The 60,948-nt window shown below is 40.1% G+C and overlaps 1 protein-coding gene across 3 annotated transcripts; it reads left to right on the forward strand.

Moving 5' to 3' along the window:
* Window positions 1–5,434: 5,434 nt before the first annotated feature.
* KMT5B (lysine methyltransferase 5B) lies at window positions 5,435–59,530 on the forward strand. 3 transcript variants are annotated; one of them, XM_067540481.1, is made up of 10 exons: window positions 5,435–6,086; window positions 22,861–23,100; window positions 25,135–25,282; window positions 40,633–40,798; window positions 43,012–43,121; window positions 45,413–45,579; window positions 46,226–46,245; window positions 46,387–46,523; window positions 49,509–49,705; window positions 56,851–59,530. In XM_067540481.1, the coding sequence occupies exons 2-10, from the start codon at window positions 22,941–22,943 to the stop codon at window positions 58,323–58,325; spliced, it is 2,580 nt and encodes an 859-aa protein (XP_067396582.1). In that variant the 5' UTR covers window positions 5,435–6,086; window positions 22,861–22,940; the 3' UTR covers window positions 58,326–59,530. The 3 variants fall into 3 exon arrangements, with proteins under 3 accessions (XP_067396582.1, XP_067396583.1, XP_067396584.1); XM_067540482.1 differs by having other exon boundaries at window positions 5,436–6,086; window positions 22,861–22,999; window positions 25,139–25,282; XM_067540483.1 differs by lacking the exons at window positions 5,435–6,086; window positions 22,861–23,100; window positions 25,135–25,282 and adding an exon at window positions 39,980–40,179.
* The last annotated feature ends 1,418 nt before the right edge of the window (window positions 59,531–60,948 follow it).

Raw genomic sequence — 60,948 nt, forward strand, 5'->3', positions numbered from 1 at the left:
GCTTAAATAAATAAATAAAGGTGAAGCATTCACCTAATTTAATTATTATGTTTCACCTCTAAATGTGTTTCAGTTACTTTGGGTTTGTTTGTTTTTTTAATTCCCTATGTGTGCACTTATAAATTGCTGACATCACCACCCCGTTCAAACTATTTGAGATGAATGTCTGGATTTTGATTATGATATGATCCAATATAAAATCCCAAACAAGAGCTATAGTGACTATAAAGTGAGTGGGTGGTTATTATTATTACAAGAAATGGTGTAGTCATTGTTGTTGCTGTCTTAAAAAATACTGAGATGTTGTATGTAATAGATATTATAGGAGTGCTTCAGGGTAGCAGAACTGGGAACTTTAGGAAAACAAGCAACTAATGCTGGGCTTAGCATTGGGTGTTTCTGGCTAATAGAGTGCTGTTTTGAGGCAGTACCATGGGGAATTATTTAATATTCAGAACGTACTATTCCTAGAAATTTACTATATGTTAAAACAATGTATCACTCCCCTTTTTTAAGGCACCCTAAAATGTTATAGGGTATATAAAAAGCAGGGTTTTTTTGCTGGCATAAACAGACACAAGGCCTCCATTTCAAAAACTTCTTTGACTAGGACTAAATTAAAGTAATGCAAAGCAAAAGCAAGCAAAAAAATAAATAGCTAGGGTCATGGTTCAAGGCAACTGCACATGTATTCCCCCTTCTGTGGTCCAGTAAGGGCACCCACTCCTCAGCCATCACCTCTCTTGGGCAGAGACCCACATCCCTATCTCTCCTAATTGGGTATTTCCAGACTGCACAGCTTCCTGCCTATATTGTGAACTCCCAAGCAAAGTTAGGCTCCTGAAGTTAACCTGTTTTATTTCTCTCCTCAGAGATGGTAAACAATGTAATTGCCATAATTAAGAAACCACACAGCTCTTTCTAAGCAAGCACACTTATTCTTAAGGTGAAAGAACTACAGAGAAAACATATTTAAAACAATAAAAGAACCTACACTCATGGTAATAAGTTTACCAGAGATCACTCCCTCACTTGGACAAGGGCTCTGATTGGGGATTAATCCTTCAAACCCCACACAGGGTTTTTTCCTGTGATTACAAGTTCATCACAGCTTCAGAACAAGCACCTCCAGTCTTATGGGCCTCCGTAGACAGAAGTCCTTCCAAACCTCCCTGAAGGATTGGGGTCCCCCCCCCCTTGGACCAAAGATGCTGTCTGCTAAATCAGAAAGCAGGCCCTGAGTCAGCTTAAACTCAGGCTATTTATTCAAAAGTCCTTTCTTTGGCTGCTACTCTCTAGAGAATCCAGTCTGAACCAGTATATGCAAGCCTCTGCAGATGGTGGTGCTTCTCTGGAGATGTTACAACCTGAGTTAATTTGCCTAAACAATTAAACACTGTTCTCAATTCCTCATGGAACTGTAGCTACCCCTCCTCATGGAATCTCTGACCAACAAAGATACATAAACCAGTCATTTAATACAATGGATTCCAAAGCTATTAAACTTAATTCAATAAGATTTGACTTAATTGAATAAAGTTTGTCCAGGATATTGCAGGAAATTGCCATACCTATCTGCCACACCTACATGGCCTCGTTAAATTGTCAGTGGGAAATGCGATTGTCAATTATTGTTGCATGGTTATAGCTCATGAAATTACCACTGCCACAATACTTAAGGTTAGATTTGTAAATTAAACCAAGATGGGTCAAAATCAGTCCTGGCATATGAAAACACACTATTAACTTAGCTTGGAATGTATTCATTTCCACTAATGCTAAATTTGGCTTGATATTAGTGGAAAGCTTTTCTTCAGAGGTAGACTGTGAACTTAGGCCCTCATCTTGAAACTGGAGCTGCATGGACAGAACCTTTCAGCTGCACAGTGCCCCACTGATTTCAGGGGAGCTCCTTATAGATGCAAGGTTCTGGCTGTATAGGTCTGTAAAGACTGGAACTTTACTTTAGGCCCTCTAAACAGGTTTTGTTAAAAATAAATAGTTGTACAAAACATAACATGAATAGAAATATTTAATTGCGATTTTTCAATGAAAATCGTTTAGCTAAAACAATAACAAAAACAAAACAAAAATAAAACTAAAAATCTGCTGTATTGGAAAAACAAACAACATTTTATTGTTTTTCATTTATATTTTCTCCATCTCGTACAAGTTCCACTGCCCAAGGTGAAAGAAATATTAAAAAAGACAATAAATAGCACAAGTGGCTACAATTAAATTCAATTAAACTGAAAAAAACGTAATCTATTAACAACACTGCGGAACTAAAGACAAAAATTATTTTTATCTTGTCACTGTCCATTGAAATTCCTTTCACCTCTCAATTGAATGGTAAGTGTCCTAAACCTCTCAATTCTATAGCTTCAGAGCAAACTCTCTAGTTAAGGTTGCAAAAACCAGTCATAGCTATTTTGAATCAGTATGTGAATAAAGTAATATTTTCTGTCTGTTTAAAAGAATAAATGATTCCATCTTCACATTTCTGTTCCCTGACATTTAAGTCCAAAACCAGCAAAATTTTCATATTTGAAACTTTCCATATTTTACTGAATATTGTGCCTACTATCAAGTTAGAAAATATTTGGCTGGAAAGTAACCTAATTTAATACTGAAAATTATTTGAGGCATGTACAATAGCAAATTTTCACTAAATCTCTGAGCTTGCATTTCCAGGGAGCTGGGCTTTGTGTGCATGCTGGTTTTCATAAGTGTATGTAAATTAGTCAGTCAGCCTTAAAGAGACAGTCATATTGAAATCTAGTCAGTTTTAAAGAGAGTTAAAGGTCACTTAATGTACTAAACTTGCTCCTGAGCCACCCTGCCAATTTTTCTTTACCAACAAACTTTCCTATTTTAAAACATATTTCTCATCCATGTTGCTGTGTAAAGGAAAACCACTTGATTACTGCAGAGATGGAAAACAGTGAAGTTGATTATACACAAAGTGCTGTCAAATGCAAAATGTAAACAAACTGAAAATATTGTTTTTCTTTAATCTCTTTGTTATATGCTTTTTTTTTTTTTTTTTTTAAACAATGTATTTTCAAAAGTTAACAACCTTTCAAGCTTATCCTTGGTTTTCTTCCCAGATGGTTTGCAAGAGTCTATGGTAGGAGTGTGTACGCAAAGTTCATTGTTTGCATTCGTTCAGCTACACCCAGAGCTGGCCATCCATTGCTGGAAGTGAGGCAAATCACTTGTGAAGACAAGGTTGAAGGCTATCGCTTCCAGCCCAGAAGTAGCTGAAATTCAGTGATAGATGATGTGATCCCTATGTACGTAAGACTAAATGTGGCAACGACCTCTGGGGCTGCCCTAGTACATAAAGCGGACTGAGCACCCTGGGTCTTTGTATAAATGTTAGTTATTAATGTTATCATCGTATCACCATTTGTGATGCTATTAAGTACATGCCATTATTTCTGATTTAAAATCACTATTTTCAGAGGTTTACAACTTGACAGTAAAAGTTTGTCTCACTCTGGGCTAACAGCTTGGTGCACATTCTCAGCTTTGGTTACAATTTCTTGTTACTAAATTTCAGTAAAATCTATTTAGTAAGGAATTTTTTTTTTACTTAAGAAACCTACCAGTTTTAGATATTTTTTTTTGCTTGCTTATATAATTCAAACAGATTTAAAACAAAATCTGCAATTAGATTTAAATCCTTGGATTTCACTTCTTTTAATAGTATTAGTAGAACATGAAGCATTCAGTACAAGTGCTGAGGTGTTGCTGACTACAGGTTTTGTGGCATATGTTCCCTTTTTGGGGAAATGCATTTGCTATCTTATTTTGACTTCTTAGTGTGCTCAAATGCTGCAGAGACCACCTGAAGTGCTTGTAAATAATAAAACTGGTGATACTAAAAATCAGTCATACTGTGATCTGTGTATATAGATCATATGACAATAAACACAAAGAACTTAAAATATTACACATGTGCAATATAACTAACGTGATAATTTTTACTTTTGAATTTGCTTGCTTCTATAAATATAAAATTTTCAGCAATTATTGCATTAATATAGGTTTTGAATTTAATTATATTGGACCCCAAATTGCAGTACATTTTCTGCTTAGAGGAGGAAGAAAAATTTTCAGAAATTCCCGTGGCATTCTTTTCCTTGCCTCTCTTTTTAAATTACAGAAAAATAACTCTTTTGATGAAGAAAGATCACTAAAAAAGCTAAGGTGCAATATACAAGCATGTGTGTGTGAGAAGCTAAAGGATTTTGGCATTTCTCTTATATATTACTTGTATTAGTATATATACAAGTATTAATTTATAAAGTATTGGTAAGTCACAATTGTAGCGAGTCTTCCATGAGATTCTGTTTTTTGATGTGCACTTAACCCTAGAAAACTATTAGGACATGCATTAAAGAGGGTAATCATGTATTAGAGGAAAGCAGTTCATCTAAGTGACACAGAATTTTTAAAAACAAGAGATCCCCTTGTAAATAAAGATGGGGGAAGGGAGGAGAAAGGTATGAAATGGGGTTGGCTGCACCTTGTAGGGAAAGAGCAGGGAAAAAGTTGCACCCCAGCCACCTTTGTAGTGTTCATCTGCCCCAGTCAATGCTTAATAAAATTCTCAGATTTCTCAGATAATACTAATGAAGATTTTGCATAAGTGAGGCCCAGGAAAGATTTGCAGTCCACCTGCATAGTCACTAAAAGCCACCCTGAAGGGCTTTGGTTAGCAAGTGTGCATCACCCATAAGGGGGTTGGTACAGAGAGGTGAGTAATACCCCACCCAATTTTGGGGATCTTCGTTAGAAGCCAAAGCAGGGCAGTGGCAAGCACCTCTCTACCCTGGGTGGGGGCAGGCACCAAAGGGCACATACTGGGTGAGCCAGGCCCTGCCTCAGGGGAGTCTCCCCCTCAGCAAGGGAGAGATGGTGCCTCAGGATACAAGTAGCCCAGAAAGCCGGGCAGACATCTCCAGGCCTGGAAAGCCCCAACACCCCACAACGAGGTGGTGACACCCTCCCACAGTACCCCCCCCCCCATGCACGGAGGTGGTGACACCCCCGTGCCCCAATGGTGGGTATTTAGTGAGGGGGTTATCGCTCCTCAGGCCCCCAGGGGTGAGGCACTGTGTGTGTGTGTGCGCGCATGCGTGCACGCGCGCGCCCCCGCGCGGCAGGAGCAATACATCCCCTCAGATGCCCACTGGCCGCTCCCGCTAGCGGCGGACACTGGGGCAAGTCTCTGCCGCTGCCATCCCCCATGCAGGTGGTAGGAGGGACTCATTTAGTTTCCTTCCGCTGCTACAGCGCCTGGTATTTAAAGGGCAGTGGGTGGCGGAGGGATCTTTTCACACCCCAATACCGATCCGGAACTTCTTTCCGTGCTCCGCCGCCGCCCGCCGCGGCAGCCCAGTAAAACTGTGTGTGGCCGGGACTTGTTCCGCTCGGCTCAGAGCAGGGTGAGCGGTCATGGGTGTCGTGCGCCGTGTTGTTTCTCCGACACGGGTGAGGCGCAGACGGAGAGACCCCTTCGGCGCTGCCCCTGCGCTCTGCGGAGTAAGCGTGAAGAGATAGAAGGGATTTCTTTTGAGGCATATCCCTCCGCCGAGAGGAGCGATCTATAAGGGCTACTACTAGTGTTATCGTGTGTTCCTCCGCCGCCTTGGAGCACCCGGACAGGAGGTGCCTCTCCCGTCCCAGCTGTGTGAGAAGGCAGCGGGGCTGGCAGGGCGAGAAGGATCCCGGTGCGCCGCGGAGGTAGTGCTGAGTGTGTGAGCGACGTGCCGGGAGCTGCCTGCGGAGAAGCAGGAGGTGGTGACGATATCGCCGCCGCCCCGCAGGGTTTTTGTGAGGGGGCTCGGGGGACTCTTTCTCGCGGGGCCCGGCGGATGGATCTCTAGGCGGCGCTCCCCCCTCAGCGTTCGGCCCTCGCCGCCGCCATCTTGGATTTTAATCCGCCATTTTTCCCCCTGGAATTATTATTATTTTTTTTATGATTAATTTTTCTCTGGCTGGAGCTCGGGGCAGGGGCAGCGGCGGCGGGACCGGGGGCGGCGGAGGGGACCCCAGCGCGGAGGAGCAGCCAGGCGGTAAGTGCTCGCCGGAGGAGGGGGCTGTCAAGCGGACAGGGGCCCCACTTCGGGGGGGCGCGGATGGGGCAGGTTGCCGGCGGGGGCAGGTTGCCGGGGAGGGGGGGCTACCCCCTTCCGGGGAAGGGTCCCTAGCTTCGGGGGTCTGGGGTTGTGGGGGAGGAAAGTCATGGCGAGTTGGGCCGGGGGAGCAGTGGGGGCAGTTAGTGGGGGGGGCGACTCTTGGGGGGGGCAGAGTTGGAGGGGGAGGTAAGAGCGCGATGTGGAGGGGCCGGGGAAGGAAGTCGCTGGGGCGGCGGCGGGGGGGGGAGCGGCTGGGAGCTGGCTGGGCCCCGAGGGAGGAGTCGGGCACTGTTGGGGGCAATAGCTGGGGCTGGCGGGGATGTGGGGGGTGGTGGTAATATTTGGGGCGGGGGGTGACGTGTCTGGAGACGGGGGTGATGTGTGGGGCGGTCGGTGCCAGCCCGGGGGGGGTGCATCTGTCCCCCTCGCTGGGCGGGGGCTGCGTGTGTGTGTCCCCGGGGCCACAGCGAGGAGACCCCGCTCCCTTCTCCCCCGGTCTCTCCCCCGCATCGCAGGCGGATGTTGGGGCTTCTCTGTGACAGCTGGGATGCTGTCTGTGGTTCTCTGGGATTTAAAGGGACCCATGGCGGCTCGGCCGAGCCGGGGAGGGATTGATAGAAAGGGGAAGTGGCTCTGGGCGTTTCCTGTCTCCTCGCTGGGTGTGGAGGAAAAGAGGAGCTGGGGTGACCGTGACACCTTTGGCTGCAGCGGCGGGGAGGGATGGGGACTTTGGATCCATCGAAGGGACTGGAGGTGTCTGTTCACATCATCGTCCAGAGAACTGAGAGAAGGTACAAAGCGACCTCAAGAGGGCAGCATAGGATTAGGGATGAGGCAGAGAGGAGACTAGCATAAAACTGCATCTTACTCTGATTTTCCCTGTCGATGTGAAGGAGTGTCTCCCTAATCCATTTCATCGCTAAGGTCAAGGTTTGGGGAGCCCTTTCACTCTGCTTGGTGTGTGTGTGGAAACTGAGGACAGAAGATGGTTACTTATGCTGACAGTTTACTGCAACTTTGATACTAAGATCTGATCTATCACTAGAGTTTAGCTTTGGAGAGTTTGCATCCTTTGTAACTATGTATGAATAAATAATATTAGAATCTTTTAATCTGTGTTAAATCTCTGCTAGATGGCTTTTTTATTAAAGCCTGTTTTGAATGGGAATCTTGGTTCTGAAGACATTGCTATTATATTGAAATGTCTCCTGTTTTCTGATTTGATGAAAGACCAAAATTTCTGAAGTTACAGGGATCTTGAGGAAGTAAAATGTGTATCCTCATCCAGGATCAAATCTATGCTGGAGATTTTGAATTTAAATGGTCTTTTAAGAAATTCCTCTCTGAAAGAGAGAAAGAAATGGGGAAAACATGAAGTTTTACAAAGGTGTCTTAATAAATCTGTGGCAGAATCCTTTTATATATAGTCTTGAGTAATTACCTAATGGCTTCTGTGTGGTGATAGCATGTATGTTTATAATATTTCCATTGAAATCTAGGGTAAATTTAAAGCACCTACATTCTTCCTTCAACAAAATATTTAAAAAACTGATTATCTTAAATTTGCTAATTTATAAGGTAAAGTTTTATGTGAGCCAAATGAGCATCAGATTATGTATTGATTATAAAAATAGAACACATAGGGTGCAACTTTATGAAATACTAAGTTTTTTTAAACTTGAAATATCCCCAAACTTATGAATTTTAAACTTATAAGAAATATTAGAATGTGTATTCATAGTACAGCTGTAGTATATGATCTCTAGACCGAATTTGTTTGATAGCTGAAATATATTATTTGTTGACTTAGAAATAGAATGGTAGGAAAAACGCATTTGAAACATAATAATAAAATTGCCCTAAAACAAGATTTTCTTTGGTTACAAGGCATATGAGTCCTAAATTCTAATTGGTTTGTACATAAAAATAATACCTGATTTAAGAGTAGAAATAAAACTTGTTTAATGAAGCTACATCATCTTATTTAGTAGTACATTAATTTGTTAGATGTGGTGGTCTTCCTAAATGCATGTCAGGGTAGGACAGATCCATGTGTATTAATTAAAAGTGCTGAAAAGGTTTCATGTATGTTAGTTCTAATCTGATACATTGTGCTGCTGTAGGACTGCAGTTCCCAATATTCCTTTCAGTTAGTTCATACAGTACACTGGTTTAGCCCAAGACTCATGCCTTAACTTAGCACAATAATGATTCTTTGTTATCTTGCATGGTTTTACTGTGAATGTCAGTCTGCTGTTCTGAGATAACCTCTGTATTCCCACTTGTGGGATATAGCCGTCCAGTGTCATTGAGCTTCATAAATCTTTTAGAAGAACAATGCCTTTTGGGACTCCATGAGTGCCCCCTCATGGCACCCAACAAATTGGAGCCAAAATTATAAAGGGATGTGCAATACCATTACAGCGTGTTTGCTTCCTTTCCATGGTCATTTACAGGCATAGGGACCTTTGTGCCTAGAGGCTTGGTTTGTTTTTTTCCCCCCCCCCGTCTTATTACTAATAGATTTTGGTAATGTAAATAGCTTTTCTACAGTTGAGTGTTTACATGTGTAGATTTTTGGGCTAACTCCTGGATTCAGAGGCATCATGTCTGATCTGGACCCCAAGGAATCAGTAGTGGGAAAAGCCCGGTTTAAGTGGTGTATTTCATGATTCTCTGTCCTCCTAGGGCTGAATGCAGGAACTCAGTGTCTAATGTGCTTGGGGAAAGGCCAAAGGTGGTTGTTCAGAATGCTGAAGCACCATTCCTTGGGCCAGAAGGACTCTTGCACTAAGCCTCCTGCTTTACTAATTATGGAGGCTTTATGAACTAGACCTGTGGATCTGTCCTTGCCACAGTGCCACACATCTGTGTGGCCCCTTGTCTGCTTTAGTCCGCTTTTAAAGTAGGGAAGGAAAAGCCTTTGATGTCAGGACCAAGATTTTCATCCAGCTCCATGTTGGCAGAATGCTCTGTGTTCTCTTCTGGGGCAGCCTTGACACTGAGGTAGCCAGCTCTATTGTCTGAGTGACTTGTCTCTGATGGCCCTGACAGTATTTGCTGCCAGGCAGTGACTAGTTGATCTAATAAACATGCCACTTTCTGCATTTGGATACTCTCTCTCTTGGTGGTGGTAGTTCTTTGGTGGCAGTGCATTTTTATCCAGCACATATAGTCCATTCATCTTCAGATGGATTTTCTGGTGGGTTGTCCTTTGAATCTGGGAGTGTACTAGGGTCTCTGAGTTCAGAGTCTCTAACATGGTGGTCTGTGTTGGTCATGACAACATCAGAGATGGGCTTGGAGACTCTTCTGAACAGCTCACTTGGCAAGAGGGTTTTGGTTCCTCAGATTATCATTCCCCTTTGGTCTCTGTTATGAGTCTTTTCTTAGAGGTTTTCAGGATCCTTGGGGCAGCCTTCTTCAGATTCCTTTTCCATGCCTCCCCTTTTAATCCATTTCATTTTTGAATCTCCCACATCTTGGGTATGTCTGCACAGCAAAGAAAAATGCACAGATGGCCTGTGCCAGCCAACATGGGCTCGTGGGGCTCGAGTTATGGGTCTGTTTCATTGCTGTGTAGACTTCTGGGCTCGGGGGTCCCAGAACCTGGGCATCCGCCCCGCAATGAAACAGGCCCAGAAGCCCATGTTAGCTGGCATGGGCCAGCTGTGGGTTTTTCTTTGCTTTGCCTTGATGATCAAGAGATGATAGGAGACCAGATGAGAAACCTAGAAAAAGTGACCTTACCCATGAGTTAAGGGTTTATGTCTACACTTGGAGCTTGTGGTTTACAAAAGAATGACCATACTGGATCAGATCAGTGGTCTATCAGGCCCCGTAGCCTATCTTCCAATAGTGGCCAATGCCAGATGCTTCAGAGGGAAAGAACGTAACAGGGCAATATATTGAATGATCCAGTCCCAGCTTCTGGCAACTACCGGTTCAGGGATACACAGAGCCTGGGGTTACGTCCTTGACTATCTTGTCTAATAGCCAGTGATGGATCTATCCTCCATGAACTTATCTAATTCTTTTTTGAACACAGTTATGTTTTGGCCTTCATAGCATCTCCTGGCAATGAGTTCCACAGGTTAACTATGCACTGCATGAAGTACTTCCTTATGTGTGCTTTAAACCTGCTGTCTGTTAATTTTATTGGATGACCCCTGGTAAATTGGGTGAAGAGGTAAATAATGCTTACCTATTAACTTTCTCTACACAATTCATGATTTTAGATCTCAATCATACCCCCCATAGTTGTCTCTGAACAGTCCCAGTCTTGTTAATCTCTCCTCATGTGTAAACTTTTCCGTATCCCTACTCCTTTTTGTTGCCCTTCTATGTACTTTTTTCACTGCAAATATAGCCTTGAGATGGGGCATCCAGAACTGCATGTAATATTCAAGGTGTGGGAATACCATGGATTTATATGGTTGCATTATGACTTTTTCTGTCTTGTCTATCCCTTTCCTAATGGGTCCTAACATTGCTAGCTTTTTTGACTGCTGCTACACATTGAGCAGATGTTTTCAGAGAACAATGACTCTACGATCTTTCTCGAGTGATAATTCCTAATTGACCCCATCATTTTGTATGTATAGTTGGGATTATGTTTTCCAATGTGTATCACTTTGCATTTATCAACATTGAATTTCATCTGCCATTTTGTTGCTCACTTACCCAGTTTTGTGAGATCCTTTTGTAATTCTGAGCTTGAGGAGTCATACTTGCACTCACTCTCATCAAAGTAATGGGGTAAAAATAGAACATAGCTGCAGCAGCATGAGTGGCAGCAGGGCTAGGTGCCCTGCATACATATCTGCCAGAAATGCTAAGTATGTATCTTAGGTGGATAGCCTCTTTTGATACTCATGGTGCCACAGCTACATTCTGTTTTTAACATGCTAGCTCAATCAAAGCTAGTATGAGTGTTTCCTTCTCCATCTGGGAATCACACCCCCTTCCCTGATCTTGAAGTGTAGGCTTACCCTTTCACTTGTTGGACCCTGATAGAAATACATTGCTGATCCTAGAATCTTCACCTGCTGTCAGCCAGAAAAGAGATACTACTTGATGTGCCTGTTTTTCTGACGATCTTCTCGCTGGCCAAATAGACAAAGGGCTCTAGGATTGGGGGCTCTGCTCCATCTGGCAGTGAAGCCAAGAAGATACCTTGGGCAGAAAGGTATTCCTTGTTTATGTTGGAGATTTATGTTGACAATTATCAAGTTGTTGTGCCCCAGTATCAAATCAGACTTTGGTACCTGATGTTCCCTTCACTTGATTATCTCCTGAAGGAGGAAGAAAATGAAGTAAAATACATCATTGCTGAGGATTGTGGTCCCTAAAAATGCCCTCCATGTGTCTTCATGTGTGTCATCAAGAACTGTGGCATCTGGCATCATGCTCTGCTTGCATTTGCTGGTATCACTGCAAGGCTAGGCATGTTATGCCAAATGGGGGATTTCTCATTTAATGGGAAGGCCTTGTTCAGTTGCAAGACCAATGAGACATTGAAGAAGATGAATTTTGGGTCTCTTGTTCAATCATTGGGGCTATCCAGCATAGGCAAAATGGAAGATCCCCTCCCTCCCCCAATCCTTCCACGGCTTCGCTTTAACCCTTCTTTCCAGAAGTTTCAGCTTGTGTCAAACAAAAAAGTTTTAAGTTGAGTTAAAATCTTGAATGTTCTCTAGTCTCTGCATCCTACAGAGCATGCAAAACTTGAAACTAATAACTTCAGTGCTCAATAGAAAGGCCATCAAGCCTACCTTTCCCCAAATCAACAAGGGTTCAGCACACCTAGCAACTTTTTTTGCCTGATGTTCACTGCCAGTTTCAAAACATGTGCTTTCTAGAGCTTGATGCTCTCTGTGGTACAAAGTCCCAGTCTGTATGAAATGTGGATTTAGTGTGTGATCTAAATAAATACAGTAGGGAATTCAAGGGAGGTGTGGTTTGTTAGTGTTGACACGGAGATCAAAAACAGTAAAGCATGCGTTACTCCTTTGTGAGTTTGGGGATAGAACTAGTCAGTCTACAGTTTCTGTAATGCATGTTACCCAAGTATTTTTAGGACATTTTTTTAAAACATGTCAAAGGCATTTGTGTGTGTTAATGGGTAAGTCTCTGTAGCAAGCTTCCATTTTTTTAAAGAGTCTCTCTTGTGATGAAATATCTCAAAAGACAAATCTAAAAAAAAAAAAAATTAACTTTTGAAAAATACATAGTTTTTACACTCACTAGTTGGATATCTCAGAATAGGCCTAATTGAATCTTTATAAACTTCCCGTAACATTTCACCTTTGGTTCAGAAGTACAAGAAACTTCAAATGAAAGGGTAACTGTTACAGAATGAGTCTTCTGAGATACACTGCAGCATTCTAAGGGTAGGTCTGCATACTACATTTATCCGATCTAATTCTTGTTGACTAACTCCACCACTTTACATTTTACACTGTGCTTTCTAGGGATGTGTATTAATGTAAATATGGCCTTTTTACATATGTGATTAGCCATTTTGTGTACCTTATAATTTTGGGAAGTATTCAGATAGCACAGTGATAAGTGCTGTAAAGAACCTAGATCCCCAGAAGAGTTTGGAAGCTGATAAATGTAATAAAATTTATCATCTTGAAGTTAGCACTCAGTATCCAGATGTGAAGATGCAGAGTGAGATTAGGCTGTAATTTGAAACTAAGGGTTTGTTTACATGGCAAAATTTACCAGTATAATTATAATACTATAGTTATACTGGACACTCATGTTCCAGAATAAGAGTTACATTGGTGTAATTAGGCCAGTAAATTTCCCCATGCAGAGAAGCCCCATGTTAGAGCTCATTTTTGAAGTTTGAAAGGCTAACAAGGATTCTTAAGTGTATGTAGAGGGTGAGAATTTACCCCCCAGCAGAGTTTTCTACCACCTGAAAAGAAAAAAGAACCTGAGACTCCATCAAGTACCCTAGGAACTTCACTGTTGCCATTCTTATGTGGAAGGTACACAGCTATTACAGTGATGGGTGGCAGTATAAAACCCTAAGAAAAGATAAACAGGCCACTTTAGACAGAGAGAGAGAGAGAGAGAGACCTGGTCTACACTGACCATATAGGTTGACGGAATGCAACTTCTGTCGACCATATAAAGTATGCATCTCCACTGGCATGTCAGTTCCGCTGACCTAAATCACGGTAAAATTCAACTTAATAAAACCATCTCTGCAAGTGGCATAGTGCTGAAGTTGAATTGTATGGGTCGAATGAGCGTCTGTGTAGGTAGAGTGCAACGTAAATCAACATCATTGGCCTCCAGGAGGTATGCCATAATGCTCTGTTGTGACTGCTCTGGACATTCACACTCTGCTGCACCACGGCCACATGCACCTAAAGCCCCTCCCCTCAAGCCCTGGGAAATTTTGAATTCCCATTTCCTGTTTGGTCAGCCTGGAGAGAGCTTAGTAGCTGAAGTGCTCTTGGCGACTGCACGCCAAAAGTGCTCCAGCATGTAGTTGACTTGAGGTCTTGGATCTCATCAGCCTGTGGTGTGAAGACTCTGTTCTGGCTTAGCTCCGAGCCAGCAAAAGAAATTTGGATATCTATGAGAAGATATTGTGTGGTATGGTGGAGAAGGGCCACAACAGGGATGCGCAGCAGTGCCACATTAAAATCAAAGAGCTGAGGCAGGCATATCAGAAAACTAGGGAGGCAAACAGTCATTCTGGCTCGTCAGCAAAGACATGCCACTTTTTTGAGGAGCTACATGCGATTCTCGGCGGTGACCCCACCACTGTACCACCACGCAGCATAGTTACCTCCGTAGAATCCCAGTCCAAGATGAATGAGGAATACTGTGGACTAGGAGGATGAGGAGAACAGGGCAGGCGAGTGGGGTATCCATTCTTCCTGAGAGCCAGGACCTGTTTGTTACCCCAGAGCAGCCCAGCTGGATGCAGGACAGTTTGACTGACCAAGATGTCAGGAAAGGCACATCTGGTGAGTTTGTATAGCAAATCGTATTTCTTTGGTTATAGCCCCAGCTTCTCATTTCTGTGAAAGAAGTAGTCTGTGTGTTTGTGGGGATGGGCTTCCTGCGTGGGTGTTGGTTCACTTAAGCAGAGGGTTACCCCCAGAACAGACTATTTATGTGCACAGGGATGCTCCAAGAATCCTTCGTGGATATCTCCAGGAAACTTGAGTTAGGTATTCTGCAGTCCTTTACAGAATGTTTCTGGGGAGGGCAGCCTTATTTCTTCCATCACGGTAGGATTCTTTTCCCCGCCTCTCTGCTATTAAATGAGCAGGCATCGCTGCGGAACAGGTTGTTTTGGGTGTTGGGTCTGGGAACGGGTGCCCCTATGTTTTCTCCAGTGACACTTCATCCACACACTCTTCCAATCCCTTTGGACCACCTCTGCCCAAACCAGTCTTTGGGATGGTAAAGGGGAGCCCTATGATACCGCTCCTCGGTTAAGTGTGAATTGGGGAATTTAGTGCTACAGAGACTTACCTATAATGAATGCAAGGGCCCCTTACTCACCATGGCTGGAATGCCAATCCGACCTGTTCAATATGTAGAGATTGGTACGTGGATCTGATATTGTCTTGTGAACATGAAGGGGAGTTCTTTTCACATTGTAACAATTTTTCATCCTCTGGGACCAGCTAACAATGGAAACTTTGTGGTTTGCTTGCCTTAGAGTGGACAGCTTGGCCTTTACCCCAGCTTTTACTCCTGCAGAGCGCCTTTCCCAGATTAAAAGGTGAAAAAAAACCCAACTCAGGATGACATATTCAACGAACTAGTGAATGCCTCCACGGCTGCTGACACAAAGCTCAGAGCCTGGAGGATGTCATTGTCAGAAAAACTGAACATGGACATGGAAGACAGAAAATCAGCCCAGGAGAAGGAGTGTGCAACACAAGAGGAGATGTTGCATATTAGGAGGGATCAGTCTGACAGGCTGAGGCATCTGGTAGAGCTCCAGGAAGAGCAGAGACAGGGCAGACTCCCTGTGCAGCCCCTGCAAAATGCTCAGCTGACAAGCTGTTTACCAGCTTCCATCCCCAAGGAGGAGGTTGAGCAGGGTGCAGTACATGCTCCATTCCATGCTGGTGGAGGGGAGTGAAAAGAGGTGATGGCTCCTTTAAGAACTGGGAATGTGCGTGCTTTGCTGTTTGCACAGTCACACTTTGTTCTGGATCCCCTAACAGCCTTATGAGAATGTTAAATTATCTTCCTTCCCCCCACTGTAACGGATCACCAATAAAACTTTACTGCTTTAGAAAACATTACTCTTTATTCATTAAGAGCTCAGGGATTGTCGGCAGGTGGAGGGGGACGGGAACGTTAGTGGGAGGGTGAGGGATGAGAAGGGAAGGGACAGCAGTGAGAGAGACGTACATTATTGCAGTTCATTGCGAAAATGGGTTTTCAATGCTTCCCTTGGGCACAGTGCTCCATGATTGGCTGTCAGCGTTGCACTGGTATCAGGCTGGCCACAAATTTTGAGCAGCCAATCAGCCTCGAAAACCCAACTCAGCGGGAGCTTCCCCCTTTGTTTCACACACATTATGGAGCACACAGCAGGCAGAGATAACAGTTGGGATGTTGCATTCACTGAGGTCTAAACTAGTGAGCAAACTGTGTGCCATTGGGCCTTTAAGCACCTGAATGCATATTTCACCACTGTTCTGCACTTGCTGAGCCTATTATTGAAATGTTCCTTCTCACTGTCCAGGTGCCCGGTGTAGGGCTTCATTAGCCAGGGGAACAAGGGGTAGGCAGGATCCCCCAGGATCACAATTGGCATTTCAACGTCGCCAATACTTATTTTTTGGTCAAGGAAGAAAGTGCCTGCCTGCATCTTTTTGAACAGACTTGAGTTCCTAAGGATGAGCATGCATCATGCACCTTTCTAGATCGCCCCTCATTGATATCAGTGAAGCATCCCCTGTGATCCACAAGGGCCTGCAACACCATTGAGAAGTATCCCTTACTCCATGGCAAGGTGGTTTGGTGCTAAGATAGGGATATGTGTGTCATCTATCATGCCGCCACAGTTTGGGAACCCCATTGCGGCAAACCCGTCCATTATGTCCTGCAAGTTGCCCAGAGTCTCTACTCTTCTTAGCAGAAGTCTCTTAATGGCCCTGCATACTTGTATTACAGCAGCTCCCACGGTGGATTTACCGACTCTGAATTGGTTCCCAACTGACCGGTAGCAGTCTGGGGTTGCTAACTTCCACAGAGTGATGGGACACTTGCTTCTCCACTGTCACAGCAGGTCTCAAGTGAATATTAATGCGTTTCAGGGCTGGGGACAGCTCTGCACAAAGTTCAAGGAAAGTCGTCTTTTGCATACGAAAGTTCTGCAGCCACTGTTCATCATCCCACACCTTCATAATACTTCAATCCCACCAGTCAGTGATTGTTTCCTGGGACCGAAAACAGCACTCCACCGACTGAAGATGGTGCGTGACAGCATACAGCAAATGAGAATTGTTTCGTTCTGTGGCTTCAGTAACATCGCAATTTTCTACACTGCTGCTCATGTCTCGGCCTTCAACATATTGCAGGATAAGTCGTGAGCTATTTGTGATGCTCACAATGATTGTACACAGCTGAACAGGCTCCATGTTTCTCCAGCAATGGTGTGCACGTGGCAGAGATGGGTTTAGAAAAATGGCACACAAAATTTGTCTGGTTTTTTGACAAAAGGGGAGTGGGGAGAGAGCACATTGTCATCCTCCCATGATTCAATCTTCCCAAAAGGCATTTGCAGGTAGTGGCATTGTGGGATAGCACTGCTTTAATTATTGATGCAAGCATGGCTGGTGGGGACGCAGACCCCTGACATAATGTGTGATCACGCTCCTCCGACTTAGTAAATTCAGGGGATGAAAGTCGACTGAAATTAAATCGACTTCACTCCGCAGTGTAGACATACCCAGAGAGTGTGTGTGGTTGGGAGGGGCGGGGGTAAAGTTTACATTTAGTTTTGGGTTAGAGTGGAATTTTAAGAATATGTTTGGCCCTATTTTATTTTATTGGCTTTGCAAAACATTCTAGACTGGAAAGTGTAGCTTTTGCTATTTTACCTCTTTTGTAGTAGCACTTGACTTTCAGCAGCATTTATCTAGATCTCTGGATGTTATAGAAAAATGTAACTTCTCTTTAATTGTTCAAATTAAATAGTGTTGCACAATGTACCTCATTTGAAAGTTATTTCAGAATTTAATCTAAACCTCATAAAATCTACCATTGGGCCATGGTACTTCTCCAGCTGGTTTTCTGCATGACGCATGTCTAATTCTGCACTTTTGATTGGTGTGATGAGTGAGTCTCTTGCCTTGTTTTGTGATACCTCCGTCTGACATAGCAGCAGTGTTGGTTGTCAAAGGAATTTTGTTGATTTTGGACTGTGATACCAGATCTTGGAGTAGTGTGTGTTAGTTAGGAAGAAATTCAGTGTAGGACCAAGAGGCAAATACATGTTAGGCAAAATTCTGCAGACACCTACAGTTAGCTTGCAAACTAAAACTGCTAATCTCAATCCAGTGTAAAAGAGATGGGATTGGTTGGAGGAGTGAAAGATGGGTCCTAGTGGGTCCTGGGGAGAAGTCCACTGCCCCTTCCTAACTGCAAGGGTGTAAATTGTTTGGCGTTTTCATCAGAATTGCCTCTATACCTCATTTGAGGGGGGGAGTTCCTGTCTTTTTGCTTTGACAAGTATTTGTCTAATGCATTTGGATAACTAATAATTAATTGTATTTTAATTTTTGGTGACAGAGAATCTTTACCTTAAAATTGAGCAAGTTAGCCTTGCTTTTGTTGATTTCCCCACCCCTCCCCCCCGGAATATCTCTCCTGTCCCCATTTCCCTCCTTTATTGGCTTATCCCAGCTGTTATCTTGTCCTTATCCATCCCCCCCCCCCCCCCCCCCCCCCCCCAATAAAGTTGTTCCTATGCTGAATTTACAAACAGCGCTTCTTCAGTGGCATCTGCAGAACCAGAGTGAAACTGACTCAAGCCTACTTTCCCCCTTCATGTAGAGTGTTTCTTTTCCTGGCTGAAGTGTAACTGATGTGATACTTTTAGGTATCACAGTTGACAGAAAGACATACACATTATTTGGACAGAAGCATCTAATGTGGTTACGTTAGAACTCATCTGCTACAAAAAAAAAGTTCCTTTCCAATATACTTCAGATGCCTGAACTTCTGTTTCATTGTAGCTTGGCAAAATTCAGTCTGAATGTAAAAAGGTGCTGGACTGAATTCATGTCCACATGATATTTGTTACACCTTCACAGCAAAGAGTTGCTAAAACAGATTTAATTGGAATACAGTATATATAAAATGCCTCCATAGCTGCAGGTGGCTTAATCGAAACTCCCTACTGCAGAGATTTTTTGAGGAAAATTCCAAGCCATTTTCCTTGCCATATGCTTTCCATTGCATTTTGTTTTATGTTATGACAATTACCAAAAATGATTCTTGAACCTCTAGATCTTTGGGTTAAACTTCTAGTAGGATTTGGAACCTGTAGTTTTGTTAAATCTCCAGTCCCTACTTGTCATGTTTTTCCTTTTATCTTTTGTTTGAATAATTCTTTGCAGTCTTTTGAAAGTACTTCTAGCCATCTGTATTACAAACAAGGTGGATTGATTTAAATCAAGGCGATTTTTAAATAATCACCAAGATAAAATCTTTGGATGGAGATGCTTCCATCTATTTTATCACTGTTTTCTTCACAAAGTTTTAAGATAATAGGCCAGTTTTTAATAAATTGTTCAAAACAATCAGCCACAGAATTCCATCAAACATCTTGAGGGAGAATTAATTTGGATCCTCCTGCTCTCTTCAGTGAAGCTAACGCAAAAATGTGGTTACAGAAGTGTTTTGCGACTTCTTTTATTCCTGCAGAAGACATACTTAAATCTTTGGCTAAAAGATGCATTAAATGGGCACTGCAGCCATATGTTATTAAGGAGTATCCTTCTATTTCTTCTTCTTAGTATCTTCTCATCTTTGACGTGTTTGCAGCATTGTCTGTGACAAAACTGTGCACATGACAGTTGAATTTTTGTTCACAGTTTAATTCATTTTTTATGAGACTAAGTGTAGGTTTAGCATGTTTGTATGAGATTTAATTGTAAGTGTTTTATAAATGAGAGAAATTTAGTGTATTATTGATTTTTTTTTTAAATAAAAAATCTGATTTTAAATTTTAAAAATCCGATTTTTTTTTAAATAATTGATTTTTATCCACCCTGATCACAAACATATTTTACTTTATTATATGGCATTGAGCACTTTGGAGGTATAGGATGTCTAATACAATTATTTTTAACTGATGCAAACATGCATTGAACAATGTGGCATTCTTTTCCCAAACGTTGGGGATTTATATATAATGAGCTCAAAAATTTCTCTAAAATATCTGCTTGGGTCACTAAAAATCTTGCAATCTAATCTGCTAGGATACAACTCTTTTTAACTAGTAATACTATAAAGTGAATTTGACAAGTTAATTGTGAACAGTACATTTCAACTGTGAAACGGACCCTGCTTTTTTCAATTTAAACCTGACTCCCATTTGCAATTTAAAAAGATAACCAGACAAACCTCCCCACAATGTTTAAATGCAACTTTCAGATTGTTTTAGAACTGGATCACTTTTTCTACGAGCCATGTGATCACAAGAATCAAGTTACAGTGGTGTGTGGAAGCAGTGTTGGCTTGCTGATATTATAAATTATCTGTGCAAAAAGCATTGAAACCACAACCAAAAAGCAGGGTTTGCTGGTCATTTACATACTGTAGATTTTCAGCTCTAATTGTGACACTACTTACTACAGGCCCATTGAGCTAATTTTTTACATGGACCACTAGCTGTAGTTGTAGCCTCAAGCCATTAGATCGCTACCAGTTTTAAACTCTGAAGTTTAAATGAATAGATTTAACCTTTGATTTTGATGCGTTTTTCCTCAATAATTCATTTCTTATGTTGCCAATTGTCTCTGCTGTTTGTGTTCCTTATTAGTTCATTCTGTTCTTTATTGTTCTTTGTAGAATAATGTCAAGTTGTGCTGTACAATTCAAAACAAATCAGTGTTCTTTCACATAGAAATACAGTTGTCTGTCAGGAGGCATACTAAAAAATAATCTGTTGCATATGTAACAGTCAGTTCTGATAGTTGAGGAGTGTTCTGCTTAGAAACTAGGCACGCTCAGAACTTTCAAGTGAGCATTTAGAACTGATAAGTCCTGTCTCCTGTTTTCGGAAGTTGTATTTAGCTTTGCTGTAATATTATTCCCCAAGATATCAGTGCTCGCAGTGGAATATTTCTGTGTCAGAGATCAACATGTTTTCTTTGCATTTACTACTCCAGGACCATTACTTGACAACATTTACTAGTCTTCCATGTGTGTGACAGACTGTCATATTAATTAGACTTTAAAGTCACATCATTCTCGTTACCTTTTTTGCCATTTTTCCATTCAAATTCCAACTTTTGGATATCTGATATCTCACAAACTGATGAAGGTAGAAGTGAATGTTTTATACTATGTACAAATTGGGATTCTTATCTTTTCGATATTATTGGTCACGGATTTCTAGCATGAATGATGTAAAGGTCTATTACCAAAATTGTATGAGAATGGTACAAAAAAATTTTTTTTCTAGTCATTATGGTTTGAAATATAGCTGTCTGCCCTCTAACTAAATCTATCAGGTTTTCTTTTGTTACCGGTTCAGTGCTGAATATGCAAATCCCAGATTTTGGTCTAATGTACTTTTTAATCCCTACATACTTATTCAAAATCTCATTTATCAAGATGTTTCAGAGACAGTTAATTTTTAATGGGGATTGCCTGAACTTGATTTCAAAACTGAAGTGTTTTGTATTTATCAGCACTGAATGATCTATCCAAGAAGTTGAGCACTATATGATATCTGTCACTTGTTTGGTCATATGTCCAAATGCAACATTGACTCTAAATGCAAGCATCATCACTCAGAGTTGGTTTAGATAGCTGTACTAAAGGCTACGATTTTTTTCATGGAAAACTTTTAATTTCTGTCCCAGCAGAGATGCAGGAAAACAAGGATATGTCACAGGGAATTGGGGGACCTATAGGGTGGAGGAGGGAGTTGGACAGTGAGCCGACTCCACACTTATCCCGCAGTGGTGGCACTGGGCTCAACTGCCTGCTCCAGACATTTTGAGGTGGCCCACATGGTTCCTGCATCACTCAGGTTTGGTGCATCTGCCCCTATGGAGATGGTGGGGAAGTGGGTCCATATGTGATTGGCATTGTGACCCTGTAGGTCAGCTTGCAACACCAATCACATTTGGCCTTCTGCACCTGCTGCAACCATGGGGCTTGCTTACAACTCCTGGATGGGTAAGGAGCTGCTGCTGTGGGGGTCACAGACTTCACTCAAATTCATGATTACAGTGAACACTGTGGTTCCTGGGTCAAAATTGTAGCCTAAGTTATTGTTGTGTGAAAGACTTACACAGACTAGATAATACTTAGTCCTGCCTTGAGTGCAAAGGAGTGGACTAGAAGACCTTTCAAGGCCCCTTTCAGTCCTCCTGTTTCATAGAATCCATAGAAGTGTAGAAACCACCTAAGACCTGAATCCTGTAAGTGCTTCCCAAATATGCTCTAGTGCTTACACTGCTGCTGTCTACTCCATATTGTACTGTATCATCAGAGTCCCTCAAAGGCATCTGGGCTACAGCTTCCTTTAAGGAGGGCATGATTGTCAGACGTTTTAGCTCTGGCGCCTACTCTGGCCTAATGCAGGTATCAGTTTTATAAGTGGTCAAGCTGTGTGTGTTTGAAAACATGATTTAAAATGAAACTTGGAACCATTGTTTCTATCCAAAATGCCAAACACTTATTGGGCAACGTTCCCCCAGTATTTTCTGGGGTGTAGATGTCAAATTTGCTTACCCTGTTTTAAAGCCTCCACTGCTGTGGACAAAGTGGCTATTGCAAATGATCAAAAATAAATAAGGGTTTCTGTGATGGCTTCTGCTAAGGCTCATAGGTTAGAGCCAGGTGAAATCTGTTTTTTGTTTCTTTCTGAACCCTAAGTGTTGCCAGAAAGTATTAAACAATATGAGCATAGTGCCAGTGATCACGTTAATCACCATAATCTATGCTAGTTAAATTTATAACTTTTAAGATTCTTTTTTTAAAAATGTAGGGCTCATAGTATTTACAAGCTCCATAGACTAACTCAGATTGTAAACTGTTTTGAGATAAGGAACTTCATTGGATTGCTTATGTCTATAAAGTACTTCACACGCTTATGGTACCATATGGTAATATAGAAGTAATAATGCGTTTCAACATTAACCAGCACAGTTGCTGATAATCTCTTACCCTACAAATACATGGTGCTTTGACATGCGTAACTTCCACTGTTGTGCATCCTGATCAGTGAAGCCCTAAATTTGTTTGTATCAAAGTATAATTCCTTTAAATATTTCAAACTAGCAAATACAGCACTCAGTTGGCCTCTTGATTTTTTTTTAAAAAGTCTATGGTTTTTGTGGTTTGTTATAGTTGTGCAATAATTCTTAATGTTCCTGAGCACCTCTGAGATTTTGTCTTAAAACTGTGCTTTGAGAATGGGTTCTCAGTTTTAATCTTTTGTTTGTATATTTTGATATTTTGTTTCCTCTAGGAATTGAAACTGAAATTGACCCACTTCTCCAAGCTTTTTGAAAAGTGACTAAATGCAACTGGGTCAGGCTGTCTGTGGGCATGAAGTGGTTTGGAGAATCCAAGAACATGGTGGTGAATGGCAGGAGAAATGGAGGCAAGTTGTCTAATGAACATCAGCAGAATCAGTCCAAATTGCAGCACACTGGAAAGGAGAATCCAAAGACTAGCAAAAATGGAGTTGAGAGAAGATCAAGCAGATGTATGTACATGTTTGTGGGATTGGATTGTGATGTGAATCATAGTAGCATCTCTCTTACTCATTTGCTAGCTTTTTAATTGCTTAGTCTGAAATCTTGATATGCATGTTTTAGTTCACTGGGGAGGCTGTTTTCACCACCTACAGTTAGCAATAGAATATTTTTATGATGTTTGTAATTATCAGCCATGATTTATTTCGGAAATAAGTATCTATTAAGTCCCATGAAAAGTGAAATGCTAATGATTTAAATTTAGTTTATTTTGAATTCTGTGGGAAAATTTTGCGTACAACAAACAAAATCCTTAATATGTGATGGCTAAGAACTAACGTGGTTGCAGAGTAGATTATAGATATATTCTAAAATAATGATTTGCCCACAAATCTTAAGAATTGGCCTTGGAAAAAATAAGGGATTCTAGCTAGAACTCTGGAACCAGTTATGAAGGTTATGTGAATATAAACGCTTGTATAGGTAAATCCCAGTTTTATTAGTCATACCTATATCAATAATCCATTGTAAAACTGAGGTTTCTTAAAAAACAAATTTCATTATCATTATGGATTTGGAATAAAGGACCAGATACAAATTTCAGCTAACACTAGTATTTGGGATTTGGAAAATCAGACTTTACTTTCACATTTTTGTGTGGTATTGTCAGTCACTTGTAAATTTGAAATTGCTGAGGCAAATATTGCTGAATTGTGTACTACTACTAATTTTTTTTTCTTGGACTAAGAAAAAACAAGTGCATATCCATCCTTTAGGCACCCTTGACAGTATTTTAAAAATCAAATTACACTATCCATTCTACCTAGCCCTGCTAACTAACAAGAGCTAGGGAAAGCAATTCCTCTGTGTCCTCAATTTTCCCATTCCCCACCACTCATCACCCTCCTAGTTTTCCTCTTTAGATGAGTCTTGCTGCATGTCTGAAATGTTAACAGATTTAGGTTACTTCATTCTGGGTATGGTACAAGTTCCAAGGTCAAGAAGAACATCCTACCAGCAATCCCCTTTCTTGCAGGTCTTGGAGTACTGTTGTAGTAAGCTTAAGTTGAGGTGTACCACTTTAAAAAGCATGCTTCCAAACTCAGCCCCAGCTTCATTTTCTGAATGGTTTTGAGAGGTAGCCTCTTGTGAAGTATACTGCAACAATCTAATCTCTAGGCAAGGAAGGTATATGTGACTGTATGCAAGGTCTGCATCTGAAAGAAACGATCCATTTCCTGGCCAAATTTACATAATGGGAGACCCCCTAAACCAAACTGGAGGTCAGTTCAAGATCAGAGGAAGCTGTCTTACCAGGCTTTTCACCCTGTGCAAGGAAGATAGCATCCTCATTATTTCCTGGACCCTTGCCACAGAGAGCAAAGGAGATCAAATACAACAAAAGGATGAGAACCTGCATCATACCCTTACAGAGTAGGGATCACACCCCCGGACTTTACTTTTTCCCCTCCCCCATTATACTTCAAATCAACAAAGCAGGCTACTGGAATCCCTGCTGATAGCATAGTGGTCTTTCTTAAAGGGACTTAGGCCTGGTCTACAACTGGCAGTGGAGGTTGACATAACGCCGCTTACGTTGACCACCCCCCCCCACCCCCAAAAGTATGCATCTCCACTGGCATGTGAGTTCCGTCGATTTAAGGCACAGTAAAAGTTGACCTAATAAAACCACATCTGCAAGTGGCATAGCGCTGAATTCAAATTCCATGGGTTGAATTTGTGTCAGTGTAGGCAGAACGCAATATAAATCGATGCCATAGGCCTCCAGGAGGTATCCCATAATGCCCTGTTGTGACAACTCAGGACATTCACACTCTGCTGTAATGTGGTCACGTGAACAGGAAATGACTCCTCCCCTCAAGCTCAGCTGATTGAGGGCATCTAAGCCAGAGTTGCACTAATGCAGTGCCTCCCAGTTCTTGTTGCGCTGGTATCCTTGGTGGAGTTGCTCCCTTAAAGGGAGGATACAGTAAGATTGATTGATTTTCTTTTTTTGTTAACTCTGATGTTTTTCCTTTTCCCAGGTAGTGGTGCTTCAGGATTTGAGGGCCAAAGTCGCTACGTGCCTTCCTCTGGAATGTCTGCCAAGGAGCTGTGTGAAAATGATGACCTTGCAACTAGTTTGGTTCTTGATCCCTATTTAGGTTTTCAGACACACAAAATGAATACTAGGTAATTTTGTTTGCCTTTATTTACCTAGAAGAGAAATAATCGTATTAGTGATGTAGATGGTAAAGGGTAAATGTGGAGTTTCTTGAATGTCAAAATGATAATATCTGTTTTATATTCTTGTTCTGTTGCGTACCTTTAGCCTTCAGATTTGTGCTGCTCTTGTAGTTGGGACTCTGAGCATGACAACAAAATGTAGCTGCACCACTATAGTTGGTATCTCCATTAAAACCTGTTGTCAAGTTCCATTATTGAGCAGGAGCTTAATAAAAAGTTTCAGATCAGAATTAGCCTATTATGTTAGAATAATTTTTATCTAAACAAGACTATTTATATACAATCCCATTACAAGAATATTGGTATATTTTACTAGGTTGAAGAGGTCTTTGCTGTAGAGCAGCAGGCTGACCAGTATGAATGCTAAATTAATTGGTGTTGCCATCCAGTATAAATAATGTGCTAGTAAGGCCTTACACATTAGGGTTACAGCAGTGCAGTGGTGTGTTAACAAAAATTTGAATTCTGCAGGCCCATTCTAAAAAGTTGCATTTTCAGGACTCTGCATCAATCCTTCTTTTGCCATTCATTTGAGGAATGCATTCTTAGCATCTTTAGTTCATAATAAAACTGCCTATTTAGGTAGGTATTTTTAAGGTCCAAGTTACCACAGTATTTGAGCATCCAGCTGATTACAGATGCTCCTGCAGTTAAAGGAGCCCTCTTTTTGTTGCATCAGAAGTCAGTTGAAGGAGAAGGAGATATACACGATTCTGTAGCTTCCTGTCCAGGAAATGATTTTGCAGAGAAATTATTTCTCCTTTCTTCATTTTATGATTAGATACGCTGACTTCATAAATGTGCAATGTTTTCTGGTTATACTTCAACAAGAAAACTACATTCCTTCAATTTTTGGTTTCTGTTTTAAGATGTTGATTTGAAACAAAAGGCTATCACTATGTATTTCTTCCTTTCTCAGACCTGAAGAACAAAATTACAGGCAGTGTGTGATTAGACTTCAAGGGTAATAGTTATTAAATTTGAAGCAGTGTGGGGAACATTTTGGTGAGGCTTAAGGCTTCCATCAGAAACACATTTTCCTAATTCTTCTATACTCTCTCAACAGGACGGTATCTTATTGCAATTAATTAAAATGAAGGCATCAGCATAGTTCTTATTTAGCTCCTCTTGGTGACATCTGGTTATTGTCATAGCCAGACAGCTTGGATTTTGTTGCTTTTATCTAGTAAGATGTATGTTTGTTTAGCATTGTCTTCTGAGGTAAAAAAACTTCAGATGCAGAATGACTAGATAATTGTTCAGAGCATAAGAAACACTAGTACCAGGACATGCAGTTATAGTAGAAATTAAATTAGTTTCACAACTCTTGAATTTGGAACATCTTGAACTTCAATGTTAAGGTCTTGCCAACATTACACCATGTACATTGGATATTTTGTTAGAGACACTTCAATCATGGTAAAAAATGCACTTTTTTCCTTCACACCTTCAGGCAGGTTGAGGGGAGGCTGTTATGCAAAGGGTTACATCACAAATATTCTACAGTGCTGTTGAAGATGTTTGTATCTGTTGGTTTGCATATGGTTGCAAGGTTTGTATTTATGTAAACTGTCCAGCACAAGGCTGACTGAAGGTGAACATTAGCTTACATCTCTGGAATCCATGTTCCTGTTTACTGCTGCAACTGGATAAATACACAAACGTCTTGAGTTATATACAGATTTTCTCTGTGGGTCTTATTTAGCAGTTAAAGATTCTTTAAGGATTTGTTATTTGCCAGAAATCATTGGGCAAAAAAAAAAAATCTTTAAAATTCTTAGCAAAACATTTAATTTAACATTTTTTCCTTTCCTTTTTGTCTCCCCCTCCCCCTTGTTGACTTAGCTACCTCTGTCAGATAGAAAATAAGTGTAGTGAATTGGGTATTTTAGGTTGCTGGTGGTTGTATTTTTTTTTCTTTGAAATGTCAATGAAATAATACGAAGTCTGAAATAATATGCCTGGATTTAGTTAGAAACTTTAATCACATTAGTGCAGTATTTTAATGACCTTGCCTTCTCAGAATCCCACATGTGCCATGTGAACCACCAAACCCTTCTGAGCAGTAGTTGGTTGGTGTTTTGAAGAGGAAATATAGTAAGATAAAGGGGTGCTCTGATAAGCATCCCACCAGACCCCTAGAATTTGGAGAAGTCACCTGTACTGGGATCAAAAGAAGAATAGAACCAAATGGACTGGTTGTCTATGTCAAGGTATATCCAGAAGTCAGTGCCCTTTGAATACTCTGGTAGATGGGATATTGGAGACTCAAATTATCATAGTGCCAGGCTCCAACTACTTCACCTTCAGGGTCTATCGGATTGGTTCAGGTGAGTTTTTTCTCTGTACCTCAAATTCCCCAGAGCTTTGCAAATAAGCCCTTGATGCAGTGAGAACCATGCTTCTTGAGTAAGATGGTGTCATTTTCAAATCCATTGAGTCACAGTTGTTACTGAATCTAATTTTGGTGATTTGAACTTCTTGAAACGGAGAAAAAACAGATTATTTCACTTTCTACTGCAGCACTGTCTCAAAGGAAGCCTAGTTTGCATACTGGAACATCTGTGGAGTGTTAGATATCATCTTAGGTAGCTTCAGTGTTTAAATCTTACCTAGGCTTTTTTCCATATGAGTATTGTGCATTTTAGGGCTTTCAGATCTATGGTCCTCTACCTCCTAAGTTAGTGGTTTCTCCAGGGAGTGATGATTAGACAGATCACTTTCTTTGTAAAAGGCGGTCTTCTTTGGGTTTTCTTGCTTTAGCCCCTAGGATCAGTAGTTTTGCTGATGTTGTTGTCAGATACTTCTAAAGAGGATCTGGAAGGCCAGTCCTCGGAGGTTTCCCTTTCTACCTCATTCTCTGATGAGGCTCTTACCAACTTCCTTCTTTCCTCTGAATGGCCTGGTGTTACTGAGGATTGAATGGATATAGCTCTGGAGATGCATTTAGTGACTTTGCCCAGAAATAATGTTTTGACATCTTGAATCTCCAAGAGAAAGTAGTCTTCTCGATCAGTGAAAATCTGCTGGAACTGACTGAAGAGGTCTGAAACCGGTGTGCTTTGGCTTCCTTGGTTTCTAGTAAATCATGTGCTTTGTCCCAAGACCTGGGGAGGAATTTGAGTTAATCTCTCAACATCCTTCCACATACTCCCTTGTGGTTTTGGCTGCAAATGATAAATCAGAAGCTGGGAAAATGTCACCTACCTCTGGGAACAAAACATCCAGAAGTTGGGTAAGTCTTATGCTTAAGGCCTTTCACTACCAGGCTGTCATGAATGTATGTAATTCCTCCTTATAGTTTAGGATGGACAAAAAACAGGACTTTCTCAAGACCTTTGAGGACCAATAAGTCTGTCGGCATTTGCTGAGGGTCTCTCTTGACACATCCAATGTAATTGTCTGGTTTTGGCCATAGCGATCTGTCTTGCAGGAGATTTTTCTGGGTCTGGAATTTTGAACTTTTTGGCACAGGCTGAAGGCAAAATAATGGACTTACTCTTCTAAGGAACTGATGAGACCTTAAAGAAACTGAAGACCACAAGATCCACAGCCAGGTTTCTAAATTTTGGGTGACTTGACTCCTGAAAAGTGCCTTCTGATTCCAAATGTTGCAGTTTCAACAGTACTCTTCTGGAGCTGCCTGCCATTGGAGGCCCAGACAGTCTTAGAAGTAATTCCATCCCAACTGGAGAAGAAAAAGCTCTTTCTCCTCTATTGCTGCAGCAATATGCAATGCATCTAGGTAGTAGCTGAGGATATGACTCCTAACCAGTTGTAAGACTTAGATATTTTACCCTTTCCCCTCTTGTTTGGTAACTGTCCCAGTTTTTCCAGAGTGGGCAAGCCATTTCTTCATACTGTATCTTCGATACAATCAAACAGGGATGCACCCTTAGTTTGAAACCATGACAGAACCCAGTCTTTGTCTCTTATCCTTTTTAGGTAGCCTTCTCACAAACTGCTGGAAGTAGTAGTCTTGACTCTGTTGAAAATGGGAACTCTGTAGATGTGGTGCCAAAATCTTACTCCTGATATTTTTCAGTTTCCAAAAAACTCAATAGCCAGCACCCTATTCTGGCCACTTGCAGATTGAATAATACCTAAGGAAATCCAGATTCCATTCGTGTTTTCCTGTCTCAATAAGGAAGACATAGGAAATATTTTAAGTTCATGGCAGTCAGCAAGCATTACTATTACGAAGTATTGCACTTTGGGTTGGCAGCAGCTCCCTGTGTATTGATCAGGTGCTGGATGGTGGTTGTAACTGATCTGCTTTGCTGAGACCCGCAAGTGTATCCATAGCTTGTCTGGCTCATAGGAGTTCAGTTACAGCAGGGTAGCTCCTACCCTATACGAGTTGGGGGAGGCTTGCTTTCTGTCTGTATCTATCTGAAACTAAATAAACCTTGGTCTCAACTTAGCTGTTAGCTTTGTAGGGGATACAGTAGATTCTACAAGGGCTCTAGCTTGACTATCACAGAATAGTATCCGAGATCTGATTTTAGGCAGTAAACTTAGCTAAATCCATCCCAGAAGGGTCAGTGGGATTTTTATTTGCAAATGTTCAGCTTGATGGTCACCTGCATGTTTTTCGCTTCTTTTGTGTTGCTGCAGTTGTGATTCTTGCAAGGGTGATGGAATCTGAACAGAACAAGTGTTCTCAGCTTGACATGATGGTATCCTCCCCTCTCGGCAGACTCCTGAGGCAGCGCACTCCTAGAGATGGTCTTGAGGGGGATGCCTTTCTCTTAGCCTGCTGTTCAGATAACTGTAGCCTCTAGTCTGGGCTGTACTCCCCTGAACTAGAAAGGGTAGAGCTCTGTCACCACTGAGTCAGGAGGCAGCCTGTGAGAATGGTGCATCTGAAACAACGGATGCATCTGGCCAGCACAAACACCTCACCTGCAAACCTGATTTGGCATAGTACAAATCTGCATAAGAGAGTGTTCAAATTTTGAGTTGCTCATCTGATATTTGCCAAATGGTTATCCAAATATGGGTTTCCTTGTTGTATACCAAGACAAGTGTCTGAAGTGCTACTTGAGAGCACAGTGCATATCAGTTGTGTTCTGCCTTTTGTAGTGAGTCAGAAGGCTCCTTTACTCCTTTCTTGTTTTCTCCCTTCCCCAAAATACTGGGAAAGAGTCAACGGGACTGAGCCAGAGTGGTCCCAGAGCTGCTAGACCTGTCCAAAAGTCATCTGGTCACTTCTCTAGAGTCAAGATTTTTTGTTCCAACAGAATGGTTTCTAGGTTCAGATGTCTTCTGCTTGATTGAGAAATCCATGGCTGCCCTACTGGAGTCCAAGAAGCCACATGGTAGGAAGTGTTATGCTGCTATATAGAGCCAGTTTAAGAGATTTTGTTGTCTGGATCCAGTTATATTGGGCTTTCTCTTTGTTGTAAAGACTATCCTTCACTACTTTTAGCTGTAGCTAAGGTCTCCTTAGGGTCCATGATATTTTGTGAAACACTTTTTAAAAGATCTTACAAACTAGTACCCTCCCATCGTGAAACCTAACTGATACAGTATACTTGACTTTGGTGTTAATCAAAACTGTAGAAGGACCCATTTATCCTTAGGATTCTTGCTCCCTATACCATCTCTCACTGAAGGTGTTATTTCCATGCCCTTTTCCTTGGCCATGAGCATCTTGAAGTTACAAACCTTGGCCGTCAACCTATCTTATACAGCATTTGACAAAAATAAGATAGTTTTTAAGTCCCATCCCAAATTTTCACGTTAATGCTGTCCTTTTAGTCCATCGGTATTGTTGCCTGTCTTTCCCGAAGTTCCATAGTGATCCGAGCGAGGTGAGTCACACCCTAGGTGGTGAGAGTAGTCATCTACTACTTAGACAGAAATAAGGTATTTTAGAAAATGAAACAAATTTTGCCCATTGGATAAAAAGCTAGAGATCATGTTTTTTAAATGGATAAGATTGCATTCAGCAGTGTTATGGGCTGGCTGATGCTGACTGCATCTGAAGATCTCCTGGGCTCACTTGACAAGGGAGCTGGCTTTCCAAGTGGTACAGGTCCACAGTGAGCCCTTATCTGAAATCTTTAGGGTTGCTGTGTTGACCTCACTTCACACCCACACATTCTTCTATCACTGCATAAAGAACAAATCTGGTTTCAGGAGAGCAGTTCTTCAGTTGATGTTTAACTTCACAGAGCACCTCATTCCCGATCTTCTCAAGGAATTCACTGCTTGCTAGTGTTTCATACAGCAGGGTTCTTTGGCGATAGCTGCATAGAGGAGCAAAGTGGAAGGGCTACCAACAGTAAGTCTTGTTTTCCAAATTCATTGCCTCTGTAGAGCCACACTGAATATCCCCTCCTTACTTCAGAGCCCAACTCTAAGTAAGGCTTCTAGAAATAGAGGAACTCCAGGAACTATTAGTGGGCCCAGCTGGTGTATTTATACCCTTGACTAGTGAAACATAGAATGTGAGAGAATTTGCACACAAGTTCAAACTGCTGAGTCCTGCTAATTATGATTTCTGTGGTTGTGTAATTAAGCACACATTTCTGAAGCTGTGGCTCTTTGGAGGCAATGCATTGGAGAACATGTGTTTACAATTGGTAAGTAATCCTTGTGTATAGCAATATATTGTTTCATGTCAAAGCTTGTCTGCATTCTTGAGACCCAGATTCCTAGAAATATCTAAATACTGAAAGTTATCTTTGTTTCACTTTGAAAAAGCACTATGTTCTAAAATCTGTGCATTGTCAAATCTTTTGATTCTTTGATTTTATCGTGCTAACAAAGTTCCATGAGTTTTACTGGGTTTTTTCCCTTTTCTTTTTTTTTTTTTTTTTCTTTCTGCAAGACATCATGACTATTTTGGATTTAACTAATTCACTGCTGTCTAAAATATCCGTTGCATTGGGTAAAATATATTTCCCTAGGTTGTCCCATATGGGTGGTACGTCACAACAGTCAATTGAATTTCAGTGAAGTATAGCAATTTCAAAAGAACCTCCACGCAGTAGCTGGACTGGAGTGCTAACAATGAAATGAAATGGCAAACTGTATTTTCGAAGTGGAGATGTAGGTTAGGAGGGAAAGAGAAATAACCTCTGAATATCTTAGCCAAAACAGAGAAGCATTTACTTGCTCCCCTGATTGATGAAATGGTATGGCTCTGAGTCTTTTTCTGCTTCAATTTTAGACACATTTAAAGATTGGACCATATCGGTCTGAGTTTTATTTTTGCAGAAGGTTTCTTGAACTGAAACTGACTAAATTATTGGGGGGTTTACCTGCTGCTGTTTGTTAAAGGTACAGTTTTGTTTTGGCATACAGTATAAGAAACTGGCTTTTCTTAATGACAGCATTGAAGATTAAGTGCAGAAATAGACTTGATTTAAAAAGTTATACTACTAGCATTTGTATATTACAGAGTTTAAGAATTTTGTCTGTTGTCTGAAGACCAAACATTACTTATATGAAAGTTTTTTATATGTATTTTAAAAATAAATTAAAAAACATTTCCAGATTGATTATAATTTAAAACACTTGATTATAATTGGAACTGAACTTTTTTGTATTCATTATGTGGCATTGTATTCAATGCTCCATAGCCTTATACTGTTTGTCCTTTATGTTAATGGTATAGTGTCATTGATGTAGTATAAGACTCTGTTTTCACATCCACCAGAATGAACTGTCTTCTGAATAAAGTGTCTGTCATTCAAGCAAAGACCATTGGGATGCAATTTTTGGTAACCAGCAACATTTCTTTCTCTCCATTTTCCCTAGTCTAAGTTTAAGGAGCAGCTGTAGCATTTTATAACTCTTCCTCATTCACCAGTGCAGCATGTCAGATATGTGCACTATATGGAGTACCATGCTGTATCTCTTGCAGGATCATTTTACCCTTTTTGTTCAAACTCACTGCTCTCAGTGACTGAATTAATCAAGGTACTGTACTCCTGAACTTACCAGAACCTCTCCTTTAACTTCCTTTATAGGCAAGCATCTCACTGACCCTTGGCTTTATACCTTGGAGTTTCAAGATTCTTTAAGTAACCCCGAGGTAAGAGAAACTTCAGAGAGAGCGAGCTTTGGTTCTCTGTAGCTGTTCTCTTGACAGCCTTGCTTAATATAGGGCCTTCTCAGTTGTAAGGGCCAAATTGGGACAAGACCATCATCTAGCCAGCTTTCCTATTACAACAGCTTCAGCTATAGTGGGATCTTGTTGATGAGAAAAAAGTACTTACTATATAGGGTAATTTGAAATACTATTCTCTAACTCATCAGAAGAAGGGAAATTACTTTCTTTAAAGATACTATCAATGCGGAATTTTCATTCTTAGCTCTCTTGCCTCCACCATGAGTCATGCAGGAAACTCCTTAGCTCATGAGTTTTTTGGCCTTCTGAGGCAGTTGTAGATTGTCTTGAGAGGACTGCCCTAAAGAGCAGGCTTCAACATCAGGTGCCTCAGAGGATCCAGAATATTCCATTTAAGTTTTTTATCCTGTCCCTCCCCGACTAACGCTGCCAAAGGAGCTTATCGCAGGAGCTGCCATAAAGTTCTAACCAGCACAGCTCTGGTTCACGCTGCGGCATCTATTTAGAAGCTGGGTATCTTTTTCTGTTTTCTAGCTTTGAGCTAGTCAGTTACTTTACTGACCCTAAATGCTTTCTCCTTTAGCTCATGTTTTTATGCATGTTCACGTATTTTCTTTTCAGGTTCTTTCAAACTCAGATTGGGACATTGTTGGGGAACTGTCAATTGGCTATTTCCGAGGGATGCAATCTAGGTTCTAATCGAAAGTGCAATTAAGGGGAAAAGACAACATCTGTGGGGTAGAGTTCAGACTCTTACTGATACTGTTTAGGCTAATGGCAAGTGCTGGTTGAAAACTGTGTCACATGACCCAATGCTAAGTCAAGACACTCTTAGTGAGGGCCCTTGGTTTCCCCCCAAGTATGACATTCTCAGTCTCTTAAGGAGAATGGTGCCTCTAGGATTCCTTGACATATTTGAGGCGACAGTACCTTGAGGCAAACCAGCACCTTAGGATTTGTGTGGAAGGACATCTCTGAGTGTATTGGTGCCTGTCTTCAGCACTTCAGAGTCCAGGACTCTTGGCATTTTTTTCAACTCCTAGATAATGCTGTTTACATCACCTAGATCCAGCACTACCTACACAATTAGTCTGTGAACATTCCTGGGCCTCAGACTTACAGAATGTGTTTAGAAGTTCCATCATGTTGGTACCATTGAAGCCAGTGCCACATGCCATAATATCGTACATTGTATGTAGTGGTGTTGTTTTTTCCCTCTGACTGGAGTGGTGTTAACAGATCACTTCACCTTGAATGGTCCCTTGAAATATGTGTTAACTGTGCTAAACAATCTGTTCCACCTTGTGATTTAGCTGTGACACAGTACATTTCCCAGAGCTGAAGAAGAGCTTTGTGTAAACTTGAAAACTTGTCTCACCAACAGAAGACAGTCCAATAAAAAGATATTCCTCACCTAGTTTATCTCTATAATATCATGGGTTCATGTTGCTTGGACCAGAATCCCTCAGGGTGTATCCATGGCAATTTGTGCCGTCATAACTCTGCACTGTTTACTGCCCTCTGGGCCTTGTCACCATCCTGAAAAGAAGCCTCCATGTGCTTCAGGAATCCCTTGATACTGCTTTTGAACCAGCAAACCTTATGAAGTTTACCCCTGAAGTTTAGATTCTGTGCATTATCGTTTTACAGGAGTGTAGCACCTCAAAATCCCTACTTCCATTTTCAGATTTTGGAGAATGTATGCACAGCTTGACATTCTCTGATCTCTTTCGATGTTTCAGGGTTCCTGGTTTTTTTGCACTCACCTTTTTGGGAAGCTCTGAGTTTCAGGACCTTTGGATTCTGTAATGCATCCCTGTTTAATTTAAGAATGGTCTCACAGGCCTACTTCTGCTAGCCCCCTTGGGGAAATTTGCTTGGCAGATCAAGATCCCAGGTTCTTACTTCAGTAGAACACTGTATCCCTTTGCTATGATCACAGTGGAAGTATGGGTATTTCACTAAAATGTGAATACTTGTCAGTGCCATAGATGAGAGTTGATAAAACTCTGTCTGCTTGTGAAGTCTGGAAGTCATGGGGAATTTCAAATCTGCGGGGACCCTCTTGCATTATAAAACATACTTGTTCTCCCTCTTGTTCCCATGGCTCCTGGAAGCTTGAGGTCTTTGTTTTTCCTTTTCTGCATCTGGACTCAATATTTGGTGTCACTGTCTGTCTACTATCCTTCCTTCCTTTTCTTGAGATCAGGTTAGGATACAGCTTTCTTTCTTTCTTGGTTATCAAGTGCCAGAGTTCTTCTCTCAGAGCACCACCAAGATGGAGTCTCTTGTAAGACTCTCCACACTGTGCTGGTCTCATTGGGTGGTATTATAGTATTCAAAATCGAAACCCATCCCAGGATGACAGATGCATCAAAGCCAAGTGACATGCATTTACTGATAGTTAATTACAGTCAAGATACAGTTTTTAGTATGTGTCATATCCCCAAGCAGTTCTCCCTACTTTTGACATCTCAGAAGGAGTCTACAAACAGATGTGAGCCATCTATGGCAACTTTTTAGTTGCACATAATTCCTTTTTAAATAGCTTCACTTGATGGAGCATAATTTCCTATACTCATCCTAGCATAATTTGGCAATGTGTGTTAGTTAACCTATCATGAGAAAGTGTTTGGATCTAAATGCTTCAAATTCAGCATTGAAAGTCCTTTTATGTTTCAGACAGAACTATTAAAGGCTTCTTTGAGCAACTCTGTATTTGTGAGCTCAGGTGCATTATGTGCAAGATCACTTTCCACATTGGAGTGACTTTAGTTCCTTGAGTTAGTATGCTTCATGCACTAGGGACTGATTCACATTAGAGCAGATTTTACGGAGCTGCTAAGGACTCATCCAAAATTTCCTCGCCCAGATGGGTTGTGTTTTATTTTTGAGACTTCCAGTGTGTGTTTGTTTTAACTTTTCCCTAACACCTGCTTTCCCATTCCAGAAAAGTGGCCCTTCTCCAAGCGCTTAGCTTAAAAGACCCTCTGGGTTGTTCTTGGAGCAGATGAAAAGCCTTGGAAATGCAATCTTTTTTTTGTTTACCTCTTATTTCCTCGGTAATACTGTGGCTAGAGCAACATGTTAAATGACTGCCTGCCTAGAAAGCAATGGTCTAACAGTCTTGTGTCTTGAAGATGATACTTGGATTCATTCAGTCCTAAACAGGACATTTGCCATTGCCTGCTATAGGAAGATTTTCTGTCATGGGCATAGGATGGTGTGGTTGCTTTACATATGTCCACACGTTTTCAAGCACTTCTTTTGCTTGGATTTGACCTTGAAGATGGAACTACCACTTCAGTCTCTGTTCTTTGTATTATGAAGAGCCCAAACTCTTTGCGTATAGGGATTTTTTTTTTTTTTTTTAATGTCCCCTATTGCAACAAATCAGACTTCATTTTGACTTTTTTATAGTCACATTTTCACTTACTTATTGGATTTTTCCTTGTTTGCTTTGGCTGTTATAGTATTTTATTTCACTAATATTGGGACTTCCCACAAAGTACTTACTCTCAAAGTGAAAATCTTACACTGATGGTATATCTCTTATGGAAAGGAAAATTATGCTGCTTCTCTGAAGATATTATTCAGGTTTCTCACTCAACTAGCCACACACTTCTCCCCTGAATTTGGGTTTTTAAATATTGAGATGATGTTTTGTGGATTTGCCCTATGGGCACTTTTTCCTCCATTTCCTATCTGGTTGACTCCTTTGGTACCATATCTATATTTCATATGAGTAAACAAATTGTTTTGTCTGTGTTAATTTGGAATTTAGGGAACTGCTTGCTTCCTTTTCTTAAAAGGAACTGGCTGGAATGCCCTGGGGCTTCCAGGGCATCAAAGCATAATCAGTAGGGCAATGTCCTTGAACTGATCTACAAGTACCCCAGAGGACCAAAAATATTAAGAGCTAGGGGATTTTTTCTCATGCTGGAGACTCAAGACTAGGGCTGAGTCTATACTGACGGTGGCAAATTTGCCGCCGCCACCAGATCCATCTTTCTGGATTGATTGAGCGGTCAGTGTAGACCCGCTCAATCAATCAGGAAGTCGACGCTGGTAAACCACCCCCTCAAGTAGTGTAGCACTGCATTCCCGTTGGCACAGCGCAGTGTAGACAGTGCGCAGAAGGGAAGCAGAGCAGTCGACGTGAGTTACGCAAGCTACTCTGCGAAGTTTGCGTAACTCTTGTCGACTGCCGCCAAATCTCCAGGTAAGCGTAGACCAGCCCTGAGACTCCTGCATGAGATCCTAATAGAAACAGAATTAGAAGGTGACTCATGATTTTCCCTTCTATCTGTAGTCCTCAGTTCCACAGGTGCCTCTTGTGAGGGGAGCTGTGTTATTGGTTGAAATAATCATAGAACTACAGAAGCCATTTAGTCAGCTCAACAAGAAAAGTTGAGGACTAACTGAGAGGGAAAACCAGAGAAGATACTGCTATATCCATTGCAACTAACAGTGTACATAAAATGTTGGTGCAGTGTTTTCACATAATGTGGTTGCTAGGTGTGGTTCATTGTTTTGGCCAAGTAAGCATAGCTCACTGCTTACTGAGGAAATTGACTAGACAATGGAAAGATGAAGCAGAAAACAGCAGCAAGCAGTCCTACTCTAACATTTAGAGGCTGCTTCGGTTTTAGGATCCTCCATTTAGAATGGTTTGATGCTTGTTTCTGAGAAGACTCAGTTAAGTATAGGTATTAAATCCAGGTGTAGTCCCTCTTCTGCATCTTGGTAGTACTGGAAGGAATTATCTTTTTAACATCTGTATGAGGTGTGTGTATTGAGGGAGAAGTCCCTAGGGTACAAAATGAGCAAAATCATTTCCTCAGCAGTCTGATTACATTGTTCTTCCAAGTTGAAGTCACTCTTCAGAGCTTGTTCAAGACACAGCTTCTTGAGGGATTTTTTGTCTCCCCTCCCCATCCCCAGTTTGGGGATATTCCTTCTATGAGAGGTCCATTTCCAGATTTTTGGCACAATAAACCAAAAATAGCATTGGTGGTTTTGATTTTTGTAGGACAGCATCTGTATTTAACTAAATCTTGCCACCTTATCTTCATCCCAACCAATACAAAGCCAGTTAGTCTATGATCTGTCACCTCTTACAAAAGAACCATGTCAGGTTCTCCACTCATATTCCCAGGCTTTAGATCTTTTGGATACTACAAAAAGATCAGTAAACAATGGCTGAGTCATTATGTTTAAAGAGAGCACAAAATGGAGACCACAGTGAAAAGCATACTATTATAAAAATAGAATCATGAGTGTTTGGTTGTCTCCAGTGCAGCAGAAGTACATTACTAATATGAGGCCTTCCTCTTCTGCTTCTCACTTGCATCAAGGGCACAAAAATGGTGAGGAATTTTCTTGAGGCAGAAAATGATTCAAACTATCATTTGTTTGATTTGATTAAACTTCTTTCATTAATTGTACCTTAGGGAATAGCATCTTGAGTCCTTAATGTCTTCTGTTCTGAGGCAAGTGGCAAACTGGAAGTAAAGCGTACTTGGCCACCTCAGAGAATGTGTCATTGGCAGCATTTAGTTTTTTGACAAAATGAAGATGTGTAAGTTACTCAGTGACCCACCTTAAAGAATTAATGGGATGTGACAGTCTCGCCTTCTAGCCTTGTTGCTGTATTAACCCAAATTAGCTCCAAGAGTTTTCTCAGAATTCATTTTTTCTTGTTTTGTCATGACATGCACCATTTGAGGTGGTAACTAAACCAAAAATAAGTGTAGTGGGTCCCGTCCCCATTGAAAATCCTGAAACAGGTATGAGCCTCAATAAGATATCTGTCCTCTAGTTCTCTTATATGGAAAGTCCTCTGCTCCATAAGGGTATGGTTCGATCAGCAATTGTTAATAGCTCACTTATGCAACAGTGATGTCTTATATAAACAAATGGGTGTCTACAGGCAAAAACACCTGCAAAAGGATTTTTTTTCTTGTGGCCTGTGTGCGACCAGTCCCTTGACATATACTGGTTACTCAGAAATTTGAACTGCATGACCTATTGGTTCTATCACAAATCACTTACAGAGACTGCATGACCTCTTGATGTTTTCTACTTGCTACTAAGAATAATGTTTGCATTGTTTGACCATTTACAGTTTAGAAAGAGTCCCAGCCTCCCATAGCCAATACAGAGGAAAACGCCTTTTCCATCACCAGGAATTTCTCTTTGGTGTATGCCTTTCTCTTTCTTACAATCCTCACTATTTAGGGGGAAATCTATACTAGTTTCCTGTTTACCATTGGTTTTCAAATGTAGTGTTCAGTGATTTAATTAAATCAGTTTCTTCTGTTGCCTGTCTTCGGAAAGACTTTTTCTGTCCGACTGGCTTGTCAGACATAGCTTAGGCCAAAGTAAAATCTTGAAAATCGTTAGAGTGGGATACTTTTTCTTTTCTTTTTTTTTTTTACATAGGTACTTCATCTGGGTGCCAGTGTATGAATAAAAGGCTGCATACCATTAGGTACAGAGTTGACCATCTAGTAGCAAAATAAGGTATAGGATTTACAATGAGCTTGTCAATAAACTACATACTTTCTTTAGGCAGTTAAGTTTGGGTTAAAGCAGTCTCCATCCTCAAACTAAGTATTGTGTTCTTCCATTTGTGCCTTTAGAATCACTGTAATTTGTATTTCTTGTGTTAACTTCAGTTCACATCCTATTACTCTTGTTGGTAGATCTGAAGATGGAGAAAGGGATGAAATTATGCAATAACAAAGCAAAATCCTAGGTAGTTCTCCTGATCTTAATATTATGGGGAGAAGGGTTATGGTGGTTGGTGGGTTTTGTTGGGTTTTTTTGCATTTGTATTGTTTGCTAGCCAGGAAAGGGATATGAAAGCATTAAAATCATATTTTCTGTTTGGTCACTGCTCCCCAAATGACAGATATCAGATGACAACCCATCTTTTTCTGTATTACAGTATCTAAGTTTCCTCAGCCAGGTCTACTTTATAGTTAGGAAACTATAATTTTCTCCAAATTAAATATTTTTTAAAGTTCCTATTAAGCTTCTTCAGAGCTCTGGGAATGAGGGTCCCATGACTACATGATATTTAGCCTCTTGATGCTAAGAGTTGAATAATCCTATGCAAAGCTTCTTGCCAGCAATGGAAGGAGATATGTGAAAGGATTAAATAAGGTTGAATAACAGTTGATTTAGAGTGGTTTTATTTTTATTTCAGGTTTCGACCTATAAAAGGAAGGCAGGAAGAGTTGAAAGAGGTGATTGAACGTTTTAAGAAAGATGAGCACTTAGAAAAAGCCTTCAAGTCCTTGACGTCAGGTGACTGGGCCCGGCACTATTTTCTTAACAAGAACAAAATGCAGGAAAGGTTGTTCAAGGAACATGTAGGTGTATTTACACTTTTTCAAATTGCTAATATGTGTTACACATTTTTTCAGTAACCTTTAAAGAAGTATTTTGAATATTACTCAAGTGAGAACAGGAGGGGTAAAGGAAATAAAGCCACTTCCTTTCTTCCCATTTTCATCTTTGGATTTTAAAATCCAAATTTAAAAAAAGTAAAAGTAAAATAAAATGCACAATAATTATCTAATGGATATGCCCAGAAATAAAAGTACACATGAGCTTTCTTTTGCTCATGTCACTCATAAGCAGACATACCACTCACTAGTTTTCAAGCTTTTCCTGCTGTGTACGGTCCCTTTTGTAATTGGCTCTGTCAAAAGCCATATTTTTTTCTCCATTCAAGTCAAACATTCTTGCTCCTCATGGAGGACTGTCAAGGGAGAGAAGATGCCTCCATTGTGGTTGTGCGTGACTCTTATTGTTGGCATGTCCTAAGATTGCCCCTTTTACTTTATCATGAATTGATGGGGCGAGGGTCTTGGTTTTAAAGTTTTCCTGTTCTGGAACAGATTGTGCTAATGCAGTCTCTGTGTGGCAGCCTGAAACAGAGACTCCTGCCTCAACTGCTACTCAAGCATATCAGCTCATATTTTTTCAGACTTCACCAGCAGAGGCTTGAGGAGATTTGGGGTGGGGGTGGGGGAATCTATATCCCAGCACTTTAGCTTAGTCCAGTGATGATGGAATAATACAGCCCTTGTCCTGCCTCCCACACAACCAGTTTGGGCATAGCTGATCGGACTCCAAAGATGTAAAAAATGGTGCTTCCCTCTCCTTCCCCTGCCTAGGCAGGTTGGGCAGGTCTATACTGCTGGCAAAATTCGGTGACCTTTGACGGGAGCTACGCAAAGAAGCTTGCATAACTCCCATCAACTTTGTAACTTCCCTTTAGCACACTGTCTCGACTGCGCTGCACCGACGGGAAATGCATTCCCATCGACGCAGTTGCTACGCTTTTTGGGGAAGTGGTTTTATTAGATCGACTTCCAGATCAATTGAGTGTGTCTTCACTGCCGCTCAATCAAATAGGATAAATCGATCTGACAGTGGCGAATTTGCCGCCATCAGTGTGTACATAGCCATAGAGTATCAGTGGCTGATCCTCACCCTGAAGCTGGTATTTCAGGAAGTTAAAGCCTAGCTCTCGTGGCCATAGGTCTTGTCATTCCTTTTTTGGAGGCCTGGAGTTTTGTTCTAAAGTTCTATAATTGGTTAGACAAGGCCATTTTGGGAGTTCCTGGTGTTGCTCCTTTCCTCACATTCTCTGGAGCATTTCCACCTGCATCCCCTTGCAAACCAAATTGCAGAATTTAAAGGAGGTAGAGCAAAAAATTGAGGGAATCTTCCTTGGAATAAGAAGCCATTGCTTCCTCCAGAGAAATCTCATGTTTTCCAGCTCTCATTGGGCTCCTCATTGTGATGGATGTTGAAGAACTGACTAAACTAGAATAGGGAGACTAAGGAACTCAAGGAGGAGAAAGCTCTGTCCAGAGAGAGGGAAATATTTTTTCAGATAAAACTGGAAAAAAATTGGATTGTTTCCCGTCCTCAAAATCTGACAAAAATAGTAAAGCGTGGAAGGAACCAGATTGCAAATTCTCCTTTCCCAGAGCATCTAACAAGCTGAACAAGCTTCTTTTGGATAAAACTGACCAATGGAACCTCTCCCATAGAACTGACCCAGCAATCCCAAGATCCAGTAGCTCGTCTTCTCTTCCTACTGTAGGTAGTATCTTCTTCAGGCCGGGGGACCAGAATACTGGGCGCTTAAAAAGAAAATAAAAAAGAGGCTGTTCTCAAAGGCTAAATATAGCTCTCAATTCCTCTTAAGGACCTCAGATCTGGCTAAGGAGTTTTGATTCCCATAAGCAGTTTCTAATAAAAAATTGAACTTGATCCTCCCAGTTTGTCTCTGATGCAGCCTGAGGTACCCTTACATATTTAATTAGACACTAAAGTATATGGTGGGTATTGATGTGTATCTACAATCTTTCAGACTCTGGTTAAATAAATAAATAAATATCTACGATTATGTGTGCAGTTAAAATCAGTAATCCAGAATGTCTACAAACTAAAGGCAGCAAATACTATAAAGGGATGACATTGACTCATAAGATACAGAAGTTTTCATTACTTTTTTTGTGTGCACTTAATATAGCAGTACTCTTTCTTTTTTGTCATCCCCATTCAGGTATTTATTTATTTACGAATGTTTGCAACTGACAGTGGATTTGAGATATTGCCTTGCAATCGATATTCTTCAGAGCAAAATGGAGCCAAAATTGTTGCAACAAAAGAGTGGTAAGTATTGTAATAGTAAATTAAGTCATTCTGTTTATAAACACATTTAAAAAAATAAAATGCAAACGCCTGTGTAAATGCAATAAGAGTTGCAGAGTTAAAACAACAACTGGTAAATGTGGAAATTTAAGTTTGCAATTAATCTTTCAGAGCTTGCAAATTCTTTGAACCAGTCACTACATAATAAATTAATCACATGTATTTATAATGCATCTCTAAGTATGAACTCATAGACGTAATGTATTGTTCAATGCACAATTTTGGAATAATCCTATCTTGTCAAAATTAACTTAAAAAAAATTTAATAAATAAATAAATAAAAAGACCATTAGTCCTTGGTAAAGAACATGCCCATGTTGAGATTCAGATGTAGCCAGATTTGATGTCGTTGTGTCAGGAAAAAATTAGCTAGAATTTTTTACAATTGGAAAAATGGATTTCTCCTTTTGAGTGCACCTTCTGCATCTTCCAGTTTGTGAGACAAGCATGCTTTGTGTACACGAACTCTCCTTTCGGGGGATATTTTTGATAGTTTAGTTAGGTAATCAGTTTTTTTGGGGTTTTTTTTTTTTTTTTTTAAATTAAAAGTTGTTTTAGCACCTCTGCCATTGCAGGTATCATCCAGACCTGCAAAAAGCAGGAGAACTTCCTCAAACCCCTTTTATGGTTGGAGAAGCTCTTCGGACCCAAGACTGGTACAGGGTGTTCACCACTGTCTACATTGAATGGCTTCTAAGATTCATAGATCTTGTTTCTAGAGTGGCTGTGTGAATAGCATAAATAGATTTAAAGTACCCAGATTCATTTGGGTCAACAGAATCAAAAAACAGTTTCCTAGTGGAGATTCTGTGCCCATCATTGGAGTATCAAAGTCCCTGATTTCTATCTAGGTTGGTAGAGTTCATTGCCATGGATCCAGTATGTGCACATTGAGAAGCCTCTAGTAATGAAAACTGATAGGCAGAATGGCTGTATGTCAGGCATAAGGGCATCAGGATTTTTTGTATCTACTAGTTTTATAGATGAGTGCTAGGGGTCTGACACCATCACCTTCAAAGTCCTGGGTTTCATCCTGGTCAACTGAGTCTGCTCTAGCATTGGCAATTTCAAGGAGCATCTCGACTCTAAAGACCTTCTCACCATAGAGGGCAAAGGTAGCATCTGAATCCCTATCTCACATGAGTCAGTGGAGAGCTTCTCTATACTGAGTCCTGCTAAGCAGGCATGAGACTCCAGTTCAGCATCCAGCAAGCTACATTCCCTGGCCAGAGGGAAAAGTGGAAGAATCAAGAGAAACTGAGTGCCAGTAAGGTTCCTCACTCCCACTTAATATCATCAAAGTTGGGGGGCAAGGCACCAACTTTCTGTCTATCTCCCATTTCAGTGTAGATGAAGCACAGATGAAGCCTTAGCATTGCTCTCCTCTGTGTTAAGGACTGTATGTGCTCCTGCATCAACCTTCTGCTGCTGCCTTCTCTGGCATTGGGAAGAGTGCAGAAACAGTGCCAGTAGTGCTTATGTAAAAATCAGTGTGATTTTGGTTCTCTGTCTCTTCCATGTACCTGAGCAAGCATCCTTCCCGTGTAACTCTGCTCCAGTCTTTGGCCCCGGAACCTTTTCTGCATTACCCTGAAGCTGTCCCCTGTGCTCTCTCACTTCGTTTTGTTTGTAAATCATAAGCACATACTACATTTTATATATCTAAAATGTATGCATAATATTTTATATCGACATAATTTAAGCATTTAAGTGCCATTACTCAGCAAAGCACTTACATTTATCAGGTGTTTTAAGCATATGCATAATCCATCCATATTCAGCAAAGATAAACATCTCCTTAAAAATGTGTAGGAGTGTAATCTTTTAAATATGAACAGAAATGCTTTTAAACTAAATACAAACAATTGTTTAAGAGCCACAGTTGCTGACATATTGCATGAATAAATTTTAAAATTACAAATATATTAACAAAAGATTTAAAAACCTTATTTCTTATTTAACTTCTAAGGCTTGAGTTCAAGTCTTCAGTTTTCTTGTGTTAATTGACACTAATGTGTAAAGCAGTCTAAGGAATTAACTCTTGCAGGGGACACAGAGGCCCATGAACTAAGGTCTTAACAGATTAAAAAAAAAAAGTTCTGTTAGTGTTATCTCTATATTCTGTTCATTGTTTAAGACCTTAAATAGCTTTAAAAACATTTTCTCTTTTTTGCTGAAGAAAGACTTTGGAATTTTTTTGTTACTTTTTTTGTAATTGTTGAAGCTTGCATCTTTAATTTTTTAACACTTAGGAAACGAAATGACAAAATAGAATTGCTGGTGGGTTGTATTGCTGAACTGTCAGAAATAGAAGAGAACATGCTGCTCAGACATGGAGAGAATGACTTCAGTGTCATGTATTCTACACGGAAAAACTGTGCTCAGCTATGGCTTGGTCCTGCTGCATTTATCAACCATGGTAAGCAACAAGTATAGGAAGTGTATAAGACAACAGAAGTTACTATGCTTAACTGTTCCTGTGTGTAAGCTATGCCATGCAGCCTCAAAGTGGAAATGCTTCTTGGATTCACTCTGAATTATGTATCTGAAATATAATTAATATCTGAAATACTTTATTAGTTTAAGGCCTAAATCCTGGTTGACGTTCCCACTTAATTTCCCAGTGCACAGCCCAGCAACTAATTGGAAGCTATGGGAAAGGCTATCTTCCCTTCCTCCCCCTGACTTCTCCCAAGCATACATACAGGGGAATGGCTGCTGAATCTGCATAACAGCAAATCTCAACCCTCCTAAAATCCCTAGTGCATGGCAATATTCAGAGAATCTCCTCAGAGTTGGGCTCAGGCATGTAAGGGATATGCATTTCCTAGGGGACTTCTTTCAGTCTTCCTGAGGTAAAGAGCTTAGAAGCCAAACCATATTAAATTTGTTCAAGATGCCCATTTTTTATCTAAATAATTGTCTAATAACATACCCTCAAGTATTTAGTTGAGATTCTAGCAGATGTTGAAGTCAAAGCGAAACCTTACTTTAGATATCTATAACTATTCATGTTTCAGGTCTTATCAACAGTTAATTGACTTTGTCTTTTGGACCTTTTTCAGATTGCAGACCTAACTGTAAGGTAAGCATGAAACTACCAAAAAACAAACAAAAAAAACCCACAAATCTCCCCCCCTCCCCCCAGAACGCCCCTCAAATATACTATACTTGTTTTGTATTCAAACACCTGAGTTAACCTTAATGATTACCTGTTTTCTTTCAGTTTGTATCAACTGGTCGAGATACAGCATGTGTGAAAGCCCTAAGGGATATTGAACCTGGGGAAGAAATTTCTTGTTACTATGGGGATGGCTTTTTTGGAGAAAATAATGAATACTGCGAATGTTACACCTGTGAAAGGTATGTGCTGACAACGTAAACAAGCTATAAGAAGGCATGCGGGCATGCTGGATGCCCACATAACATGCATGTTGTGAGGCTGAAGGGCAAGTGTAGCTATATAGCATAACCATGTTTTGTTCTTAAAATGTTACCTTTTTAAATGGCTTTTTTATTTGTCAAATTTTATCACCTTGTTTTCTAAAATTTCTTCATCGCTCAGTTCTCTCCTCTTATTTCCCCCCCTTCACCCCCCCCCCCCCAAAAAAAAAAAACTTAGAATAGTGCAAACTTCAGAAATTCATTGGATACTAAAATGCACTTGTGTTGGACAGAAAAACAACATTAGCAACTCTCAGCCATCTAATTTTGTGGACAACTCTGCTGTGAACAGTTGTCCTCATTTTCAGTGATATCACTGAAAATGGAGGACCATCACCCTAAGACCATTTCATTCACTCAGTTTTTGTTTCTCAGATGTCCCGTTTTGGTGAGAATGAGAGTAGTAGTTTTAGCAGTCAGTATAGTTAGAACTTGTGTATTTCAAATGTAGACATCTGGTTTGGTGCCATTGCTGTTTACACCAGCTCTAACAGAGGCAGTTTGGCTGCATTATTTTTTTTATCCCGGCTGTTCCCATTGAACTTCTTTACTGCGTCCATCTAGAGAATTTCAAGATATCTCCCTACTTGTCTTCATTCTCTCTTCAGCTCTAATGAAATTTCCATCTAAAAATATACTCTGGATGTAAGAGAGACAGCTCCAGTACCATCCTGGGAACTTCATCTAGATTTGCAGGGGGCATACATGTCTGTATTGCAGGTGGGGGATTGAAAGGCAGCTTGCGTAGACATAACTGTACTAGCTCTACTCTAGCTCACTAAAAATAGAAGGGAGGATGCCATGGCACAGGCTGCAGAAGCTCATCTGAGACCCCTTCTCTTCCCTCCCCTGCCACCCGTACTCACTTGTGTAGCTGTTGATGAAGCCCATGCCTTTGCATTCTCTCTGTTTATAGTGAGCTAGAATACAGCTAGCACAAGTACTTTTGCACAAGCTGCCGTTCACACCCCAGCTGCCATGTAGACATACCCTTTAAGAGCCTTTTTGGATATACTGTTGGAAAAAATATACTGATCTCTCTCTAAGCTATATACATTTGTGTGTGCGTGCGCGCGCACATACACTCTCCATGTGTATACAGCAGAACATGCTCACATATGAGTGTATGCATGTATATGTGTAGAAATTACATACATGAATGAGAAAAGATACTTTTTGTTCTTTGATGTTTGTGATAATGTAAGGGACTCCAGGGGATATTGTTTACCTGCATTGTATGAATCGTTACCTCTTTACTATTATTATGCAACCTGTTGATTATAATCTTCTAGTTTTTTGGAAATGTTAAGTATCCAGCTTTAAATTATTAAGTGTTTGGAAGGTCTGGTGGAATTTGGTTTTCTTTTTACCTTTTTGCTAAGAAACTATTGAATTGGTTAAGGCATATAAACCAAGACACTGGAAAGTGCGTATAAATTTTTAGATCTGGATTATCCCTAATTCTTATTCAGATGCACTCTGCCCTTGTTCTTCTGTTGAGCTTGGTATTGGCTGCTCATATTGCAGCTCTGGTCATAGTTGCTTCTTTCTTTGTTTCCACATGTGAACAAATGAGTGGAGAATGGGAAGAATCTCTGCTCAACCTCTTCCCTGCTGGCCAGAGTAGGTAACCAGGGAAGTGGGGTCTGTAAGTGGAACTCTTGCAAGAGCAGAGCAGAGGAAAAATTCTATCTTTCTCAGACACAGTTCCCTCATGGGGCAGAGCAGTTGACTCTTCCTTCTATGTGACACCTAATAGTCAGTTTCTCTGATTTGCAAAATTTAAAATGACACTGAATATTCCCTACCAAAGTAGTAGCAACAGCATTGGGTTGGCCTAGTGGTGTTTAGCACAGCAATGCATGAGAGACCAAGTTTTTATTTCTCCTCTCAGTTGTCTTTTGTACCCTTAATTATTATTTTTGGTTTGTTACAACTATTACACTGGATCGCTAAGTGAGTTTGTCCTCTAACTCTGAAAAGCGACCCCTCTGAGCAATTAAGGTACCAAAGAGCGTCTTTCCCAGTCTTCTGCTGCATGGACTGTGATGGTGAAATGGGAGGAAGTAGGAAGTCTGAAGGCTCTGGTAAATCTCCATCCACTTCCATACTTCTTGGGACAAGTTCTCTCTTTTTGGCCAACAGCAAGGGTTTGATGATGAACAAATCAATTGAGTTTTTATCCATCCAAAGGGAAGAAAGATGCAAGTGAAAGAGACAGTCATAATTATGAGAACACCATTGTTATCCACTTCAGTAACTTTTCCTGATATCACTTCGAAAATCATATGCTACAGTTGCATTTGTCATTTTTTCAAAAGGCAAATGTGAGGAATAATGTTAATTCTCATTGAAATCTTCATAACAGAATTAATAGCAAATACTGTTTGAACTTCTGTACTTAATTGTCATTTTATACAAGTTGGATTACATAAATAATATTGAAACAGGTTTTAGTAGATAAGTAATCTCTTTAAAAAGTAATTGCAAAATACAAGAATCTATTCTCTCGGGGCATGTCTATACTGACGGTGGCAAAATCGCCGCCGCCAGATCGATCTTTCTGGATCAATTGAGCGGTCAGCGTGGACCTGCTCAATCGATCAGGAAGTCGACTGAGTAAAACCACCCCTTCAAGTAGTGCAGTGCTGTGTCGACGGGGGCGCAGCTCAGTGAAGACACCGCGCAGAAGCGAAGCACAGCAGTCAACGTGAATTACGCAAGCTACTCTGCGTAGTTTGCATAACTCCCGTTGACTGCCGCCGAATCTCCAGGTAAGTGTGGATCAGGGCTCAGTAATTAGAGGGCAATTTCTTTTCATCTGGGATTCAAATGTTATATGCCTATCAAACAGAGCCTTACTACTATATCAGGTTGTTAATATGTATTATTCTCTTTTTATAGACGTGGAACTGGTGCTTTTAAATCAAGAGTGGGACTTCCAGCACCTACTCCTGTGATCAATAGCAAATATGGACTGAGAGAAACAGATAAACGTTTAAACAGGCTTAAAAAGTTGGGTGACAGCAGCAAAAACTCAGACAGCCAGTCTGTGAGCTCTAACACTGATGCAGATACCACTCAGGAAAAAGCTAATGCAAGTAAGCAAAGGGATTTTTTTTTTTTCCATAAAAAAGATAAGTCTTTTATTTTCATAATATTAGAAAATTCTCACTTCAGTGGACTTCCTGTCTTATGTTGATGAGACACAATAACGTATAGGCTTTTCACTATATAAATTTTGTTCACGAACATGGCACAATTTACACAATGTTATGTTTTCCCTAAGGGTTTCAGTAATGAAGACAAACATAGAACCAGTGAAATAAACAAAATAAAGATTAAGAAATAAAGATTATATTGTACCCAGAATTTTCTCTGTCTCTTGTTTCAAAGCATACCTCAGTAGAAAATGTCTCTGTCTGTATGTATTCACTAAGTTTCAAAATATCACGTACAGTAATATAGTTCAGGAAATTAGCATGATCATGAGACAAATTCAAGCCGGTTAAGGAATCCATATTATTAGCCTAGGAACATAATGTAGTAAAATCTCATTCAGTGGTCAGCTTAATGATAGAAAGGTATGGGGGGGAGGTATCATTTGATTAATAAAAATCTACAGAATTATAATTTCAATGGTGTCACTCTCTGTGGCAAGGCATTGGGGACTCGTTTCATGCCCAATCCATCCCCGGCTCCCATGTCCTCCAGTTAGTGGAAATTTTGATAATACAATGTCACTGGAAATGGGTTGTGTTGGGTATCATTTGAAAGCCCTTTCTCCCACGAACACAATGGCACCAAAATGACAAACCTAGAACAATGATGTAGATAAATATTTGAGAAAATGTTTAAAACTAACTTTTTTAATGATACTTTAACACATGGCTACATTGCTTACATAAAAAAAGATACTGATCTTTGATAATCCTAGTAAAGCTAGCCTTGACATGTTGGACTGAAAAAATTTTTTTATCAAAAGCATCATCAGTATCATCTCCGTCTAGGGCACCACTGCTAGACATGTCACACTGATTCTCAATGCGTTGCTCTTGCACATCTCCATAGAAGGCAGGCTGCTAGCCAAACATTTGCAGAGTGACAAGCATTTGGTCTTCGCACATGAGCTATTGGTTAGCTGAATGAATGATTCGGGAGCATGTGGTATTTCACACATAACTGATGTGTTTGGTCCGTCCTTCAAGATTCATCCATGCCCAATAGGACGGGGCATTTCTGAATATGTTTGATCATCCCAGAGCCATTCCATTTCTTGATGATTTGTCCTCCTGATAGCAGGTATAAATGCACCACTTGTCTGTGGCAGTTTTTCTCCGTCTGCTTTTTTTATCCACCAAAATAGCTTTGCAAGTGTTGTAATGTTGGTCTTCAAGTGATAAACTCAGCATATGAATGCCTCCAGTGCATTTATGACCTCCTCCATGACTGTCAGCCATTTTGAGCTCCTTCAGAGCAGGGAGAGAGTCTTCGAAGACTGAATCAAATGCCTTTCCAGTAGTCACACATCTTGAAAGGGTGTAGAAACGTAGCAGCGCAGCAGCTTTTAGTGGAGTGAATGATAGAAACACATCTCTGAGGGGCATACAGTGATTCCATTCCCAACGGCTGGCACAAAAACAGTATCTTGCAGAAGTCTTGGGTAGTCTCTGAGAGCATTAGAACATCTATGTCTTGTGGCAAAATCTAGAGTGCCTCTCTGTTGCATAGATGTCATGGAAGCTAATTTTAGCGTCAGGCTCCTCATGGGATCTACAGAGAAACTCCATTGAACAGTGCAAGGCAGCAGCTTCTTTACATCAATCAACAATTACATTCTTTGTCATTCCTCACATGCTGGAGCATTTTTGCTGCAAGATATGCAGCTAACTCATCCTTCATGTGAATATAGACTTCTTTATTGTGACATGGAGCTATTCATTGAGTCAGTGATTCATTTGTTTGTTTATTGTATTGGACAGGTGCAATATCATGGAGTCTCTTCTTCATGGTAATATTTTTAAATGATTCCTCTGCATACCTGTCAGACATGGGATGGACTTTGTCATAGGCCCAGTATTCTCTCTAACCTCATAATGAAGTGTTCAGTCAAATTGTGGCAGCTATTAATTGTTTCTGGTTTGTTGAGTGCTTGTACCTGAATCATGCCATCTGATTGCTACCCTGAAAGGCCTCTGCTCTCATAACATCATGTCAGTAGATGCTTGCTTAGGAAGACCATGCAAGATGTGCATTAATTTGCTTTTCACCTGGCACATGTTGTTCCATCACATCTGAACATCAATCGTGGTACCACAGAGAACTTGTACTTTCCCAGTGTGTCACATAGATCAACATCACACTGAGATCTGGACGTGATCAGACAGTGGGCAAACAATGATTTGTCTACAGATGGCCCTGTAATAGTCCCAGCCACCTTCGCTCTGACTTTCTTCTCTGCATTTGAGAATGGCTTTAGACTGTTCCTCTTGATTGGACCCCATAGATTGATGGAGCCTTGGATAATTCTTTGCATTTTGAAGGTTTCATACAAGTCATGACCCAAAGGATCCATTCAGCTGACATCTTTAGCTATTTCATCACTGAAGACTGCTTTCTTCATAATTAATGAGCTCCAGTTTATCATACATATATGGGTTGCCAGTGTGAGTAAGCTCATTCTATAGCTTTAAAATTGCCCCTTCTTGGCATTTAACAGCACCTAATAAGTTTAGATGGTTCTTGGTTACTTCTGGGGAAGTCATCCCAGACATACTTAATGTTTCATTCAAAATTTGATGGCGTTCTTGGGTTGTCAAGAACAATTGAGAAAGAGCATTTGGATTCTGTTATGCCCATCAACTCCTCAGTGACTTTCATTGCTCTCTTTCTGTGTTCTAGGGCTTTGTCTGAACCAACTGCACAGAAGGGAACTGATGACCTTTTAATACCCAATTTCCTTTTTGAAATTCATCCCTTATGTTAGGCTCAGACTTTTCTATACTTCTTCTTTCAGCAAGGTATCAGGCAATCATCACAGAATAGTTGGTTAAATCTAAAGCAAAAAAGCATTTCATGAAGTCTTCCAATGCTGGTAGGTGCAAATTCCAATTAGCAGTCCTGACAGATCAAATAAAGAGCAGCAAAGACTCAACCATTCTCATGTATCATCACACCATCCTGAAAGTTGGCTTTGTCGCCAATTCGGCTGATCTAACTGCTTGATCTGTTCTGTGGTATTGTGGCTTTCCATCCTGCGCAATAGGTCACTGAGAGAGGAATATACGCTGGATATGTGGAACTGGTCTTAGAGATCCTGTACACTTTGGGAATCAACTTCAAACACATCGGCATGCTTTTCAAAAGACGTTTATGTAACATTTTTGAAGGGCAGCCAGTGTTTGGGTCTATGTTCCCATAGTGTGTTGCTGCTTTTTCTCTGCAAGAATATGGTTCATAGTACTGTAACTATACAAAATCTCCCAGATCGCAGGAATACCAGTTCAGTCAGCAAAGGAGCTGATTGCTCTTATCACTGGGAAGAATATGTGCATTTTGTCAGGACGTAGAATCCACTGTTCAGAAAAGTTGTCATAGGACATTATTAGCTGTTGAACAGGGCTGTAAAGGCCCATGTCTAGTGTCATGACACATTTTGATTCAGTTCCTCGGATACATTTTTCATGTGCTGCTTCTGCATGAGGAATGTTAAATGAACTGAGCTATCAGTGGGGTTATCCAGTCTGGTTGACAGGATGTATATATCGCTTATTCGCTCTGGCACCTTGTGTGATGCCGAGTTAAAGGCTGACCATTCTGGAATGTACCTTTCTCCTGAAATGGTGTGTGTATCCAGATCATTTGAGGGTACGTCTTCTATCTCTTCAACTGAAGTCAAAATCCGTGAATTTTTTCGCCTCTGCAGTGCATTCCAAATTTTGCATAACCAAGTGAGGTCAAGGTTAGCGAATGTAGAAACCTCTACTGTAGTTGATTTAATGACTGCTTCATTGAAAACTGGACTTCTTGCCTTCAGAATTTTTGGATCTTGATAGGAAAGTGAGTCATGAAGTCGAGAAGCTCCTTCAAGGAATGGTTCTTTACGGGTCCAGACAGCACTTGAGGCTGGGACAGGTCCACATTAATATGCTTCTGATATCAGGCCATAACAGTAGCATGAAGTTACCTGTGCCATCTGCTGTATCTTCAAGAAAATCTAAGTTATCCACAATACAAAATTATAAACTTACCTTTGATGTTGGGGGGGATCGTGCAGACTTTTATTCAGTTCCATGCATTAAAGAATCTTGCAGTTGCAGTTTCCAGGTGGAGTATTTTGTTGTCAGAGAAGAAACCAGTGCTGTGCATAAGCTGCTCAAGGAATTTGCCATGGGTTTTGGAATGACCTTACCAACAGCCACTTGTAACGGTAGATTATGCATATGTCATACACTTGCTGTGTATGTGTTGGAAACCTGCCTTTTATTCGAGCACTCATACTTGAGAGTTTGTGCTCCACCTGCTTATTGTCATACTTACTGATGCTGAAGTCTCTGCAACCACCTGTTCACCGTTTAAAGAAATAATACAGGTCATGCAGTGGTATATTTTTTTCAAGTTTGCTAACAGCTATGGATCCCTGAAACTACCATGTACTGCAGGACAAAATGCTTTTCTGTAAAAATTTTGCTGCTGCAAACAGTGTCTTCATATTACTGTTAACATTAGCACTTTCTTCCGCTTTTGTCTTTTGCAGCTTTTAAGCAATGCACTGTGATTCATTTTTGTGGATAGGATTGCTAAAATATATGCCCCTATCCCATAGTTCATCTTCAATAAGTGCTTAAAGAGCCTTCCTGCTAAGCATTTCTTCCTCTTAAATCCAATTCAAAGCACATATATCTCTGTACTTAGCCTCTGCATCGGCCATCACCACCACTTTCATTCCATTAGAGCCTCTGTGCAGCAATTTGTGAACTCCAAATGAGTTGTACACTTTGCAGTAGTAAAATCAGTATTTTTCTGTTGCTTTTACGTTTGATGCAACACATTACATACATTCTTGGTGTAGCACTCAGTGTGATGTGCAGTGTCATATGCATGGTGTCTCTTGGGTCAGTGCACTCACTTTACTTTCCATGCAGTGTTCTTGCTATGAGTGACTGATAGTTTCTCATGTGTTGAAATTGAAACTGTCCTTAATAGATGCCTTTGGGCTTCTGGCTTACTGCAGAAGAAGCGGGTATACTTCTCAAAACACATATCATGGGATCTGGTATAAAGCAAGACTTGCCACAGCTGGCACTTGTCTAGACAATGTCAGCTTTTACTGATGCTTGATGTACTTCCTCTCTAACCTTGCCAAATTCAGTTTATGGGTGTAATTCTTATTGCATGCAAGGTGCCACCGAACATTGTTTAACCAGGTCTTCCATAGTGGTATTCTCCAAAGTTTCAGCTACTAGTCGGTACTCTGTCTCCCCATTGATGCATAAAAATGATTGAAGCAAAAAGGGTTTTGTAACATTATCTAATGTGTGTTACGTAATTAGTTGCATACTGTTTGCAGATGGATTCTGCTGATTTCTGACTGGATGCTGATGTCTTAACCAGTGCTTCATTGCCAGTCTTTTGGCATAATAAATAAAGTTGATAATCAGTACCACTGAACCACTTCTTTTTTGCTGCTGATGGCAGATCAATTTGAAGCACTCCTATTTATCAGAATCTGTAACATTAAAAAAAATTAATCAGGTATCCTGTTTGTACTGTGTTATAGTTAATGCTACGATCAGTCAAGGGCCACAATTTAACTTCGTGAGCATTTCATGTTCGACATGCCTATATTAAAGTATGTTTTAAAAGGTTATTTTTAAACATTTCCTGTGATATATTGACTGAATTGTTCTAGGTTTGTCATGATTGGTGCCATTGTGTTCACAGGAGAAAATGCTTTTAAATGACACCCAACTCTATCCATTTTTGACAACATTATATTATCAAAATTTCCACCGACTGGAGGAGGTGAAGCTGGGAGCCAGGGAACAGTGAATCCTTCAAACCCCCCACCTCCACCCCATAATGCTGTAGAAGGTTATACCATTGAAACCATGAATCTGTAGATTTTTATAAATCAAATTACCCCCCCCTTTACTTTTTATCACTAATTAGCCCACAGAATTACACATTCTCAGACAGTTACATAGGCAAAATGGTGTTCAAATTAATAGATAACTTGAGTCTATATCATGTAGGCTGGTGGTAATTTTTCTTTAGAAACGGTTTCTCATGTCTCTAGAAACCATCAATATTCTAGAATTGGGCAATAGATCTCCTTGTTCCTGTCAGTAATGTGACTGATCTATTCAATTTTTAGTCTGAAGTAAATGCAGACAGCTGATGATCTCAAAAGAAATTCAAAAGGATTTTTATTTAGCGAAGTACTAAAAGGATTCTCTTCATGTTACAATGAGCTGTCATATCTACCTTTATTTTCTAAATGTGAGACAAATTGCTAAATAGTTTAACTTGATTGATGAGCAGACATCAAATTGCTTAAAGCATTTAGATTCCATCTTTCTCCCACTTGCTGCTGGGATGTTATAGCAGCACTATTCCCATTAACTTCCTTTAATAGTTCCCCATTATGTGAGAGTCAAAGTACAGAGAAAAGGCAGGAGGAAGTATGTTGAGTCTGAAAAACGGTGGTGTCTGGCATCACACAGTGTGTAAATAGAGTGCTTTAGAAATGTTCTCCTGAGGCAGATAGAACCCTTCACGCTCACCCAGGTAGAAGACACAGACACTGGCACCTGAGAAGGAGGTGGAAGCTAAAACCATTAAAAGGAAAGGTGGTTACTTGAATTCCCTAGCAAAAGGGTGGAAGAAGACAAAGAGCTTTGATCTTCTGCTGTGCTTGAAGAATGCACAGCAAAACTTGACAGTGAGGTGCAACGGTGGCTTTGTAGAAATTACCAAGAAATTCAATACAAATAAACTTTTTTTTAGTATAGCTTCGCCAGCATTTGGAATTTAGATGTATTTTGGTAACTGTAAGGCAGTACCTTGGGATCTGAGTCTCTTCTTCTACTTGAAAACTAGAAGACTTTACAATGACGTAAAACTGATTTTTCCTAAATTTATATTAAAAAACACAGTATTAAGTAAAAAGTTAAACAGTACTTGCAAAAGACCAGATAATTAATTTGTCTTAATCATTTTTTAAAATTTTACTTTTATTTTGCAGCTAACAGAAAATCTTCAATTGGTGTAAAAAAGAATAGCAAGAATAGAGCATTAACAAGACAGTCTATGTCAAGAATTCCAGCTTCATCAAATTCTACCTCATCTAAACTAACTCATATAAATAATTCCAGGGTACCAAAGAGACTGAAAAAGCCTGCAAAGCCTTTACTTTCAAAGATAAAGTTGAGAAATCAGTGCAAAAGGCCAGATCAAAAGAGTGCTTCTAGAAAGCTTGAAATGGGAAATTTAGTTCTCAAAGAGCCTAAAGTAGTTCTATATAAAAATTTACCTATTAAAAAGGATAAAGAAATAGAGGGACCAGCCAAAGTTGCAGTCTCTAGTGGATGCTTAACAAGACATGCAGCAAGAGAATATAAACTGAATTCTGTGAAAGGTGCTCATGAGCATGGTGAAATATCACCCTGCACATATATAACCAGGAGGTCAATGAGAACAAGAATGAATTTGAAGGAGACCTCTGACATAAAGCTTGAACCAAATATGTTGGATACCTATAGAAACAACTTGACTGGAACTCGGTCTGATATCTCACAGCAGCAGTCTCATGTGATACATGAAAATGAACTGATTCATGAAACATCACATAAAGGGGAGGCTAGATACCAGAATAATGATGTGGTCATGTCCAGAAAGAAATCACGACAAGGAAAACTTGCAAAATCATTTGCAAATATAGAAGAAACTGATCCTATACATAATCCACCTGGCAAAGATGAAGTACCAAATTTGATTAGTTCCCATTCTGAACATGGAGAGAGGAGTAATGTAGTGGATATGGCCCTTGGATATAAGGACGGTATTCCTATGTCTGGTGGCTGCTCCATTGTTACATCTGACAATTTCAAAGCAAAGGACAGCTTTAGAACTGCTAAAAGTAAAAAGAAAAGACGAATCACAAGGTATGATGCACAGTTAATCCTTGAAAATAGTTCTGGGATTCCCAAACTGACTCTGCGTAGACGTCACGATAGCAGCAGCAAGGCAAATGACCAAGAAAATGATGGAATAAATTCTTCAAAAATAAGCATCAAATTAAGTAAAGACCATGAAAAAGACAATAACTTGTATGTAGCAAAGCTAAATAATGGATTTAACTCAGGATCAGGCAACAGTTCAACAAAATTAAAAATACAATTAAAACGAGAAGAAGAAAACAGAGGGACATACGCTGAGGACCTTCATGAAAATGGCATGTGTTGTAGTGACACTCTCTCTCTCTTAGAATCGAGAATGGAAGTGGATGATTACGGTCAATATGAGGAGGAAACTGCGGATGAATCCTCATCAGAAGAGGAAGATGAGGAGGAAGAGGACGACTATGATGATGAATTTGAAGATGATTTTATTCCTCTTCCTCCAGCTAAGAGATTAAGGCTTATAGTTGGCAAGGATTCGATAGACATTGACATTTCTTCTAGAAGAAGAGAAGATCAGTCTTTGAGGCTCAATGCATAAATTTATAGGTCTTAAACTGACCAGGATGTCCATTTTTAAACTAAACAAAAAAAATTCCATTCAATTATTCCTCAACTAAAGAACTTTCTGAAAATTTTAGTAACAGCACTTCTTTGTTTATTCACTTATCAGCATAATATTGTAGAAAGTGTACAGCATACTGACTCTTCCTAAGTCTGATTTGTGCAGATTTTTATTGTACTTTTTAATAGCCTTCTTATGTGCAATTTTGAGTTAGAGTAATGCTCTGTTGTAAAATAAAGGCTCAAGCAAAATTATAAAGTGACATCAAAACTTTCCATGCAGGACAATGAGAACATAATAATGTGGCTACACAATTATTTTTAACCTGGAAGAGCATTAGTTTGCTCTTACAATATCTGACTAAACAATAATTTAAAAAAATCATAGTAGCAGCATATTAAGGTTTTCTAGTATATGTTAATATCACCAGCAATGATCTATGGCTTTTCAATTTATTTGCTAGATGTTTTTCCCCCTTGAAGTTTGTCAGTTTTAACACTGTATGCTGTCCCAGACGTACTGTTTGTGGCCTTTGTTATAGTAGCAAACCGTTGGTTGGAAGTCAAATTGATTTCTTTAAAAAAAGGAAAAAAAAAATTAAATAAAAAGGTGTTGACAGTTTGCTGACTTTTTAGTACATTATATGTACAAGGGTAGCAGTATGCAGAATGAAAGTTTTTGGATATGGTGTATTTATTGCTTGTTATGTAAATTAAACACCTTGTATTTAACACTTTTCAATACTTTTAGATAAAATTGTTCTTTGCAAGAATGATTGGTGCTTATTTTTTCAAGAATTTGCTGTGAAACAATGTGATTACAACAGGCAACATTTATCCAATGAACTGCAGCTATCCTAAATGGGTTCTTCATAGTTTTCTGTTGCACTTGTAAAATGCTACAAGGAATTTAAAGAAATCTATTCACTTTAACTTATGATAGTTTTATGAAATTAAAAAAAACCTAAGTCACAGCTTTTGTTCTGTGGTAACCTATAAAAATGTTTGTCTTTTTGAGATCCAGTGTAAAGGACTGAAAAAATATGTATATGTTGTAAATATTTGTGTGTTGTGAGAAATTTTGTCCTAAGAAATTGAGATAACTTACCAGAAGGGTTTTTAAGTTTAGAAATACATTCATGCCAATAAAATAGGAAATTACAAACCTAGTTTTAAACTCTGCATCAGTGGGAATTCTTTGCTTTTATTTAGTTTATATTTTAAGATTTCAGAATCGTCTCAATATGTTATAACAGTAAAGAAACATTAGTGTTTAGGTTTGGTTTTTGATATAAGGCCATTAGGAAAAAGAGCAGCTCATGGGTGGGGGGAGAGCGGGAAGGGAGTGGGAGAAAATGAAAGACATACAATTTTTAACAGATGAACTATTTTAGCAAACAGATCTTTTAAAATTTCTTCAGTGTGAATTAAGTGGCATATTTTTGTATGTTCTGTGTACAGCACTGTCCTACCAATTGTTTTACCAAATAGTGGATGAAGATTCAGAAAAATGGGTTTGGGTAGAATGCTTTTGCTTCTAGAGATATGCGGAAATCAGAATAAATTACAAGGACATGTTCAGTAGATCAACTTATCCGCATAACCAAAACATTGAAGTCGCATGGAATGTTTCTGTTAAATACACCTTAGTGGTGTCTGCCCAGAAAAGCTAGTTGGCATTGCAGGATGACAGCGGATCACAATTTTAGGGGTGTTAGCAGGTGTGGGTGGGTAAATTTGCATAGTAGATGATCATGCTGTACCTGGTTTTAGCTAGTCTCCAATCTTCATGAAAACTAAATCTTTTCAAATTAACTCTTCAAAATAGTTTGGAGTCATTATTTATTTTCAGTAGATTGCAAATGAATCAGTAGAATCTGTTTCTTCTTTTGTTTCTCATCTTCTATTCTCAAAGGAGAGTTACACATTGGCCCAGATTAATATTTAGCCCTTCATCATGAGTATTTACTGCACACTCTCCTTCTTGCCATGTTTTAGGATTTAAACTCTCCAGAAGGAGATAGATTATCAGGTAGTGTGTTAAATGGAACAGATTAATAGAATCACAGAAGTGGACATGCCTGTATGTGATGCCCAGCTAAGACATTGGATTCCTGGTTCCTGAGACTGTGTAGTAAACTGTGGTAAGTACTGTAGTGATTACTGGGTCAGATACAGTAAAATTATTTTGCATTCAAGTTTTAACACTGTGGATGGTAAGATTATTGTATTATTATGGTAAGGTTATTGTAAAAATGGGATGACTAAGGGTTTGTCTACACTAAAAAGTTTTACTGGCAAAAGTTTTGTTGGCATATAGCTACCAAAATACCTACTATGGCAGAATGTGTTGATGCTTGGCTTTCTTTGCTGGTACATTGTGTCCTCATACAGCATCAGGTTGTATAGGCAAAAGACATGCAGCACTGTGGATAGTCTTCTCAATTTCCTCTGCACTGTCATCCAGCATGACCTTTTGGAAAAATGTTGCAGGATATTGTAGGACATCAGTACTCTTCTCAAGAATTAGGGAGTTTGGGATCTAATTTCCACAATTCTTTGTTTCATGCCATGATCTACCTCTTCTGATAGTATCCTCT

The sequence above is a fragment of the Emydura macquarii genome, unplaced genomic scaffold (genome assembly GCF_026122565.2).
Source record: "Emydura macquarii macquarii isolate MOO-44397 ecotype Brisbane River unplaced genomic scaffold, CSIRO-AGI_Emac_v2 contig_587, whole genome shotgun sequence".
In the NCBI taxonomy this organism is placed as follows: domain Eukaryota; kingdom Metazoa; phylum Chordata; order Testudines; family Chelidae; genus Emydura; species Emydura macquarii.

Excerpts from the sequence above, each read along its gene's own strand:
- KMT5B (XM_067540481.1), top strand. The coding sequence starts at position 22,941 with ATGAAGTGGTTTGGAGAATCCAAGAACATGGTGGTGAATGGCAGGAGA. Across the intron at positions 46,246-46,386 it reads ATTGCAGACCTAACTGTAAG|TTTGTATCAACTGGTCGAGA; the intron begins GTAAGCATGAAA and ends GTTTTCTTTCAG. Across the intron at positions 49,706-56,850 it reads TCAGGAAAAAGCTAATGCAA|CTAACAGAAAATCTTCAATT; the intron begins GTAAGCAAAGGG and ends TTTATTTTGCAG.